This window comes from Saccopteryx leptura, chromosome 2 (genome assembly GCF_036850995.1).
Source record: "Saccopteryx leptura isolate mSacLep1 chromosome 2, mSacLep1_pri_phased_curated, whole genome shotgun sequence".
Taxonomy (NCBI): domain Eukaryota; kingdom Metazoa; phylum Chordata; class Mammalia; order Chiroptera; family Emballonuridae; genus Saccopteryx; species Saccopteryx leptura.
The window spans coordinates 73025962-73098050 of record NC_089504.1 but is presented as its reverse complement, the minus strand read 5'-3'; the positions used below and the strand labels follow the sequence as shown (position 1 = coordinate 73098050).

At 37.5% G+C, this 72089-nt stretch overlaps 1 protein-coding gene across 1 annotated transcript; it reads right to left on the bottom strand.

Moving 5' to 3' along the window:
* Nucleotides 1-15597: 15597 nt before the first annotated feature.
* Nucleotides 15598-68200, bottom strand: LURAP1L (leucine rich adaptor protein 1 like). The gene is made up of 2 exons (XM_066368164.1): nucleotides 67180-68200; nucleotides 15598-16060 (listed from the first exon to the last, which is right to left on the bottom strand). Exons 1-2 carry the CDS (start codon nucleotides 67483-67485, stop codon nucleotides 15686-15688), a joined length of 681 nt encoding a protein of 226 aa, XP_066224261.1. The 5' UTR covers nucleotides 67486-68200; the 3' UTR covers nucleotides 15598-15685.
* Between the last annotated feature and the right edge of the window lie 3889 nt (nucleotides 68201-72089).

Sequence of the window (72089 nt, the reverse complement as noted above, 5' to 3'; positions counted from 1 at the left end):
ATCAGATTTTTATGCTAATATGTTTAAAATTTAAATGTTTTCTTCTCTAGCTCTCTTATAGTTATTTTCACAGTAACACTATAATACATATGAGGTTTATTTTGGTTTATAGCGTGAGTTGTAGTTCTAAAACAGATTTTTGTCTTCATATTCCTAATATGTTAACTCAGTGTCATTGATTAAATAAACTATTTTTCCTTTTTAGTCAGATGCTTCTTTTTTAAATATTAAAACTTTATAACTGTACCTATTCTATTCCAGAAGATTTTGTTTTTTGTACCAACAATGCATTGTTTTAATTATTATAGCTCTAAAAGGTTTATTATATGGTAGGGGACTTTTTATTATTATTCTTTTTTTTGCTGAATATATTCTTTCATATTTTAGCCCAGTTTTTCACTAGATAAAATTTAGATCTGATTCCTTTTTGTATTTGTTGTTTTCTTTCTTCTACATCAGTCTATATTACCTTCTTATTTAGTTCCATAAGCATACATAATTTGGAAAAAATACACATTTATAATCTTCCAGTTTTCTAAATTTTATATCTTTCTAAAAGTTTTATAATTTCTTTTAGGTAGATTGAATCATTTGTCTTTAAAATTATTCTTAAATACTTTATTTTTTTTCTTATAATAAATGGTATTTTATGGCATATCTCTCAAATGACTCTGGCATAAAACAAAATGATATATATTTTTTTAAAATATTGATCTAGTCATTTATTTTATTAACTCATTTATTAAAGTTTTAATTTGGCAGGTTTTTTAGTTTCTAACCACAATATTATATAACTTCCCATATTTTCTTTCTTTGATATGTATTATTTCTGTTCTTATATATATTTTTTACCGTAGAGTCAATTTGAATATTGACAATCTGTTGATGGTAGAAATATTTTTTTCTGGTTTTTTTTTTAATGGCTGTGAAATTACTTTTATTTGGCTTAACAATAAATTCAATTAAACTTCTAGAAATATCTTTTGAACATATACTGAGAATAAATATAATGAAATATATAACATTCTAAGCAATGAAGAGCTAAAAATTTATGGTTCCACCCTCAAATTGCTTATACATACATATACTCACATCATATTATAGCAAATTCTTAACTACGAAAGCATGTGGTATGGTCAGTGAATACTGTGGGTTAATGGAAAAGCTGACTTCTACCTAGAGAAGATAGATTTTCAAAGATAAATATATTTGGATGGAGAGAGAGCAGAGGGAAAGGCATTTTTGAGGATGGAGAAAGAAAAGCCAAGATATGGCTATTTTATTTTCAAGGCGTATTCAGAGAATAGACAGATCAGTCTTCAAGGTGAGAACAGTGGGTGTTTGCCTTTTCCTTGCTCATTTGACTAGCTTGACTCACCCATGAGCAATAATAATAATACCTTTGCTGGTCTCTTAGAACTGTCTAATGTTTTATATGGTGGACGAGAGTTTCTCCTTTTCCCAGTTTGAATTCAAACCTCTTTTCCTGGTTACCTTTGTCAAGGTTGCTCAGTTTTAGCTTTGTATTCTGATTTACTCTCTAATGTGGTCTCTTTTCTGATTATCTCCCTGGCCTCTGGACCTTGACCCTTGAGCATGATTTGTATGTAGCTTTGCAACTTTTTATCATGGAGTTTACTATTGATTTTTATTATTAAGAAAATCTTTAGTAAAGATTTTATTATCTGTTTTATCCCTTAAATCTTTATGAAATTTCTAATCTTTCTGTTCTTCCCATTGGGAAGGAAGTCTGCTCTTACATTGCAAGGCTGATATTGGGCAGGAGAAACTTTTGAATGATAAGATAAGGGAATTCTTCTGCAATACCAAGCTCTTAAAGGGAGTATGCTACAGTATAGAACTGTAGAATATGACTAAAAGGCCATTATACAAAAAAATTATGTTTTATAGTTATTTCTTTAAAATGAATCTTATGTAAAATATAAAGTAGGGTAAATTTTCATAATTAGGAACACAAGCCTCTGCAAGAATGTGTAAGTACTTGCATTACTAAAAGACCAAATGGATCACAGTTATTATTTAAAAGTGAATTAACTTAAAACAAAATCAAGTAATTCCCAGTTACCAAATCATGGTGACCCCAGCAATTAGTTATTTGAATCTTCCTGCAGAACTCTTAAGATACAATCTTGTGGTAAAAACTACATTTTTTGTTTTTGTTTTTCAGTTCCAAATTCCTGAGTAGAACCTTGAAATTGAACTTTTAAAGTCATCAAAGCCTATAAGTTCATATATATTCCTCATCAAACATAAGAACCTGAAATGAAGAAAGAAAGACTATTTTTTTACAGTGGTTATTTTATTTTTCCAAAACAACATTCAGTGAATCCAACTTGTCTAACTTTGCAAGTGCTTTGAGAGACTCGAGATTTTAACATTTCTAATTAGTCATCTGAAAGTACTGAAATTTCAGCCATTTTCATAGATCTGCCAGTCTTTCTGAATTTGAGATTATTTGCATTGTGCCTCTCATTAACTCAAGTGGAAGGCCCTTGTCATCAATGTAATGAGGACTTTCACTTAACTGCCAGCAAATAGGTAAGCCTGGAACCATGCCAGTGAAAACCCATAAGAATTTTTATGTTCCAAGTTTTGTGGGTAGTAAAAATGTAGAATTTAGAGTCATGATAAATTTTTGGTAAATCATTTGGTGAACGTCTACTGAATTTAAATGATCTCTCTGATAAATGGTCTCTGTGACTGTAAATGATATAACCAGCCATCATTTTGTCACCTATTAGTTTTTCACTGACTGATTTGACAAACCTAGTAGGAAAAGTAGGTCAGGTAGGGTACATTTTTAACTGTACTCTTACTTATATTGGCTTTGTTTTTTTACTGATAATAAATCTACCAAAGTTAACTCATCACCTACCTGGTCTTGTATCATAAGACACTTAAAGAAGAAAGTGACTCATTAAATAAATATTTCTTTTCTATTTTTTGAACATAGCTCCAAGTGAAATTTGAGATGAGAAAGTCTTGATTGATGTCTAAGGAATTCGCTATGCACCTTGGTTGGTTTCCAGAAACTAAGTTTGAGAAAACAGAATCTGAATTTAGCATCTTCTCATCCTTTTAAAGACTTGACTATTACTGTAAAGCATGTACTGTAAAGGCAAAAACTTGTTTTGCTTAGAAAAGATCCCTAGATTTATTAGCTGTATGATGATGACTCTCAGGACAGAAGAAAAACAACTGTATTTAGTTTATGTAATTCACTGCGGGCACTGTGTATTAACAGTCCTGAAATGCAAGTTGCACTTTTAATGCCTTGTCTTGCAAGAGTTTTACAGCTGCCATAGGAAATAAGGATGTCAGAAACTCAAAATAGTCTGAGTTAAGGAACAGTTTATATAAACAGCTCAAAGTCAGCAAAATGTTTCCCAGAATCACTTGTCAGATTTCCGTATATGGTTTATTGGTCAAAATTTTTGTCCCATAGCCATGGCTAGCTACAAGGGTGGCTACAAATGTAACAGTTTAACTTCTGCAGCCTCAACTGAAGAAGTTGTCAGTAGAGAAGTTGCTTGGAAATGATAATTGAATTGGTCATACAACAATATATGAATCTAAGTTATATTCCCTGTGATGGGCCAGCCTTAATTTCTTCCTCCTCAGATATAAACTGATTCATTTACTTCATTATTTATTATAAGACAGTAACATAACTCATTAAGTATTTCCCTATGTAAGGTAGTATTCCAAGTACTTTCCAAATATAAATTAATTTTCCAACAATTCCATGAGGCAGGTTTCTGTGTGTCCATTTTACAAATGAGAAAACCAAGACACTTCTCTGTTCGTGCACTTAGTCATCGGCAGAACAGAGACACTCTGAAACCCAGTGCCTTTTACACATTGTCCACCACACCTAATTGTAAGTTAACGACTTACAATATTTATATTTTAAGTGGAGTTCATTATTTTTGTTTATTGTGGCAAGTGTGGATCCGATCATTTTGAAACATAATTTAAAAAGACAACTTGGCTGCACTGTCTAGCATATGACACAAGTTGTCCAAAATTTTTCAGTTGTTTTTTTTTGCAAAGTGATGGATTATTCTACATGTTCTCTAGCAGCTCTTCAAGATCTAACACATATCATCTCTGAAGTTTTTTTAAAAATAACATCTTTGAGGGTCCGCCTAGATAGTTACCACAGTCCATTTTTCTTTTACAGCCTACTTTTTATAAAAACATTTTCAACCTGAGAGTTATCACTGATATGTTTGCAAAGAATCTTCAATAAAAATATAAATATGATGCTTTGAGAGGAAGGCAAAGAGACAAGAAGCTGGAATGCATCAGATAAAGGAGTAAGAGATTTTATGACTTCTCACATATATTCTGTTGCATGAGAAGGAAAAAAATGAAGAATTGATAGCTAAAATTAAATATGATTTATAGGTGGATTAAGCTGATGTAAAAATAAGTATAGTAAATTACTCTGAGAATAATCTGAAAACATCAAGAATGCAGCATTTCCCTACTGGTACATGATCCCTCATTAGTTAAAAATGAAATAATGCAGGCTCTGACAATTCTTCCTCCCACATTGGATAGACAAGCTCTGTGCACAATGTTAACAACTTGAAAGATGCCAACTTCGGGCAATGTTTGGAATTTAGCACTCTAAATTCAGGTGGATGTGATATAATTCCAGCTCTGGTTCTGGTTTGGCTTGACCAAGCCTTAGGTTAAGCATGCTAAACAATAATCTAGAATGATAGGTGAGAAGATTTGAAAGAATGTGTGTTTAATGGGAGTGCTCTACTAAACATTTAAACAATAACTGTGATTACATAGAAGTAGTGTAAGATTGATGCACCAGTCAATAAAATCCAAATAGAAACTAGATCCTGTTGTGTGAGGCATTAAAACACTATGAAATTCCAATTCTATTTTCTTCTCACTCCTGTCACACCTCTATCATATTTCTTTACTTACCCTGAGAAACCCTTCTGCTTTGCAAAACTGGATTTAAATCTTTCAGACTTAATTATTGGACCATATCAAAGGCATGTTGACTGTAAATATAACGTATACAGACAAGTATTCTTTTGGTACATCTCAAGCTAAGGAAAGCACTTTGAATTAAGTATAATATTTTTGTGCTATACTCTGCTTGCTGTGAGAAGTTTGAGTTTGTAACACTTAAGTTAAAATCTTAGATATGATCACTACTATTGGAATGAACCAAATGAACCTGAGTAAGTTACCTAGGGGTTTCCCTAGAATAGACAGAGAGTGGATTTGCTACTGTATTGAGGTCATCAGACTCCCCAGAAGAATAGTATTCCATGTGATGCCATTCTGGTATTCAATGTTTAGTATTGAGTATATAGATATTTTGGTTCACTTTTGTATTTATACTGATTTTTGTTTTTAAAAAATCTATCTTTATGGAACAGTTAAAAAATAAATGCTTGTTAGCAAGGAATCTATCAACAAACTGATAACCACCATTTATTACCATTATCTTAAATAGTTATCTTGCAAAATAATCCAGGATTAAAATATAATTAAATGGTGGTAAGAGTTATGCAGAAATAAGTTTATTATACTGTATCTATCTTAATAATGAAACAATGAATAAAATAAATCTCCCTAAGATATAGTTTTGATAGATCCCAAGGTTATAATTTAGTGATTTTTGCATTAATTCAACAATGCCTCTTGTCATATTGGACCATGCTTCTTATTTAGCATTTATCATATTGTGTCATAATTGCCTTTGTTTTTCTTTAGATTATAAACTTCACGTGGGCAAGAAACATGTATTTTCAACATAAATAACTGAAAAAATATTTCAGAACAATTTTTATTTTTGGCTGTGGTGAGGTGGCATTGAAAATAAAGAAAAAAGGCCCTGGCCGGTTGGCTCAGGGGTAAAGCATCGGCCCGGCATGTGGATGTCCCAGCTTCCATTCCTGATCAGGGTACACAGGAAAAGCACCCATCTGCTTTTCCACTGCTCCCCTTCTCACTTCTCTCTCTCACTTCTATTTCTCTTCTTACCCCCTCCTGCGGGTACACAGGAAAAGCACCCATCTGCTTTTCCACTGCTCCCCTTCTCACTTCTCTCTCTCACTTCTATTTCTCTTCTTACCCCCTCCTGCAGCCATAGCTTGATTGGCCTTCTCCCCAGGAGCTAAAAAATGGCTCTGGTCACAATGGGTAAGAGCCCCAACTGGGCAGAGCATTATCCCATAGTGGGCTTGCCAGGTGGATCACAGTCCAGGCACATGCAGGAGTCTGTCTCCTCCTCTCACTAAATAAATAATAAATAAATAAAGAAAGAAAGAAAGAAAGAAATAAAGAAAGAAAGAAAGAAAGAAAGAAAGAAAGAAAAGAAAAGAAAAGGAGGCAGTGTTACCAGCTATAAATGCAATTTTTTTGAAATTTATAATTATAAGTACTTTTATAATATCGTTTGTTTGACACTTGAAAATATATTTGAAGTTTCACAGCTTTTCAAACATATGGCCATCAAATAATAAACACTTCAAGATACAATAACTCTGAATGAGTTATGAATCGTTAAAGAAATGATTATGCCAATGAAAATTACCTTGTGGAAATTAAAATATTTGGTTTTTAAAAATGGCTGCTCTCCCACTTAACTAGTGTGCTGGAGAGATTACAGGGCATACAATGATGTGTTTGTGTAAAATGGTTCAATTCACCCTCCTAAGTATGTGCTTCTCAGCAAGGTCTACTTGCAGGTGTTTCTCCTAGAGTAGAGGCTGACAGTGGTGTCACTTCAGCTGTTAGGAGCCCAGAAATATTTGTAGAATTTATCATATTTATTCATGAAGTCAGGAGGAATGGGAGTTTGGTCCCACAGGACTTTTCTTAAAACACTGTGAAAATTGCAGGCAGTTAGCCAGATCTTAATATAGCCTCTTTCTTATAATTTAGCCCAGAACTCCTCCTTGATCAGGTATGTATTTTCTTCTTTGGCAGTAAAAAACTGTAGAATCAAGCAGAGAAAGACATAGGTAGAGGCATTGTATCTGTAAGGTAACATATGCATAGGTTTTGAAGATTAGGATGTAGACATCTTTGGGGTATCATTACAGGCTTATCAAAGGTCACTCTCTGGACCCGCACAATGCATGTCCATCTCATATGCAAATTACATTTACCCCATTCCAAGATTTCCAAATGTCTTAACTCAACAAAGCATCCACTTTAACTCTAAAATCTCATTTAAATCTCCTCATCTCGAAAGTCCTACAGTTCATCTAAATCAAGTATGGGTGACACTCTTGCGTATAATTTATTCTGAGGCGCAAGGCCTCTTCACAAGCAAAGCTATGAAACTCAAGAAAAAAGTTGTCTGCTCCTAAAATACAATGGTGGGACAGGCATGGGAGACCAGTTATAGATATTTCAATTAATTCAAAAAGGAAGAAAGGGGAAGAAAAAAATGATCAACAGTCCCAAGCGACTTCAAAATGCAGCTGAGACATTAACATTAGATTTAAAAGCCTGGGAATAATCCTTTGTGGTTTTCAGCTTTGTGCTCTGGATTTATGACTCTTCCCTCTGAGTTGAGGATCCACCCTTGTAGTCATCCTTCATTTTTTTTTTCTTTTTTTGAGAGTGGCAGGGAAAGAAAGAGACAGCAACATCAAGCTGCTCCTGTATGTGCCCTGACCGGGGAATCGAACCAGCAATCTCTGCACTCTGGAACAGCACTTCCACCAACAGAGCTATCTGGCCAGGGCTTAATATTTATTGAGTTACAAAGACAGAGAGAGAGGAGAGGGGGAAGGGCAGCATTTGTTATTCTACTCAGTCATGCATTTTTTTGTTGCTTCCTGTGTGTGCCCTAACCAGAGATCAAACCCACAACCTTATAGTTTCTGGATAATGTTCTTAACCAACTGAGCTAGCTGACCAGGGACTCATCCTCCATTTATAATCTGGAATAGCATGTATTTTCAGCAAAATAGTTTTACCAGCCTATCTCCTGACTATGAGATTGCTTTTTAGGGTTTCTATAGCCTTTTTTATTTTGACTTCTTTCTCTCTTCCAGTCCAAGTTGGCAATGTTTCTGCTAGTGTAATATTATCAAGAACCTTGCGAGTCTCCTGTGTATGTCATAGGAATTCAATGCATTGGACAGGAAGCTCCTCCACAGGCTCTTCTTAGATAATCATATCTTTATTTTTGTGTTCTGCTGACAGGGTTGAAATGATCTGTGAATCACATGTCTAACCTTTTTTAAGAGACTTCTCTGTGACTAACTACTCTGTGACCTTTCTGAGACATTAGAGAAAGTTGTACAGCCAGACTCTTGGCTTTCTATCCAGAACACTTTTTCTTGACAGTGATTCCCCTAATTTTAGTGTCTTTTGCCATCAGGATAGCCGAGAATATTCCATTTCATCAAGTCCTGCTTCCTTTTTGATTTCTTCCCTCATCCTTATGTCTCTCCTCTTGCATTTTACTATAAGAATCAGGAAGAGACTAAGCCACATCTTTGCTTGGGTCTCTCCTCAGAAAAATATTCAAGTTCAACAGTTACAAGTTATGCCTTTCATATAACTGTAGGAAACAGTTTTGCCTAAGTTTCTGCCACCATATAACAAGATTTCTCTTTCTTCTAGTTTCCAATGATGTTTTTCATTTCTTTCTAAGCCCTTACCAGCAGTGTTTTTACTATCCTTTCTACCAGTTGTCAGCTTATGATGACTTACTTAAGTGTGTTCCAAGAAAGCATAGATTTTCTCTACTGTGCTTCTCACTTCCTTCTGACTCTTAATTAGCAGAGTTATTAAAATCCATATTTCTACTAATAGTCTATTCAAAGCTTTTTCTAACATGCTCCTCAAAATTAATTCAGGCCTGACTTGTGGCGGTACAATGGAGAAAGCATCAGCCTGGAATGCTGAGGTCACCGGTTCAAAATCCCAGGCTTGCCCAGTCAAGGCACATAAAAGAAGCAACTGCTACAAATTGATGCTTTCTGCTCCTCCATCCCCATTTCTCTCTCTGCTCTCTAAAATCAAGAAATAATTTTTTTTTGTATTTTTTTCTGAAATTGGAAACGGGGAGGCAGTCAGACAGACTCCCGCATGCGCCTGACCGGGATCCACCTGGCACACCCACCAGGGGGCGATGCTCTGCCCATCTGAGGCGTCGCTCTGCCACAATCAGAGCCATTCTAGCGCCTGAGGCAGAGGCCACAGAGCCATCCTCAGCGCCCGGGCAAACTTTGCTCCAATGGAGCCTTGGCTGCGGGAGGGGAAGAGAGAGACAGAGAGGAAGGAGAGGGGAAGGGGTGGAGAAGCAGATGGGTGCTTCTCCTGTGTTCTCTGGCTGGGAATCGAACCCAGGACTCCCACACGCCAAGCCAACACTCTACCACTGAGCTAACCTGCCAGGGCCAAGAAATAAAATTAAAAAAAAAATTAAGTCAGTATTTACCCTTTACTCAATTCCAAAGCCTCTTGCACATTTTTATGTATTTGTTACAGCTACATTCTACTTCCAGTTACCAAAATCTGTATTAGTTTTCTTTTTTTTTTTAAAGACAGAGAGTCAGATAGGGACAGACAGACAGGAAGGGAGAGAGATGGAGAAGCATCAATCATCCGTTTTTCGTTGTGACACCTTAGTTGCTCATTGATTGCTTTCTCATATGTGCCCTGACCACGGACCTTCAGCAGACTGAGTAACCCCTTGCTCGAGCCAGTGACCTTGGGTCCAAGCTGGTGAGCTTTTTGCTCAAGCCAGATGAGCCCGCGCTCAAGCTGGCGACCTCGGGGTCTCGAACCTGGGTCCTCCACATCCCATTCCAACGCTCTATCCACCGCGCCACTGCCTGGTCAGACTGTATTAGTTTTCTACTGTGGCATTAACAAATTACTACAGACTTAGTGGCTGAAAACAACATTAATTTATTATCTTATAATTCTGGAGTCAGAAATCCAAAATGGGTCCCACTCAGCTACAATCAAGGTATTGGTAGGGTTCTAAGAAATATCTGTGTCTTTACCTTTATCAGCTTCTAGAAGCTTCTTGCATTTTTTGACTCATGGCTTTTGTACTCTCACAGCCAGAAGTATAGCATAGCCACACCTCTTTCTCTAACACTGCTGCCTCTCTCCTATAAGGATTCTTATAATTACATTGGGCCCACTTGGATAATCCAGGGTCATCTTCCTATCTCAAGATCCTTTCGTTAATCATATCTGCAAAGTTTCTTTTGTCATGTACATCATTCACAGATTCTAGGAATCGGAACGTGTGTTGGGCAAATGAGTTTGTAAATTTGTGTTATTTGAGTTTGCTCATTTTTATTATTAAAAATGGTGCTGGGCAGTGCCAGGTATATGATCAGTGAAATTGCTAATTACCTTCCTGCTTGGGAAGGCCCATTGTTATGCTAATGTGTGCTGGAGGAGAAGTTTTGGCTCCAGAAAAGTTTTAAAAAGAAAGGAAGAGAAGGAAAAGGAAAAAGAAGCCAGCTGGTAGGGAAAGGGAGAGAAGCCAGCAGAGTAAGAAGCCATGTTGGCAGATGGGGACCAGAGGTGAGAGACTTTGGGACTGGTGAGGCCTTTGATTCTAGAGGAACCGGAGAAGATTCTCTTGGTTATGGAGCCAAATAATGTATCAGTAGCTTTATGAGCTCTGAACGAAGAGGGAAGTGTTTTTTCTCTGTGTGTTTGCTTGTCGGCCGGTTGCGAGGCTAGAATAACGAAATGACCCACCATTTTTTGGCTCCACTGTTTCTTTATCATCTGTCCAAATCTAATAGGAACCTGCACCTGCATGGCCATGATGGCAGTGACAGCTGAGACTATTGACCACACTATATGTACATCTTTAGGGAGGTGGAATATTATTTTTTCTACCAGAGAAACATACCATGCAAATGAAGTTTTGAAAAGCAGAGTTTATACCTTCTTTCTTTTTGCATCACCAGAATTTAGTACAGTCATTGCCTGGTACCTTCAGTAAGTGCTCAGTAAATGTTTAATAATTGTTTTAGTAGAAATAACATTTATTTGGCATGTGCTTTGTAATAGACACTATTCTAAGAGATACAGCCATGAACAAAACATAGTTTTCATTCTTATAGACCTTACATTCTAGTGTGGGGAAGCAGTAAGCATATACTCAAAATATTATTAGGTGAATAATATAAAGAAAAATCATCCAGGGTAAGTATAGAATATGCCAGGTGTGTTATGTAAGAAATCCTCTCAAATGAGGTGCACTTTTTTATTAGAGACCAAAAAGAATTGGGGAATCAAGACATTAATATTTGAGAGAAAAACATTTCAGGAAGAGAAAATTATAAATGCAAAGATTCTAAGGTAGAAACATGCAGGAATTTTGAGATTTTTTTAAGGATTAGCAAAGATGCAAATAAAGTTCACATGAGAGGAGGGAGAATGGATTAAGAGGAGGTCAGACAGGTAGAAAGGCGACATTGCATAGTGTTGTGTAGTCTGTGATAGAGTTGAATTATACTCAGAAGGAGATGGAATTATATTATAGGGTTTAAATAGAGGCTGGCAAAAATCTGGCTTGTATTTTAGAAGGTTATTCCAATTGTAGGGCTTACTACTTCCTGCAGGAAGGTAAGGATAGAAGCAAAGAGACAAACAAGGCTTTTGCAATGGTCCTGGGGAGAAATGATGCTGACTTAGAGTGCTAGCAGTGGTGCTTTGAGAATTTGTAACTCATTCCAAATATATTTTTAAAGTAGAGTTCATGTGACCTGTATGACCAGTTGGATGTGGTATGAGAGAGAGCAGATAAAAATGACTTCAGTGACTTGGACTGAGCATTTGATGAGTTGGAGGCACCATTTCTGGGCAAGATTAAGGAACATGAACAAAATTTCAGTTTTGGGTGTGTTTATACCGAGATGCTTATCAGACATTAAGTAGAAACTCTGTGGGGTCAGATGGACCTGTACAATTTTAACCAGTATAACCCCAATAAATTAAATTAAAAAAAAAGGAGTGATTACATGTGTTAGTTGTTGCTGAGATGTCAATGAGTACTTCAAACTAATCCTTTGCTTTGGCATCATGGAGGTGATCGTTTTAGAGTTTGGAGATACAAATGCCTGATTAAAGTTATTCATGAAACTTCAGGTACCTTCATAATCCACCAAACAGCAAAGAGTCCTTACAGCATTTCTACACGTTGACAAATACTTAAAACTTTCTGCTATGCAATTTTGGGCTGATGGGTAGTATAAACATTAGTTTCTTTGAAGTTTGGTCAAGACTTCTAAGTTAGTCATCTAGAGTTCATTTCTTTGTAATGCCCTCAAAATGTACTAGCTAAATTGTCTAAATTCTTTTACTTGTAATTATCTCCTCATAAGACAGACAAGTGTAAAAATGGAGAGATCAATGTAACTGAGAAAAATTTCATTTCTCTGGGAGAATGCAACTTGGTCCATGAGGAATAGTTTGAAATGCACTTTTGCTTTAACATTTTTACCCCATTTCCTGATAGTGCTGACAGAGATCAAATATCAAATGCTCCAAGTCAGAGATTAGTTATAAGGATTCTTTAGTTGAAAATACATTTGTTCTCTTGAGACCAATGAATATTAGTAATTAATTAGTGTTTAACTGTATATTCCTCTCCTCTTAGTAAAATCAATTATCAAAACATTGTTGGCTTATGTGACTCCAAATATCTAAATCAAAGACTCTATTTTTGGTATTTTTGAAAAAATAAGCATAACTGTAAAAACACTTAAAGTATTGAAACTCATAGATAAAAAAAAAAAAAGAAAAAAAAAAAAAAAGAAAAACCTCTTCTCCTTAAATATTCTGCCAAAATTCATTACAGATTGTTGTTGTTGTTGTTAGCCTTTTTAAAAAAGACTTTATTTATTCATTTTAGAGAGCGGGGAGAGAGAGAGAGAAGAGGGGGAGGAGCAGGAAGCTCCCATATGTGCCTGGACCAGGCAAGCCCAGGTTTCAAACCAGCAATCTCAGTCAGTGTTCCAGGCCAATGCTTTATCCACTGCACTACCACAGGTCAGGCCTCATTACAGGTTTTAAAATATATAATGTATAAATGAAAACTCTTCCATCCTCACCCTTCTCTCATTCTCCTATACTTCTTTATTTCCTTTCCACAGAGGGGAAATTTATAGAGGGTGTGGCCTGGACAAAGTAGGGGAAGCTGATTGGCAAAAGGAGGGTGTAAAAGAAATTTGCCAGATGGAATTCACAATCTGAAACTGTGATCCAAGGACCAAATTTATCTTCCAGTTTCTCTAGCTTGATCTAGGCAAATGCTGGGTTTTGAAGGGGTCAGAATTTGCTCTTGATGTTTTATATACTCTTGCTCTCTGCTCACTTCCCTCTTTTTGAGAATGTTCTCCTTGTAATGGTGCAGACATAGGGTTACATGTTTCATTACCCTTTGTTTGACATCTATCAGTCTTGGTTCTAAAGAGGTTTTCTCAGCTAGCTCATGTGTTTTTGGATTTTAACTAGTAAACAAGCTGCTAAAAATGGCTTGGTTTAATAGATTAAAACTAAACAAAATAGTCAACCAACCAGCCTTTATTAAGTTGAATGTAAAAGAAAGCAGAAAGAGTGAAATATATAAGGAATAGTTGGCATATGGCCACCTCCCTGATTCACCTATAGGCACATAACTGACTCTGGACATGTGATTTTTTAAAAAGGGGTTGGAGGCCCTGGCTGGTTGGCTCAGCGGTAAAGCGTCGGCCTGGCATGCGGGGGACCGGGGTTCGATTCCCGGCCAAGGCACACAGGAGAAGCGCCCATTTGCTTCTCCACCCCCGCCCCCTCCTTCTGCTCTGTCGCAGCCAAGGTTCCATTGGAGCAAAGATGGCCCGGGCACTGGGGATGGCTCCTTGGCCTCTGCCCCAGGCGCTAGAGTGGCTCTGGTCGCGGCAGAGCGATGCCCCGGAGGGGCAGAGCATTGCCCCCTGGTGGGCAGAGCATCGCCCCTGGTGGGCGTGCCGGGTGGATCCCGGTCGGGAGCATGCGGGAGTCTGTCTGACTGTCTCTCCCCGTTTCCAGCTTCAGAAAAACACACACACACACACAAAAAGGGGGGGAGGTTGGAAAACTATATTGAAAAATCCAAGTCCCACTAATTGGAAGAAAAATGGTCTCTTTTTGTCATGGGTTTATATTTGCTTTCTCATCTATACTTTATTATTTAACTTCAACAGTTACCAAAGGGGCTACTGAGTGGAATTTTTAGGAAAAAGACATATACAAGTTCAGATCCCAGCTCTAAATACTTACTAAATAATTTGACCCAGTTACCTACCCTCTATTTGCCTAAGTTTCCTCAAATATAAAAAGGAGAAAATCCTCACATTATGAAATTGTTGTAATGAGTATTATATCATGAAGTGTATAAAAAAGGACCAATGTAAAATATAGACCCTATAGATTTTAATTATTAAATAATATATGTCCTGGAAACAACATGTTTGACAAGTGTATAATAGGTACATAATAAAGGAAATTTGGGGGAAACCATGTTTTGAATGTGGACATTTTTTAGGTATAAATAGGAAGACTTTTTGATTCATATTATAAACTATTCAGTGCTGAAACTTATCATTACAAAATACAGTTTGACATCTCAATAGACTCATTCACTGGGAATCATCAAGGTAAAAAAAATGTGGAGGATTAATAATATCACATCAAAACTAAATGTTTACCACATGTTATATTTTCATGTTATTTCACAAAACTAAAAGATTATTTATCCATGCCAGGGTAAAATGCTATCTTACTAGCCTTTGTAAGTGAATAGTGATTCTGCTTTTCATGCTATATATCTATCCATCCTCCATATGTATTATCTAAGTTTTTATATATCTCATTAGAATTGCAAAATGCATATAAGTAAATGTCAACAAAATCTCAAAATACAGTTAAATTTAGAGCACCTTAACCTCTACTCACCATCATCAGATCTCAATTATCTTTGAAATTTGGGAGAATCAAATATCACACAACACAGCCTACGGTTTCAGTTAGAATCACTCATGAGAAATGCTAATCTATAGTACGAACACAAAGTTGAACCGAACAGATTGCATGTAGTTGGGGCTTCCAAATAATTGCCATAAAAGGTGTGTGACTAACAGTATCGTTGATTTTTATACTTAGAAGTATAGACTAGAAATAATGCCTAACTTTATCTCAAGCATTTCTGATCAGTCTACTGCATAAACAGTCATAAACCTCAGTAGCTTCTAGACAATAAAACTTTGAATCATTTAAGAATACAAACAACAAAATTAGCTGTTATCAGACTTTGGTTTATTGTAAAATTTAGCAAAGTTCTTTATGTAATCCCTGACCCCTTGCTCTGAAAACAAAAGCAAAAATATAATTATTGCTTAGTCTTTCCCCCCTACTTTATTTGTGCCACTGTAAAAGAGGGGAGAAAATAATCATTGTAATAAATAAAATAGAGATGTAAGAGCGAAAAGTAAATCAGTCTAGATGAGAAATATTAGGAGCAAAAGAAATATCATCAAGCAGTTTCAAAATATGCTTCTTTTTTAAAGGTTGTTATATAAAAAAAATCACACCAAAAATATAGCAGCAGAGAAGAAAGATAAATACAAGTTAATTGCACACCAATCCCATGCAAAGAACTAGGTCATTAGCCAAAGCAGTAGTATTCAGAATCCAATTTGGGGTGCTTGTGCAGTGCCTGGGAGTCCTCTATTATGGAGCTGTCACTGAATTGGTCCAAGTCTGATGGGGTCTGATGGCCTGGGACATCATCTGCCAAAGTGTCCAGATAGCTCCCCACGGAGATGCCATCCAGCCCATCACTGCCATCATGTAGGCTATTGTAGCTGCCATGTAGGGAGGTGCTCTGACTCTCTAGTAAACTGCACAGGCTGCCACTGAGACTGCTGCCTCGGCTAGTAATGGTGGCTTTCTCTTCAATCATCCACTTGATGGACTCAATGTTCTCGTTGATAACAAGCAACTGGCGCATGAGCCTGACGTCTGTGGCTCTGAGATTAACCTATGGAGAAGAGGGTGAGAAGAAAGACATTCCAGTTAGTCTACATTCTTGAAGGGCCCCAAATTCATTTGGATTCTTTCTATTTTGGTCCATAATTTTAAATTTATAGAATAAATTCACTTTATCTTATAATGTTTTTGAAAATTGCTAACCAATAGTAGGAATCATAATCAAAGAACTCGTTTCCTGCCAGACACATCAGGTTTCAAAAGGCACAATACAACTCTGACTGCAGCCCTGATCTTGACCAAGATGCCTGGAAATGTCATATGGAATATCAGGTTCTCGGTTAAAAAAACTTATTCTCTCTCTAGCCAGATTAATACTTTATCTAAGTTTACCTGGGAATATGTGTTTTTGAGTGATACTATGTCAGGCATCATTATAAAAGCTCAACATTTGCCCTGGCTGGGTAGCTAGGTTAGAGCATCATCCTGATACACCAAGGTTGTGAGTTTGATCCCCAGTCAGGACATAAACAAGAATCAACCAATGAATGCATAAATAAGTGGAACGACAAAGCAGTTTTTCTCTCACTCTTCTCTCTCTAAAATTAATAAATTTTTTTTATTTTAAAAAGGTCCACATTCATTATAGCCACTCTGTACCTGAGATATTATTACCTTGATCCCCATTTTACAGATGAAGAAACAGAAAAGAGTTAAGAGTACAAGAAAGATCTGTTCTGTATTGGATAATGCTTTTATTTTTAAGAGGAGCTATAATATTCCCTGAATCTAAAATAGTACCACTATACTAGTCTGACCTACTTTATAAGATAAAGTATACAGATATTTTCTGTAGATATGATTATCTGTTTCAGATATATCAGGGGCAGCCCCAATCAAAATTGGGATAAGAGACTCTGAGATGGTTCTAAAACTCCTCTAAGTGCCTTCTAAGTTTGTATTTCTGATAATTCTATGTTACTTTGAAGAAATCTGTCTTCAAAGCCACAAAACAGAATTTCTTTGTAGGCCCATACTTCAATGGGAACATCTGTTAACATCACGGATGTGGTGGTTCTGGGGAAGGTGGGAAAAGGGAGACTGTAAAAACTCATGAGTTTTTTGTTCTCATTATATAGAGACTTGGCTCCTATAAAGACTCCAGTGCCTGGACTGGGAGGCAGGGACATTTTTGGCCACTAGAGGTCCTAGTCACATTCATTATGGTTTGAAATGGATTCCTATTCTTTCAGTTGGAGTCTTTAACCCAAGAGGCTGGGCTTTGCTGATTGTCTTTTTTAGAGCCATAGCTAATTCATATTTGTGGGTTTCTAGAATTATCAAAGGCACACAGTCATGAGTGACTCAAGCCATAAGGAAGAAAGGAGCCTATTGTCTTCAAATATATGCATTCACTTTTATAAAAATATTTCCTGGTTGGAAGTTAATTCATAACTGAAGGCAAACTTTGGATTTAGTGAATGTGATGAACAAACATTAGGAGAGAGAGGATTTCTACCAGTTTTTTTCAAAGATGTAAGATTACAGGTTAAAATATATATCCATAAGTATAAAAAGCACAAAATACATTTTAAAATGCTTAACTTTGCTATGATTGTCAATAAAGTAGCCTTGGGTGATTTCCTTATCTTCCTGAGTAAAGCACTGAAAAGAGATTCTGTGGAAGATAACCAGTGAAAATCACTTCCTGCTGAAGTATTCATGGACAGAAGGATGTGAACTTAGTTGGTCTTAAGCTTTTTTTTCTATTTGTGGTGTCATCTCAGTGACCTTACAGTGACCTGTTGGGAAGGGAGGCTTTCTGGCAGCTTTTATATTCAGATTCACCCATTCACTCCCTGAGCGATCAAAATACTGTAGTACAACAAATATTTACAAATCAGCAACAATTTGCCTTGGTCCACTGAGGAGCCTAGAAAATCAGTATGAGCCAGGCTTACAAAATTCCTCAGTTTGGCATCTGTAGCCGATCAGATTTGCTGTGCCCACTGCAGGCACGGTGCAGTATCAATGACCATTTCCCAAGAGCTCCACAAACAAACTACAGCTGCGTTTGTCCAAATTCCCAACCTGTCCCATGAAAATGTCCTGGCCCTGCTCAGCTCTGGGTGTTCCCTGTTACTCCCCACACTTAAAATATTTGACTCTCTTACTCTCTAAATTCTCTCCATTCTCGAAGTTCTAGTTCTTACCTCAAGCACTATTTGTTGATTCCAGCCTCCCTGCATACCTTTTAGTTTGTATCTCACAGAATAGCTTAATTTTGTATTGTTGTATATTACTACCATTATTGAGTCTTTTAGCTGTTTCTTCAACTAAATTTAAAGTTCGTTTAAGAAATAAGTTATGTCATATTTCTTCTATCTCTTCAGGTATATTCTAAGTATTGAGTGATTTTTTTTTTTTTAATTTTAGAAACAGTCATCATTTTAGGGTCTGTGAAATCTCAGCTCTTAAGAAAAGAATAATACACATTCCCAACAACTGTCATTCAGGGGTTAAAACATGGTTAGGAGAATTTCCTAGCAATTTTTTTCTGAGTCACACAGTGGCTGCATCAAATACAATTTTTTAAAAAATTATTGCACAATATGAACAAGAAGGGAGTAGACTATAAAGTAACAAAAGCTCCCTTTGACCGTGACATGATTTCTTTAAATAAAAAAATTCTTTTCTTCTGAAAGCAAACATTCACAGACCATTGAACCACTTTTTGGGGAAAAATGACGAAAGCAAGTCAGTTAGAAAGTGTTGATCTGGCTGATAATGATTACAGAGTTAACGTGTTTTAACACTCTCTCTCTGTCCTCCGGGTGAGAAAGTAAACAACTTCCCACTGTGGGAGCACTGGGCCAGCTGGTTCGCACAGCTGCCCGGCCATTACCTGGGGCTCCAGGCTGCTTGCTTCACACTCACGGCTTTCTCCTAGGACTAAGGTGTGGTTCTGCTACTACTGATGAACCTTGAAAGTATGGGCAATTCACCCCAGAGCTAAATCACAATGTCACTGTCTCCAGTAGCTGCCCTACCTTTCCTCACTATTACTCATGTCAGTTCTTAGGAAATCTGGCCATTGATTAATAAGTGAGTAAAGAAAAGAAAAGAGAGTAGACTTGCCCTGTTGGCAGGAGACTGTGCAGTTCTTTCCCTTGAGATCTTATAACATCCTGTGACTTGACTCTGAGGATGAAGAGTTGGGAGACCCTCCTTGGGGTCTGAATTTGTGTCCCCCTCTTTGGAGAGGGACACAATATCCAATCCCATACCACATTTCCGGTCTTTGTGTTCCCTTCACAATATTTCTGTCTAGTTGAAATCATTCTGCTTATTATTTGTTTACTTATTTTCTGTCTCTCCCATGAGAATGGAAGTACCACCGAGCACACAGGACTTGGGTATGTTTTCTACACCATTCTGTGCCCAAGACCTACAAAGTCTTTGGCACATAGTAGGTACCCGATTAGTATTTTATTCATGGGCTGAATGATTGCTTCAGATTGGCCCATCTGTCAGGAACCCCCTTCCCTTAGGTTTTGCTGTGGGCCAGTGACATGTGACTTGAGAGGAAGAAGTATTTCAGTATTGAAGCATTCCCAACATGCAATCCCACCCCTGTTCATTCACAGGATGCAAGTGCTGAGAAACTGGTGTGAGATTATTCCTATCTTTACTATACAGATTATGAAAGTACCTCTGAAAGGAAGTGGACTTCAAGGTGTGAATCACACTCCAAACATTCCTGTGTTTGTTCTGGTGATAACTGGTACTAGTACAGCACAGGTGTTCTGTAAACACTGTGCAACAAGTTAAACAAAAGGAACAAACAAACAAATAAAGACATTTACAGAAAGAAAAAAGGGTTGTACTAACTGATCCTAGGAGCAGGGGATGCCTTTCCTCTTTCCCTGTGCACTCTCCCCCACTTCAGCCCATTGTTGCAATGGGCTCATCTTCACACTTAAGTTTCTCCGGCTTCAGGATCGAAGCGTCGCAGGTCTCTGTACTCCAGAGTGAATGAATGCTTAAATTTCATGTCATTTTTAAACAGGTGGTGAATTAGGTCTATGGGAGAACTTGAAATTAGGGATCGTGAAAGAGTAAATATTCTTAATAATAAACTTTTCCAGATCTATATTTTCTTCCAGACTGTCATTTTAATGCTAAAAGAATACAAAGGTTATGAATTGGCTCAATGAGATCCAAGAAAGAGAGAAGGTAGCCAAATTTTCAGTTAATAAGGGGGGCTGACAAACAAGTCAACTTCATTTGCAGAGGTATGTGAGGAACAAGGTACAGGGTCCCAGCCTGCCACTGCCTGTCTCCCTATATGACTTTTCCGCAAAATGGCTTTGCACCTAGGACCTGAACATAAAATCATAGTTGGTTTTTTTTTCTACTTTTTTTTTCTAAAATCATAGTTTTATTTGAGCGGCAGTGAGCCAATGAACTCAGTGGACATAGTAAATCAGTCTGTGAACACAGTCTAATTTTTATCCAATAACTGAAATTGAATTCAGCTGAAGAATACAACTATCACTTTTTTCTGTTTTTGGTATTTATTAAGCTGTTTTTGATAAGATTCTGTAGATCAGATCATCTCAGTATTCCCTCTGTTCTGACGTTGTCTTTCATTCTTTGCCATTCCTTTGGCTATTTGATCACTACATTGTTTCTGCTATGAGAAAATGTTGCAAGTTATAGAAGAGACAAGTTATATCGATTTTGAGGCTCAGTATCTCCAGCAAAAGATTTAGCTGGTAAAAACTTGTGGCTAGCCTGACCAGGCGGTGGCGCAGTGGATAAAGCGTCGGACTGGGATGCGGAAGACCCAGGTCCAAGACCCTGAGGTCGCCAGCTTGAGCGTGGGCTCATCTGGTTTGAGCAAAAATTCACCAGCTTGGACCCAAGGTTGCTGGCTTAAGCAAGGGGTTACTCGGGATGCTGAAGGCCCATGGTAAAGGCACATGTGAGAAAGCAATCAATGAACAACTAAGGTGTTGCAATGTGCAACGAAAAACTAATGATTAATGCTTCTCATCTCTTTCTGTTCCTGTCTGTCTTTTTCTAGCTATCCCTCTCTCTGACTCTCTCTCTGTCTCTATAAAAAAAGAATTAAAAAAAAAAAACAACTCGTGGCTAAAGCCAGAAGTTTGAGCTCTATGTAAATGTTAATCACCTGTGGTAATAGTAATTTTAGCCCTTACCATTTGGTTTAAATAAAAATCATATTGTGTTCTGCTCCAAGATGATCATACATATTCTCTTGAATATGCCTATATATTAACTGCAATATGCACATAAACTGCAGAACTGTATCTTCCAAATAAGAACATTATTCACTCTATCTTTTCAGACTGCAGGCTTGGAGAGCACCATGTCCTCATCTCTCTCTCAAAACTCTCCTCTATTTTTGTCCTTTTATTTATGAGAATTGATTAATCAGATAAAAGCAAGCCATCTCTTAGTTATGCATTCCTACTGTAAAAGCCACAGTATTCATGACCTAAATCCCAAATGTCCAGCAAGCTGTAACATAAATTAGAAGGGAGGACGACTACTTTGCAAGCAAGTCCATAATAACATACAAGCTGAAAGGAAAACAGATTAGACTTGCTTTTTAACATGATGCTCTGATCCTAGCTTCAAATTAGAGAAACCAACTTTTTTTTTTTCAGATTTGTACTCGATGGAAGCTCTCTTTTCTAATTATATTTATTTCTAAACAAACAAACAAAAGCATCTGTATGTACTAAATTAAAGAGCAGTTTTAAAGTCACTTGTAATATTGTTTTCCAAGCAGTTTATCCCAGTTTATCTGCAGGTTCACTTTGCATATCCTGCTTGTGTCCAATTTTGCTCCCTCTCCAAATTCACCACATCCTCAATTTGATGATCACAGGAGATTTCCTGCCTACCCATTCTCAAAATTCTGGGCAGTTTTATTAATAGCTTTATTTAGAGAGCATTCTTCTAACTCTTTTCTCAGAGGATTCATAAGGATATTGTTGTCTCTGCAGACTCAATTCACTGTGCCTTTCCACCCACTGCCTTGAGTCTGGAATGCGTCAGCGGAGCAGCCATGCAGAAGCCAGAGCTGTCCCACCACGGTTTTCTGCTCTTTCTCAGCCAGTTCAAAATGCATAACAAAATTTGTTTCTAATTGGGCAACAGAGGATTCTACTTTTATATGTCAGCTTTATCTTCCTCCACTGTTGTTGTTTATATGTGGAACTGAACAATAACAGAAACAGTTCACTCTTTTCCCAAAACCTTATAGAAGAGTAATTTCCCCAGAGACTAGACTACATACATAAAAAACACTATCATCAGCACAGCTAACTGATTTATGTTGTCTTGATAAATTAGAAAGCTGTATCTGGTTTATTTGAAAAGGGCTCATGTGACTCCCCTGATTCTTAAACATAAATTCCTGCCACCAGGCCTGCTCATGAAATCTAGACCATTTCTGCTGGTGAGTCCACTGGTTATCAAAGTGAGATAGGGAGCTTTTCAGTCTTATTCCATCAGGTTTAGGTCTAGTTGATACTAACATGCCTGTGAAGTCCATGGCCATCCCTTTTCTGTATCCTAATACAGTAAAATCGTTTTCCCGAGTGCTTTCCATACATCCATGCAAAGTTGAATCACCTGGGCTGCAATTTGATTGGAATGATGTCACTCCAACACAGCCTCCCCACATTTGGCCCAGAGGAGCGCGCCTGCATAGACCGGACCAGAAGTATTCCCACTAATTTATAACAAAAGTATTCCTTCTGCTTGTGCATTTTTCATGTTTATATCTTAAAGTGATTTTACCTGGAAGACTAGGATATGGTGATGTGCTCCTCTGTAGTGTGGAGGAGCCGTGTTCCCAGAGAGGAAAAGGGGGATGCAGAGTGGGGTGCCAGTAAATGCTAACAGCTGGCTCCTGAAAAACTACACACACATACTGATATAAAAGATGTATAGCACACACTTTACAAATAATACTAAAATATCCGGTGCCTTTTATTGTAAATATCATATAACTGATTGATTCTCAGAGAATGCTTTTGTTCATTTTTCTAAACAACCTATGGTTGCAGTTTAGCCACAATTTAATAGAATTGGTCCTGATCCACCAACTCTTTGCTCAATAATTTTCTGTCATTAAATCTGATATTTCACCCTAGGACAAACTATATTTGTTCAACTAAAACCTGTTTCAGCTGCATCACTAGTTACCTGCCTTGGCAGTAGTTATGTCTGAACTTTACCAGTTGGTCAGTGGTTTGAGCAGCTTGGCTAAAACAGCTAATAGTTTTTGAATACATAAAGAATATTTTTTTTTTCATGTGAGCTATTGATAATGTAATAGCTAAAGACACAATCCTCTTTTAAATTTAATCTGCAGTATTAACATTTTCCCCATCTCTGTTTTATGGTAACAAAATAAAAGTCAAGTTCTGATTTATAGTTTTCTGATTTCCTTGCTGTAAATAGTCTATGATGGTCAATTTCAAGCTAGCAATGTGATGTCACTAAACATAGGGTTGGTAAGAGATTCTCAGTAGCAAAGTATTGGATAGCATTTTCATCCTATAGGAACAATAAATGTATTAAATAGCCTCAAGAAAATAAGTAATAACAAAATGCAGAAAATAATTACTAAGAGATGAATTTTGAGTATTATATTAGTTTTCATATAACTTATTAATTTTTAGATTTATATAAATATAGGGATAGGCAAAATTAGGTTGACACTCCTAAGTATACAAAACACAGAATTTATTCTTATATTTTTATTTATTTTTGCATTTTCCATACAAACAATTCTAAATCTACGTTTGCTCACCCCTATACTTTAAATTGTAAAAGTGATTGTAATTAAAAATTTAGTTCATAAAACTGAAATTTAGCAAACAGCTCACACAAGCCAGTAGGAGCTGGTCCTAGTGTACTATTGAAGGCATAGAATAAAGGCTTTCCCTAATCTTTTTTTGTCTGTTTATTTATCTAAAGCTTTACCAAATCTACTGCATTTTTTTATTTGTAGATTAGAGACTTCCATTTTCTTCCTTAGGGTATTTATTTTTCCATACCGGATTAAAAACCCAATGTAATTGTATCTTTTCCACCAACTAGAACTTGAGGAAAATGTAAAAATTTTTATCAAAGTTAGTAATGTTTTTTATGACAAAATGTCAAATATTGAATATAGATTAGTCTTTAAGCAGCGTTGAGATGATAAATGCACTTTGAAAAGGAATTATCTAAGTCTGAAACTCACTTAAGCATTTGTGTTTTTATATTAATTGTTGATGGATATATTTCTAAAATGTGCTGCTGATTTCTCTAGAGAAGCAGAATCAAGTGTAAGCAAAGCAATTTCTAATGCACAGTTACTGGGCAGTGTGCTTATGGGCTGTTGAGGAAACATAATCATAATCCTTTTTTTCACATGGTTCCAGACATCCCTCTCCACCCAAATGCTTAATCTTCTCTTTCAGTAATTTCTTAATGTTCAGATTAGATCTGTTTGTCAGTCCATAGGCACCATTTTCCCCTCTTCAGTCTCTCAATTCTATTTCTAATCTGTTGTTATCTGCAGCCCAGTAGAATTCAGTAACTGAAAGTTTTTTCCTATTTTTTGGGTAGGGAACAACTGAGTTGCAAAGAAAACCAATCTTTGCTCTTTTTAGAAAGTAACAATAAGCCTGACCAGGCGGTGGCGCAGTGGATAGAGCATCGGACTGGGATGCAGAAGGACCCAGGCTCGAGACCCAGAGGTCGCCAGCTTGAGTGCAGGCTCATCTGGTTTGAGCAAGGCTCACCAGCTTGGACCCAAGGTCACTGGCTGCAGCAAGGGGTTGCTCGGTCTGCTGAAGGCCCGCGGTCAAGGCACATGTGAGAAAGCAATCAATGAACAACTAAGGTGTTGCAACGTGCAATAAAAAACTAATGATTGATGCTTCTCATCTCTCTCCGTTCCTGTCTGCCTGTCCCTGTCTATCCCTCCCTCTCTCTGACTCACTCTCTGTCTCTGTAAAATATAAATAAATAAATAAATAAAAATAATAATAATAAAAAAAGACCTCGAGGTCGCCAGCTTGAGAGTGGGCTCATCTGGTTTGAGAAAAAAAAAAAAAGAAAGTAACACTAAGTAATGAGTAAAATTAAGTGAGGAAACATCCTTTGCAACAGAATGAAGTGCATGGGTCGTGCTCCCCAGGACAGGCTTCCCAGCCTTTAATACACACACAGATCACTTTGGAATCTTGTTCAAATTCAGATGCTCTTCCCTAGTTCTGTCATCCTGCATTTCTAACAAGTTCCCAGCTGATCTCAAGAGGTAGGCAACCTCTAAGATATTTTCCAAAGACCCCCAGTCTCCTGGTATCTACATTAGTGCAGTTCTCTGCCTTTGTTTGTAAACTGGCCTTTTCTTCTAAGGAACAGAATATGGTGAAATTTAAGGATGTCATTCCTGAGAAAATGTAACAAGAAGACTGTGGTTTCTGTCTGGGGCACATTACTTGCTCTGATGAGAGCCATCTGCTAGGCTGTGAACTGTTCTATTGTGAGATCTACATGATAAGGGGCTAATATCTCTGGACAACAGTTAGCAAGAAGTTAGGCCTGCCAACTGCTACTGGTTGTGAGAGTAAGCTTGGAAGCAGATGATCTCTGAACCCAGCCTCAAAGTGACTGCAGCCCTAACTGACTCGTGACTGCTAAGAGGCTCTGAGCCAGATACTCAGTTAATGTGCCTAAACTCTTGACTCCCAGAAGCTGTGAGATAAAATGTTTGTTGTTTGCTTTGCTATGTTTTAGAGCAGGGGTCTCAAACTCGCAGCCCGCGGAACAATTTTGTGCGGCCCGCAGACTAATCCAAGAAGTTCAAAATATTTTGGATAAAATTAAGTAAGCCTAGGGGCCTACTTGTATTTTTCATTTCTCTAGCATCCTAGCTAGATATTAGCTTAGTTAACAGCAGTTGTGATGCGAACTACAGTTTCTGGTCGTTTTGTGACACTGAGTAAACTGCATGTACGATTGTGCTTGTTGTACTGATTTTTTTTTTGTTTTCAACTGCAATGAGAAAAGTGTTGCGTAACAGTTGCCTTTTGTAGACCTAGTGCGGCCCGCCGAATGGCTGTGATCTTGCTCTGCGGCCCACATGCTGAGTTGAGTTTGAGACCCCTGTTTTAGAGTGTTTGTATGCAGCATGGATAAGGAATACACCAATGCTTTGGTAAATGGACCACACTTTGAGTGGCTAGGGCCTGGAGGTCTTTTTACTTGTGGATAATTTAGGGTTAAAGGTGATGAACCACTCTGTTGAACGGATGTTACTCTACTAATGCATTGTTTCATAGTTTGAAAAAAGTTAAAAATAGAGTAAGTAGGTTCATGGGAAGTCAAGGTCTTCATTGAGGGCACTATCTGCATCTCCCACAGGATAATGTTTCGTCTTCCTAAGAAGAGGTTGTTTTACCCTGAAGGAGAAATGACAGAATCCGATATGGTACAGATTTTGGAACTATTAGACTGGAAATTTAAAATATGATTAATCTGCTAAGGGATCTAATGGAAAAATGGACAATATGTAAAAACAGGTGAACAAAGAAAGCAGAGAAACAAAAATTCAAAGAAAGAATCAGGAAATGCTATAAATAGAAAACATTGTGATATAAATGAAGAATGTCTATGATAAATATATCAGAAGACTGGACATAATGAGCTTGAAGATATGTCAATAGTTTGAATGTCTCTTTAATGATATGCCTAAAAATACCTTATAGGCCCAGCAAAGCATTATCTAATTATCAATGGGATTACCTTTGTGTGACCTGCTATTTACTGTTAATTTGGCCCAGATTTATGAATTTATAAATTGGCCTTTAGATTTGTGTCTGGAAGACATGAAAATGACATCTGTTTTGCTAAAAAAACTAAATCTCAAAGGTTATGTTTTTATTTCCTGCTGGATACTAAATACTTGGTTTCTAACTTAAAATGATTTCATGTCTTGTTGAGAAAATACAACAACTTTTCCTCTAATTCTCTTTTGAACCAGCTGTATCATTGTGGATGACAAAGGAGTTCTATGGGCAAGTAATCTTACAGTGTGATCTGATCACAAATTCCTAACTAGGCAGGTCATAGTGGGTAGTTATAACCCAGGCATATAGCTTCTTCAGTAAAAGGTTTATCTTTTTGCCTTAAGCAAACCCTGTGCATTGTTTTTGTGTGTCTAGGTTAACGACACCTTTGAAATAAGCATACCCACCCTCAGGAGAGCACATATTCTTGTTAACTGTGCTGTCATCTAATCCCCACCTTACTTGGAGAAAGTCATCTTCCTTATGTTCCCTCCTTAATTTCAAATGATAAAAGAAATTGCAAAACTGTCATTCCCTGGAGCGATTGAGATCTTGCTTCCCAGCAACTGTCATCATTTTTGGCTCACATAAACTCTAATAAAAATTCTCTGCAGGTTTGGACGTTTCCTATGTCCATACCATCTTGCTTGTTCCCTCATTAAATGAGCTAGATAAATCAGTGACATGTGCTCCCTCTGTGTTTGTATGAGAGTCATGTTTCCGCCTTTTTTTAAAAATTATACATTGCTCACCGGCTAGAACTCGTTACACAGAGTTGCCCAAAAGGATTCTGGAGTGAATCATCAACAGCAATAGAACTGTATCTTTTGTGACTCAGTTTTTTTCTGATTTGATTCTTTTGTTGTGGTTTATTTTGTTGCTGTTGTTTCAGATTCTTGGCCAACAAAAAATGTTAGTTGGTCTATCATATACTGTTTTTCTGCTGGTGTGTTCAGATCCATATAGAAACAATTTTACTTCCACTGATTAGGAGAATAACCTTTTGAAATGTATGTTCTGTGCTTTCTGGTGCCCTATGACTGAGATGGTAGAATTGAAGTTTCAAGTGCTGTTAATGGTTGTACATTTAATTGAGAAAAACTTTGTACTGCTCATGACAGGAAAATGAAATATTTCCTACTTCTAGAGTATATTAATAAGTCAATTTATAAAATCTTGTAAGGAAAATGAGAATTTTGTAATTACAGAGGCTAATAAGTACTTACAAAGATTTAATATTCCCAGAATTTGAAGAATATTTAAAAATTGAACTCTAATACACTGAACATGTTGATATTTATAAGAAAGAACAATAAAAAACACACAATTCTAGCTCAGAGTATTTTTGTAGAAGAATCAAAGTGAATCTTTATAGAGATAAAATGGTTTTGTAATTTTAGGTGATAATGTCTTTTATTTTATTTCTTTAACATAGAGAATAGACATATTTATTTTTTGAGATTTGGATTTATTTTCTAATAGACTAGTTAATATTAATTTCCTAAATTTCTAGTTTACTTATAATCTAATGTGTCTTCTATATATTATGTAAGAATAAGAAAATATGCAATTATGTATTTTATATATTAAATTATAATTCTTAGTTTTTTAATTCAACTATAATTGTTCACTGAATCAAATGAAAAATAATTTGCCAAGATATTAACTTAGAACTTAGACTAATATCAAGTTAATAAAAATTTATAGATATCTGTATAATTTATAAGGATAGAATATTGAAATACCAGTCACCGTTATTGATATATGCATTCATTCATTTATTTATTTATTTTTCTTTGCCTTTTTTTTTTTTTTTTTTTTTTTTCCTGAAGCTGGAAATGGGGAGGCAGTCAGACAGACTCCCGCATGCGCCCAACCGGGATCTACCTAGCACGCCCACCAGGGGGCGATGCTCTGCCCATCCAGGGCGTCACTGTTGCTACCAGAGCCACTCTAGCGCCTTAGGCAGAGGCCACAGAGCCATCCTCAGCGCCTGGGCCAACTTTGCTCCAATGGAGCCTTGGCTGTGGGGAGGGGAAGAGAGAGACAGAGAAGAAGGAGAGGGGGAGGGGTGGAGAAGCAGATGGGTGCTTCTCCTGTGAATCGAACCCGGGACTTCCGCACGCCAGACCGTCGCTCTACCACTGAGCCAACGGGCCAGAGCCTGCTTTTTATTTTAATAGTAATAAACTGACTATATCTTTGGGTCATTTTAATGAACAAATTACCCCGTATTTCCCCATGTGTAAGACACACCTTATTTTGGGGGCCCCAAAATTTGAAAAATATGTATTACATAAAGTTACTGAACTCATGTTTTATTCATCTACAACAATGAGTGCAAAAAAGAGAAAAATGCAAGGAAAAAAAATCTGCAACCACTTTATAAGACGCACCCAGAGTTTAGACCTCAAATTTTTCTAAAAAAGATGCATCTTATACATGGTGAAATATGGTACTTTGACATCTATAAAGATGTGAAAAATGTGTTTTTGTCTGTGGACATCTTATAATGTAAACTTTGCTGAACTGCTAAAAATGCTTGTATATGACAGACAATAATTACCCTATAGTTTATCTCTGAAAGATTAGAAAATCTGGTTAAAAATTATGGTTTATACCCTGGCCAGTGGCTCAGTGGATTGAGCATCAGCCTAGCCTATGAACCCCAGTTGCAATTTCTGGTCAGGGCACACGGGAGAAGCAACCATTTGCTTCTCTCCCACCCCTTTCCTTTCCCTCTTCTCCCCCTCTCCCCCTCCTGCAGTGGCTCTGTCCTTTTGAGCATGGCCCTGGGCGCTGAGGATAGCTTCCTTGGATTGGAGGGCATCAGCCTCAGGCGATAAAAATAGCTTGGCACTCAAGCATCGGCCTTAGATGGGGTTGCTAGGTGGATCCTGGTCAAGGCACATGCAGCAGTCTGCCTCACTATCTTCCCCTCCATTCCCCTAAAGATAAATTATGGCATATCTGGATAGTTAAGACTACACTGGGAATAATCATGGCAAAGAACTATGACTCAAATATGGGTTTGTATATCAGAGGAGAGAATTTTTGTTCTTTATTAAAATTGTTCTAGAATGTGAAAGAAGATAGTAAAGGACAGACCTTGACTTGATATTATTTGCCTTAAATTATAATATCTACAAAGAATGATTCTGCAAATAATAAAATGTATAAAAATGTTGGCAAAATTTGCTCAGTTTAGATGGACTTATTGGAAGATAAATTTTTAAAGGACCTTGTGAATAAGTTACTGCTAAATATATTAATGTAAAACTAGAATTATTTTTTTTCTTTGTCCTCTGTTGGAATGAAAAATTGGTTTAGAAGAATTAAGTTTGCTCTTAAGAAGAGATAATAAAAGGTTATTCTTTTGTGTTATCTGCCCAGATAGCAGAGATTCCTTATCTGATCTAAAAGTTTCCAGTGCTTTGTGCTGACTGGCTTGTCCTGGTTTAAAAAAAGAAAAGATGGGAGTGGGGAGATGGAGTTTACTTAAAATAAAGCTGTAATCTTACTGTAACCATTCACTGTTTCCAGGCATATGAGAGTGTTTTAATCAAATAATGATATCTACTCAATTAATACTTAAACCCTTTTAATTTTGTCTCCCCAAGATAAAACTCTAAATGCAGGTTGAGAAAATGTAAGATGTTTTCCTCCCCAAACTACTCTTTGAGTTCTCTACAAATGCCTTAGATCAGTGGTCCCCAACCTTTTTTGGGCCACAGACCGGTTTAATGTCAGAAAATATGATATTTTCACGGGCTAGCCTTTAGGGTGGGACGGATAAATGTATCACATGACTGAGACAAGCATCAAGAGTGAGTCTTAGATGGATGTAACAGAGGGAATCTGGTCATTTTTTAAAAAATAAAACATCATTCAGACTTAAATATAAATAAAACGGAAATAATGTAAGTTATTTATTCTTTGCGGACTGGTACCAAATGGCCCACAGACTGGTATAGGTCCATGGCCTGGGGGTTGGAGACCACTGCCTTAGATGAGGACTGCTAGGTAGCAGCCATAGCAGTCTTGGTAAAGGTTTGGGCATGCCTGTGTTCCAATAAAACTATTTACAGAAACAGGCACGCTGGATTTAGTCATTCTGTTGCTGTGGGGTCCCAGTGTTTAAAAAAAAAAAAAAAAAAAGACACTTCCTAGTGACTTTAACTCCATGTATCTTTCCTAATGGGCTGTTCATCCTCTGCTTCTCTATTTCTTCCTTTATTCACCCTTTCCATTCTGATGGTTCACGTCATTAAAGAATTAAATCTTTGGCATATACTTGAATTATTTGTATGAGTCATGTTATTGACTTTTTGTTTTGAAAAATATACTTTGATAGATTCAAATAACAGAGCCTCAGACAGAAATTTGTTAGACCCAGAACAAATGCATTTGGGCCCAGAACAGAATCAATAATGCAGATGATGTAAAGGAACTTAAAAATGTTGTAACAAAAGTTTCCATTAAGTATCCATCCCTAAATCTTTAACTTATTGTTACCTTTATTTAATCACTTATCTCCTATTTATTGGGGGGGGGGGGAGTTACCCTTATTGTATAAGAAAACATTTAATACTCTAAATTTAATATTTCAAATAAGTATAAGTTTTTACCGTGAACCAAGGTGAAATCTGTGAGGAAGCAATGGCTTTGCTCGTCATTTCCAAGGGATTTATCTCTCTGGTTATCTGTGATGTAGCACCTACCAAGGATAGTGATGATTCAGTGCTCATAATCTTACTAAACCAGGGGTCGGGAACCTATGGCTCGTGAGCCAAATGTGGCTCTTTTGATGGCTGCATCTAGCTTGCAGACAAATCTTTAATAAAAAAATAATAGCATTAAAAATATAAAACATTCTCATGTATTACAATCCATTTATTTCTTACTGCTCATGTTCATGGTTGCAGGTGGCTGGAGCCAATCACAGCTGTCCTGCGGGACAACACCAAATTTTTACTGGATAATGCGTAACGTACACGGGTCATTGTATGGCTCTCACAGAATTACATTTTAAAATATGTGGCGTTCATGGCTCTCTCAGCCAAAAAGTTTCCCAATCCCTGTACTAAACTGTTTACATTTTATTTTCCACAAATAGCTTAATGATATTGTCTCTGGCACTTGCAGATTATCAAGGACTAAATTTATGGGCTACTCTCTTCAGTCTTTTAGAAATTAAAGTGTTTGAACTATCTCTATGCATGACACCATTTTGAAAATAAATTGTTTATTTTAAATGAAATTAATTAGTCATTAAAATAATATTGCCTAAAATATTGTATTCATTTTTCCAATTTAGTATTCTCTTAGAATTTTACTCTAATTAATGCAGATGATTTTATCTGGAGATGTGAGAGTTTGCTCTCCTTTGAATGTGATATAATTGATGTAAATTGTAATGTTTATATCTATATTGACTCATTTCCAGCAGAAATAATATGCAAAGAAATTTAAACAGAGGTGATGGCTGATTTGCTTTTTATTTATATCAATGATACCCTGGGACCCAACTACCAATTGACAGTGGAGCTTAATGAGAATAGCAAGGAAAATAAAATTTTGGTTCTAGTCTTAGTTCCATTACTAACTTATCTTGTGACTTGTAACAAGTTACTCAACCTAATTTTCCCATGCCTCTGTTTCCCTATCTGTTATGAGAATATTGGAGATCATCTTTAAAATTTCTTGCAGCCCTAAAATGTCTTGATTCCTGGGTATGGCATATTAATGGTATATGATCAGTGTACAGTTTGCAAAAAAAAAAGGAGAATGTTCATTTATGTGTCCAATAGAGCATGTTGGAATAATATTAAAGTTTGATTCTGGGAGATGGCTACATAAGTAGAAAGAGTTTACATATGAATAAGGGGCTTTTCAAGATAATTTTTAAAGATATGGGAGAATTGACCACATAGGTGACAGGGAATATAAAGACAAATACAAAGAAGTGGTAAGCATGAACTCCTCTAGTGCAGTGGGTCTATTTTATCCATTAATCTTTGTTTTAAACTGGGATCATGGCAAATCAGTAGATACACATTGAGTGAATAAATGGATGAGAGAGGAAAAACAGGAACATGTGTATGTGATAACAAGTATGGGTTAACTTTCTTTGGGGAAAGAAGATATGTCAGTTGATAAAAAAGGAAGAGAGAGAAATGGATTTGGATAGAGAGGTGGGTAGGGGTGGCCTATCTTATGAAACACATAATAGTTTGAGCCTGCAATAAGGAAATAAGCAAAAACCTAGAGATGTAAAAGTTCATTCCATGTGCAGCCATGGAAGTGGCAAGCCAACCAGAAGGGCTGAGATCTAGACTGTGGTGGGAAGGCAATTTGGAGGCATATCATGTCCAACGTGTTGGGCAAGGAAAAGTCTGGGAAATGATATGACAGCCCATTCCATAGAACAGCTCACCACAGGGTCTTAAAGGGAAGCTCTTGGTCAGAGAGTACTACCTCACCGCAGTGATCTGAGTTACTGACTTTGAGCTGACCTCAGAAGAGCATAAGGGAGTTTTATTTAGTATCTCAGACCTGTTCTATAGTTTGGCTTCAATTTACCAATTGTAACAACAAATGATATTACAGAAAAAATAACTTGATTCTTTAAGGAAGTTAGATAAGGACTGCAGGTTAGAGTGAAATCAGGCCATCTTTATCATGTCTATCACCTTCTGGAATAGAGACTAACTCTTCAAGGACTAATTTTGCTAAACACTGAGTAACCTACTATTTCATTCTCCAGAATCCAAAGTGATAGATTCACTCTTAAGGGAAATCCACTAAGAATTCAAAGAGAGTTCATTTGTATATGTGAAGTAAGAATGTTTTCCATTTTTCAATCAGAAGCGCTTTTCAAGTATATGACATAGAAAGGCAGAGGTCTTGACTCCAAATTCTTATTGTGATCTCCCATTTCCTGCTCATAAACCCAGTTTTATTGTTCTTAAGATTCTCATGACAAAACCCTCCTCTTGGGTTTTGACTTATTTTCCCAGTTTGGGGACATACTTAAGTTTCTCTCTAGCCTGTGTATTTTTCCTGCCTTTTTTTTTTTTAATAGACACAGAGGAAGTTTGTTACTTGCCTTTTAAATGCAATGACATTAATAGTTCCTAGCCTAATTGCTAAACCCACATTGTTTTAATTGAGTCTATTTAAAAATGTTCTGAAAGCAAGATTTCCATTTTAAGTTGTATTCTTATGGCAGTTTAATGAAGATAATATAGTAAAAACGTCTTAAAATGATGGGTGATTTGAGAATCTCATATTTTTCTTTAGGAAAAAAAATGGTCTGATGCTCCATGCTAAAGAAAAGAATACAGATTCCTAAGAAATACTCCTAGCTACTCATAATTCACTTTACTATCAGTACGTTTCTGAACAGCTTTCACCATCTTTAATATACTTAAGCAGTATTAAAATAATATCCTGATGCTACTTCAAAGAGATGCAGCTAGATCCAATTAGGCATAGCTTGGGATGATTATTTATACTTATAATAATTAGTCATAGATGGTCTTGAATGAAAGATTCTATGTGGAACTGCAGTATAATAATTATAATTAGGACATCGCATTATCAGCTTATACAACCCATTAGGAAAATATTTTTGTACCAAAGATAAGAATTACATAATTATCATTATGTAGAAGCCCTAAATATTTTCAAGTGCTTTTATACCTTTGATCTAACAATTAACTTTATGCCTAGTCAAAATTAAAATAAGAGGCATCGTTTTCTGTTTGAGTTTCTCAAAAATGACTACCATCCAGACACTAGATATTTCTTTTGCATTGTGAAAATTACAAAGATATCATTCAGATGATCTTAACTGGTTCTTGCTCATACAGTGATTGTGCCACTATAATCATAATGTAGTTTAATATATTTTATGTTATAATTTAATATAATCATATGTAGAGAGTTTACATAAGTGTTTTTCCTAAAATCAACTAAAGAACAATATATGTTTCTTGTTTGGTTTTGTTTTTTCCTTTTTGACTCCGTACATTTGGGCATATTTTTGCTATATTCTTACAAAGTTTACAATAAGAACAGTGTAGAAAAATGACAGATGGGTACCTGACACAGCAAGGTACCCTAGAAAAATACATGGATTTGGATATTTAAAGACAAGGAATAAAATGCAGTTCTTCCCATAATTAGCTTCCGAGATTTTACTGCTACTTTTCTCTCTACATCAATTTTCTCATCCATTAAATGGATTACTCAATTAGCATGGTTGGAAAAACAGTAAGAGATAATATATAAATGCAGCATAGAGTCTTGCCCAGTGGTGGTCAATAAAATTTAGTTACCTCCTGAAGATTACAGTGGTAAGTAAGCACCTAGGTTAGAAAAGAAAAAAGACCTCAAATCCACAACCTAACTTTATACCTCAGAGTTGGAAAAGATAAGCAAAATAAATTCAGGGTTAGCAGAAAGAAAGAAAATTTAAAAATATTTCAATAGAAATAAACAAAATAGAGAATGGAAAAAATTAATGAGACAGCTGATTTTTTGAAAATATCAACAAATTTGACAACCCTAAGCTAGACTAAGAAAAAAAGAGAAAACTTAAATAACACAAATCAGAAATGAAAGAGGAGACATTACAACTGATGTCGCAGAAATAAAAAGAATTATAAGAGACTATAGTGAACAACTATATGTTAACAAATTGCATAAGCTCGATGAGGTATATATTTTTAGAATCATAAAACCTATCAAAAACTGAGTCATAATGAATAAAAAAAAACTAAACAAGCCTATGGTGGCATTTATGATAGGCTATACCTCCCCAAATATAGTACTTGGCATATTAAATATTTTAAACTGAAAGAAATTGAGAAAACAGCAGAAGCAGACCACTAGTGCTGAAAGACACTGAAGTTAATAATTTAGTTAAGGTACCAATTTCTATGAGACATGTAGCCAGACTCAAGATTGATGACTTGCCAAAATTGTATTACCACTTAATGATAGAAATAGGACTGACACTTTCATCTTCTCATTTCGATTTATTGATAGTTATGCAATACTAAATAATTTAGAAATATTATATTATGGTCTGTTCTGTGTTGTATTAGCCTTTAATATTCTATCAACTTTCTGATAACAGTTTAGGATTGGTCAAAATTGAATCATCTTTAAAAAAAACAACACAATTCTACAACTTGAATTAAACAGGCACTGACCTGCTTAAGTATTTATTAACAAATCTAAGGGTAAAAGTAGGTTTACAGTCATTTGTATGAAAAATAATATACCTGTAATAATAAATAATAGTATAAGAATAAACTGTGTTTCATCTACTCACAGCTTAAACCTACTTTTGCCCATTCTGTATGATGTCACATTTACTTTCATGTAAATTCAACACATTTTACAATCAAGGATTACTCCTCACATTTTGGTGTTAAAGAAATGGAGCTATGCCCAAGTGTCCATCAGTAGATGAGCAGGTAAAAAATGCAGTGGCACATTTCCACAATGGAATACTATGTGGTCATGAAAAAGAAGGAAATCTTACACTTTGTGACAGCATGAATGGAGCTGGAGAGCATTATGATAAGTGAATTAAGTCAGTCAGAGAAAGACAAGTACCATATGATTTCAATCATATGAGAAATTTAATGAACAAAATAAAATAACAAAATAGAAACAGACTCATAGATAGAGAACAGACTGACAGCTGTTAGAGGGTAGGGGTGTAGGTAGAGCGCAGAGCATTTACCTGGCAGCTGTGGCTGATGCTATGCTGTGAGAACACTCCAACAAGGATAAACCCTCCCCGCACACCCCGAGGGAGCTCGCTCACTATACGGAAATGACTCAGCACCAACCAGGGAGCCTCCTAACCTTTTCTGGCCATTTGCCCATTTTACTGGCTGAATGCATGTATATAAGCTAGCTTACTTCCTTAATAAAGTAGATCTGCATCACTGAACCTGGTCTCTGGAGTCGGGTCTCTGCACCTTCGTAGTCCTCAACCTCGGTGGCCTTGTCCACATTTTGGCACCCGAACAGGGACCCAGCTGGCATCCAAGGGATGGGTGAGTGACCCTCTGCAATGGGAAACCTTAACCCTCACTCCCGAGCCCCGCAGACTCAAGCCCTGCATTCCTTATTGCAGAGTAGGCGAGTTAAAGTTAAGTGAAAAGGATCTCTGTACTTACTGGAAGATCCTCTCTGGTTTCAATCCCTGGCTTAGGGACGCACCCCTTTGGGACCCAGACACTTGGGCCTGAGCTCTTCAACGCGTTCGTTCAGCCAAAGTACATGAAGGACAAACCTTCCCTCTCGGCCTCACTCCTGCCCTGTTAGCGATACATGCCTGCCTGACCAGTGCTCCTGCTGGGGACCCTCCGCCGCTTCCTAAGGTCCTACAGGCTACTCCTCTTTCAGAGGAGCCCCTACCCCCATATTCGCCTCCCCCTGCAGAGGACGAAGGTAGTTGGGCCTCTGAGTTTGATAAACTTGTGGCCGAGCATGCGGAAACAAAACCAACTGAATTAGTAACTGTGCCATCAGCTCCGCAGCCTGAAGAAGTGGAAGTAGCCACTTCCACAGTCCCTGCCGGGGCTCAGTGCCCCACCCCAGTTCCTCAGACTCCATTTTCTACCCCTGCTTTAAATCCAACCTGTGTTCCTGCAGCAGACCCATGGGCCAGCCTATACGGCCCCTTGTGTCAGCAAAGAGATGTTTCTCATGCAGCATTGGGATTAGACCCCCCTCACCTTTTTCCAGTCAACATTAACCCTACCGCTGCACGACCACAAGCTTGGTACCCTCATGACCAAAAACCGGTCATTACTCTTAGGAAAGCCATCCAGGAAGACAGCCTCCACTCCCCCTATGTTCAGCAATTACTTGAGAATATCAGTATTGATTTAAATTGCCCTCATGATTAGCCCAAGCAGTCCTCACCATGGGAGACTTAATTCAATGGAAAGCTTTGTACAATGAACAATGTGAAATAATAGGTGAAAGGAATCAAAGGGCTGGTATTAACCTCCCCCCTGAAGCCCTCAAAGGAGAAGGACAATTTGCCTCCCCTGCTGTACAGGCTACAGGACCCCCTCAGTATTTTGATCAAGTGCACCTATGTGCTACTAGAGCATTTACTCAAACTAATGCTCATGGAAGGTCCTCGAAGCTTTCCAAATTGCTTCAGGGTCCCAATGAGCTTTTTTCAGACTTCTTAGGAAGGGTCCAAGAAGCCGTGCAGCGCAAAGTAACACATGCTGATGCGGCAGATGCTCTAACTAAAGAATTGGTGTGGGAAGGCGCTAATGGAGAATGTAGGCAGGCAATAGGACCTATCAGAGCTGCGCCCTAGACAACTGGGTCCTTGCCTGCCGAGATGCAGGCAGCAACTCAGCAGCGGCCCTCGCTATGGCTCTCGCAGCCCAGTTAAGTGTCTCCCGTCAGGGAAGCCAACTAACACAAGGAGCCTGCTTTGAATGTAAAGGCACAGGACATTTTGTGTGGCAGTGCCCTAACAGGAAAGGGAAGAACGATAAAAATCCACCTTCTGTGTGCCCCCATTGTAGAAAGGGATTTCACTGGAAACGAGATTGTGGTCAACCATCACCTCAGATGGAAAGCCCCTGGAGCCTTTCAACGGGAAGCAGGGCAACTCTCAGCCCCGCCTGTAAGAGAGCAACTCCACACAGGAGTCTATTGGACCTTACCCTTAACCCAGAATAAGGCCTTTTTGACCCTGCGAGTAGAAGGCCACCCCATTCTTGGGCTCATAGACTCTGATGCTGATGTTTCTGTAATCAGAGAGGAAGATAAAAAGGAAGGCTGGGCCACGCAGCCCGGATCTCTTGTACAGGGAGTTAGTGGAGTGCAACCAGCCCAACAAGCCATCCGGCCACTCCACTGGACAGATCCTGACGGGGCGACTGGAGTTTTCAGTCCCTTATTTATGACTAAATTACCACATACACTTTGGGGACGAGACGTGCTGTCTTTACTCCGTGTCTCTATTACCAGCCAGTCCCCCCAATTCCAAAGGCCACTGCTCAACTAAAATCCCTGGAACCCAAGAAAATTACATGAGATACCGACCAACCAATTTGGGTCGAGCAGTGGCCATTAACAAGACCAAAATTAAAAGAGTTACACAAGCTGGTTCAGCAACAGTTAGAAGCCAAACATATTGAACCCTCCACCAGTCCTCATAATTTGCCTGTTTTGTGATAGAGAAGAAGGTATCCAGAAAATGGAGATTCCTCCATGATTTAAGGGCAATTAATAAGCATATGGCAAAAATGGGCACTTTACAGCCAGGCTTACCACATCCCTCGGCAGTACCGCAGGCGGCCCATATCAAAATTATAGACATCAAAAACTGTTTTTTTTTCGATCCCACTCCATCCGGAAAACAAGCCTTATTTTGCTTCTACTGTGCCCTCCACTAATCATGCCCTTCCAGCTCAAAGGTATCAGTGGACAGTCCTACTGCAAGGCATGAAAAATAGCCCTACCATCTGCCAGCAGTATGTAGGTACCGTGACGCAACCTTTGCGGGAGCAATGCCTCATATACCATTATATGGATGACATATTAATAGCTCATGTCGATCCTGTGGTATTAGAGGAATGTTACCAGCAGCTCTTAGCTAATCTGAATGCCACAGTACTTTCTATAGCACCAGAGAAGGAACAGGCTTTACCACCTTTTACTTTCTTAGGATACCGCATAGGGGAAGAAATAACACCTATTTCTCCTATGCTTGCAGTCCCTCAGCAATGCTCTTTACACGAATTACAAGAGCTACGCGGTCAAATAAACTGGATATGTGGATACCTATCTATCTCTACTGCTGAATTAGACCCCTTATTCTCTCTCCTCGAAGGTGACACAGAGCCCACTAGCACAATAGCATCTGCCATCTCACTACTGCAGCAAAACGGGTTATAGTGGATGTTAAGAATGCTATTTGCTCTGTGTCCACGGCTAGGCTAGAACCTATTCAGCCATTCTCAGCCATTGTCCTGGCCTCAAAAGGCACTCCTACTGGAGTCCTGTTTCAGAACAAACCCCTTTATTGGGTACACCTAGCGTATAGTCAGCTGTCTAAAATCACCCCCAGCAAGACTGCAATCTGCATTCTTGGCCAAAAGCTATGGCGAACTTGTGTCACCCTGTATGGTCGAGAGCCTGATATACTCACCTTACCAATCCCTCTTGACCACATACAGTTCCTCCTTCCTGATGACCTAGAAGTACAATCACTTGTGGCTAACTTTCCTGGTCAAATAGACAATCACCTACCCAATGATAAACTCCTACAGACTCTATAGAGAGTCCCCTTACAAACAAGCCCTCATTCCTATACAGCCTCTACTCCTATTCCACATAGCATGATGGCGTTCATCGACACTAGCTGCTCTCATTGTGGAATAGTATTCAAATCACCAACAGAAGGCACAAAGTTCCACAAATACAGTTATACGGGGTCAGTACAAGTAGGCGAGCTACCAGCCATCTATTATGCCCTGCACCTCTGGCAACAGGCTCCTCTCAATATCTTCTCGGATAGTGCCTATTCTGTGCAAAGAGTTAAAGGCCTTGCCCATTCCCATTCCACCTTCCCACCCAAGCAGACGGCACTTGATAAGGCCCTTAGCCAACTTAAAGAACTGTTAGAGGAGCGTCAACACCCTTGGTACATTCAGCATCTCCACTCCCACTCTGGCTTACCAGGTCCTTTAACAGCAGGCAATGCACAAGCTGATCATCTAGTATTGACTCTTTCCCCTATTGAGCAAGCTAGGCAACTGCATGTCCGATTTCATATGTCTGCCCATTCTCTCAAATCTCTCTTTCCCCATCTCACTCACGCAGCTTGCAAACACCTTGTTCATACCTGTAAACAATGTGGGCCCTTGCTACCATTAGGCCCCCTACAGCTACAAGTGTCAACTCTTGGGGCCTACAGCCTAATGCTGTATGGCAAATAGATGTCACTCATGTTCCTCAATTTGGCAAACTTCGCTACATACACATAGCAGTAGACAACTTCTCTAAAGCCATCTCAGCCACAGCCCTAGACGGAGAGAAAACTACACATGCAATTTGTGCCCTTCAGCAGGCCATACTTTGCCTTGGCGTGCCTTGGGAGATTAAGACTGACAATGGGCCCTGTTATACCAGCGGCCAGTTTAAAGCCTTCTGTTCTCAAAGGCAAATCACGCACCGCCTTGGCATTCCTTACAACCCCCAAGGACAAGCCATTGTTGAACGGCGACATAGGGACATCAAACTCCAAATACAAAAAGAAAGGGGGGATATGCCCCAGGTCTCACCTGGAGAAGTGCTCCTCAGTGCTGTATTCACTCTCAATTATTTAGCTTTTGATTCTGATGGCGTAACTCCTGCTTACAAACATGGGGGAGGCCTTTGTAGCCAACCGACCCCATTACTGTTGGTACACTGGAAGGACCCAGCCATAGCTCAGTGGCGGGGACCACACCCCCTTCTAATGCAAGGGAGAGGTTATGCTTGTGTCTTTCCAGAAAACTGCCCACAGCCCACTTGGATCCCGGGATGGAATATCCAACCAATTCCAGTGTCCCAAAATGACTCCTCCAACGAGCCCCCTGACCCAGGAGATGGCAAACCTCGCCCTTGATGAATGACCACCTGGAAGAGGTCCTTAGTGCTCCAGGAGAAGACCTCGCAACCAACGTGCACACAACATCACCTGGAGAGATTTAAAGGCTTTAGCAGAACAAGCCCAGAGATTGGCAGATTAACAATCTCTGGCAATTGAGCCATACCCAATGTGATATTCGCTACCCCTGTTTGTGTAACCCCCATACCTGTCCACAATGCCACTACAGAGTAACAGTGCCTTGCAGTCATAATCAAAGGACCCTTTAATGAAATTTTCCTTAATTATAGCAGAACCTTACAACAACAGGTCCTTGCCATCAATCACACCCGGTTAACTCCAATATCGTTTGGACTACTAGAACAAACATTGCAGAAACTTGCCTCCCTGTTCAACCCAGCCAATCTGCTAGCGTATGATGTTATAGGTGTTATCGGTATCTTAGTTCTACTAAGATTCCGTTGTTTAATGCGTATCATTCAGTGAGTACAGCAGCAGCAAGCAGTCATCCAGCAGGTCCAACTGGCCTTAATAAAAAGAGAAGGGGGAAGTGTAGGTAGAGCGCAGAGCATTTACCTGGCAGCTGTGGCTGATGCTATGCTGCGGATAAACTCCAGCAAGGATAAACCCTCCCCGGCACACCCCAGAGGGAGTTCACCTGCTATACTGAAATGACTCGGCGCCAATCAGGCAGCCTCTTAACCTTTTTTGGCATTTGCCCTGCTGTAACATTCTATTGGCTGATCCCATGTATATAAGCTAGCTTAATTCCTTAATAAAGTAGATCTGCGTCACTGAACCTGGTCTCCGGCATCGAGTTCCTGTGTCTCCATCGTCCTCACCCCCGGTGGGCCTTGTCCAGAGGGGGGTTGGGTAAAAAAATGTGAAAGTATTAAGCAAAAACAAACAAACAAACAAATAAAAACCTCACAGGCCCTGGTCGGTTAGCTTAGTTGGTCAAGAGCATTGTCTCAAAACAACAATGCTGCAGGTTTGATCCCCAGTCAGGGCACACATGAGAAGCAACCAAAGAATGCGTGACTGAATGGAACAACTAATGAATGCTTCTATTCCCTCTTCCCTCTCTCTCCATTCCTCTCTCTGTCTCTCTAAAAAATGAGTAGTTTGGTTGTTGGAGTGTCATCCCAGAGCATGGAGTTGCCAGTTTGATCCCCCTGTCAGGGCACATACAGGAGCAGCTCAATGTTCCTATCTCTCTCTCTCTCTCTCTCTCCCTGCCTCGCTCTTAATTAAAAGAAAACAAACCCTGACCAGGCAATGATGCAGTGAATGGAGCATTGGCCTGGGATACTGAGGGCCCAGGTTCTAGGTTGCTGGCTTGAGCACAGGCTCACCAGCTTGAGTATGGAATCATAGACATGACCCCACGGTTGCTGGCTTGTGCCCAAAGGTCATTGGCTTGAAGCCTGAGGTCACTGACTTGAGCCCAAGGCCACTGGCTTGAGCAAGGGGCCACTGGTTCAGCTAGAGCCCCCCCCCCCCCAGTCAAGGCACATATGAGAAACCAATCAATGAACAACTAAGGTACAATAACAAAGAATTGATGCTTTTCATCTCTTTCCCTTCCTGTCTGTCTCTATCACTCCTTCTTGCTAAAAAAGAAAAAAACTTTAAAAAATTAAAATGAAATGGAACTATGGAAGTATTACAATTATCTAAAAGTATTATACCTATTCAAAAAAGGTAGCCGGGGATAAAAATACATTCTTATTGCTATTTGTATGCTCTTGTATTTCCTTCTATCTGAAGATCACTGCTGCCAGATTAAGTGGTTTGCAAATAGCTGTTCTTTTGCAGTAAAAAATCAGCATAAATTCAATGCTAATTTATCACTTCTGTCTATGAAAGATCACAAATGAGGATGATAAAAGCAGATGCCTGGCATATGGCAACAGATGGGTCACCACATTAAAAAAATACTAGTGGGAATTCGATGGTTCACTTTTCTCGATTCTTATCACATAAAGTGAAAAGGATGGAGGAAAAAATAAATCAGACAATCCAGACTTCATTGGGTCCTAATTTTCTTATAGCTTTTAAGTGTCCCACTAAAGTATAGGACATATAGTTAGCTAGTATGTTTTATATCATAACCATGTAGAAAAATCCATACTAGAAAGAGTTAAGGTAGAAATATAGGTAGGCATCTATAGTACCCACTAGCAAAATATGTCTGCTGGTGGCAAGAATTATTGGAGCAGATGGTACATGATGAAATCATCAGGACATGTCCCAACACCTAGCTTCATAATGATCCCAAGTTGTCCATTATTTTTGCTTAGATGATGTCTTATCCTGATATAACACTAAAAATTTCATCTACGAAGCGCTTAAAATTTTGTTATATTACACGATTCTTATAAATTAAAAATAATGATGCTTATGATAAAACTTTGACTCAATACCCATAAAACATGACAAAGATACCCTAAAATGGGATGCATGCTCAGTGAGTGAACTAGCATTACTAATCATTTTAAAGGAATATTTGATTACCTATTTGGAATTCATTCCATAAATACAATTCATAAACTCAGATGATAAAAAAGAAAACAAAGTATGTATATTTGTACACAGACTAAGTAATAGCTGGGTTTTATTGAACAGAACTGTTTGCCATATAATTAGGTTAGCAAAGATGATGCCAAATCGTGTTTTCCCTTGGGTGTGAATTTTCTAACTAAGGCTCTATTTGAATTAATTTTATTTCTCCCTATTAAAGAAAGTACATTATTCTCATTCAAATAAAATCCCTAAAGAATTTCCTTATTTAAAACTCAAAAGTTTATTCTAAATTATAATACAGAAAATGAAGACAAAGTTACCTCAATAAAAGCTGAAATTTTCACTAGAATTTGAGGTTATTTTCTACTAATTAAAAACTTGGTGGATGCAGCTTAAAAAAATGTAAGCAATATTTATTTAGGTTCCTCTAAAAGTAGTAAAATTGTCTATTTTCTTTCCCCACTAGCTGTCTCCTGATTGAGAAATGTAATTTCTGAAATATATGATTCAGAATTCAGAACAGTGAAGTAATCAGAGTGTGATTGCCATTGTCAGACTTCAATATTAGCAATAACATCTTTCTAAGCTGGTTTCTCAACGATCAGAACTCAATGCTCACGCCTGACCTGTGGTGGCGCAGTGGATAAAGCGTCGACCTGGAAATGCTGAGGTCATGGGTTTGAAACCCTGGGCTTGCCTGGTCAAGGCACATATGGGAGTTGATGCTTCCAGCTCCTCCCCCCTGTCTCTCTCTCTCCCTCTCTCTCTGCTCTCTAAAATGAATAAATAAAATAAAAATTAAAAAAAAAAATTTTTTTAATTAAAAAAAAAAAAGAATTCAATGCTTAGGAAGTAGGGTGAGGAGCACCTGAAGGTGGTGTATTGAATTCTAGAAAGTAGTTCTCATGAGTAAAGCCCTTGGGTTGATGGCAGATATAGGAAAAGTCCTGGTAGCAATGTATTTTAGCTATAGTGGAGGTACTAGCTGTCTTAATTTCTTATTATTTTTGTAAACCCACACTGAAATTTTTAACTAATCCAAGTTAACTTCCATAGTGACAGAAAAATTCCCACAACAGTAATAGCATAAACAATCATAGCTAGCCTTTAATAAAGCACTATTTCCAGGCACTATGATAAGCACTTAATATATATATATATTTTTTTTCACCTAATCTTTATAAAAACTAATAAATATTATCTTTAAATCACAACTCAGAAAAGATATGTAATTTGCCAAAGTCACACAGCTACGAAGTGATGGAGCCAGGATTCGGACCTAGACCATCTGGCTCTGAACCCCATGGCTTACAAGCAAAGGCTCAGAAAACCCGGCATTCATGAACCCCTGTAAAAAACCTACTAGAATATTCAGTCTGACAAAAAAAAAAAAAATCAAGAACTAGAAAATCATGTTGCCAAGGGAATGATATTTATTACTCTAGCCTGGGAATTGTTAAGGAAATAACCTGAAATGTTGCCTCATCACAATAAAAATATAAGAAACAAGTTAAACATCCAGTATTAGCGAAATGCACATAAAATGGAATATCTCTCAGGCAGTAACAATTAGGTTTAGGAAAATCACATAGGAAAGGGTTTATGACACAATATCAAGCAAAAACGTAGGCGCTACAAAAAAGTAATATATAAAGTATATATTATCATTTCAACAACGCAAAGGAAAAATTATGAAAGAAAAATAATTGAATATAGTAAGACAAAAATTATATAGTAATGGCCTTAGGTAATAAAGTCATTATTTTTGTTTACCCCTATACTCACTTTCTAAAACATCTATCAGTAGTGTATATTATATTTTAATCATAAAAAAACCTTATTTCCAAAATAAATCACTTAATCATAAACATGGAAATTTATATAAATAGCTAATCATTCAATTGGCATGAAAGCATTAATTTTTTTTGTTTAGGAAACATCAACATACTAATAAAGGCAACTTAGATTAATTTATTGAGGGCATATTGTACAATTATAAAATCTATGGAATTATGGAATTATATCTGATAATAAGAAAACAAACATTTTTGAATTATTTATATCTTGTACAAGTATAAGCTTCTCTCTTGTTCCAAAAATACTTGTCGTTTTTTACTTTATTGCATACTTTCATTCCTCAGTAATCAACAATGTGCTTTCTTGTTTATGAGTATTTCAAAAGTACAACACACTTTAAGGATCCCATAATAGAAAACACATGGAAACTGTTTAGTTCTCAAAAAGAAAATTTTAAGAAAAGAGTAAGTATGCAAAAATATAACACAGCTTTCATTACATAACTTCCCTAAAATAACAACTACAATGGTCCTTATTGCCTACCCAACAATATTCAAACTTCTTAGCTCAGAATTATTTTATTACTTGTGATTTTTTTTACCTTTTCTGTCTTAGTTTTATTAATTCCAACATAACCTTAATCAATCTCCTCATACACGCCTAGGTAATCAGTGCTTATTCCACCACCAAATTTACTCAGGCTATTTATGGTAACCCTCCTATCTAATTACTTCTTTGAAGTTCACTTTATAGGTTGCTTTACTAATGTATTTTTTTTTAATACTGTGCTCTCATACTCTGCTAAATTTATATAGATGAAACATCTTGGACATGGTTCTAGCTATGAAAGAACTTACAGTCTAGAGAGAAATATGAAAAGTGAAAAATAAAAATATTGCTACATAGTGTTGCAGTGATATAACTTGGAGGACAAAAAGTTGGAGTTACCTTGATGAAGTGTGAGGGACAGAGGTGGGAAAGGAAGTAATATCCAGGCAAAAGAAGCAACCTGTACAAATGTGGAGATATAAGAGTATACATGGCACATCTGAGGAACCAAAGTGGAACTGGAGTTGTACATGAAGATGTAAATGACCCGGTCTTAGGCATAGTATTAAATGGTTATGAAATAATTTTTTCCTTATAAAATTATATTTTATTATAAATCACGAGCCTTTGGAACTGCAGCACAATTTTTAATACCATGGGAGTTAAATATTCCTCTTGTTTTAGAAGTAACCTCATTTATGGGGAACAGTGCCCAGGGTGGATATTTATATAGTTCAATGGTGTGCAACTGAGAGTTTCCATTTGTCTTCAAGGCCCAACAAGGGATGAGGATTTGAAAATACCTATTATTTAATATAGATATGCATCAACAATGTTTAATTGGAAGAACCAAGATTTTTAGCTGGGTCAAAATTAATTTTATGTGTAAAGTCAAGAGATGGCAAATAGTTCCTTGTTAAGACTCATTTCCAAGTGTGTGAATCACTTAGTATTTATATATACTTATTTTGTTTATTCTCAGAAGAGTTAGAGAATATGAGTACCACCCAAATCTTTCAAAAAGACATTGGATTATTTTCATGTAGAGGATAACTTTTTCAAGTAATGTGATACTACTGTCACAAAATTAACTCAATGATGTTAAAAAAAAAAGAAAAAGTAAGAAGTGTTATTTCTCCTGAAAGAATTTTGGGTGAAATCCAAAAGAATCAATTTGTTTTAAGACTGACAGCAAATAAAAACAACCCAACAACACTTAATGCTATGAAACTGCTGAACATCCCCAGTAATGACATCCGGACTTTTGGAATTGAAGAATAAATGGAAAGTGGAAAATCCTAGCCTTGTCTTTATCTACTGTACAACACTCCCTCCCTCCGTTTCCAGCTCAGCATGGGAGCATTTGATAGGGCTCCTAGGACACTTAATGATTCGTGCTTTTGAATAAAGCAGTGTTACAGACTCTAACAATACTCGTTTCAACCCACTTGCTACCAATGCTGATGGTAAGATGGTTGTGCTGTGATTATTTAAAAGGCTCTAGCACAGCAAGTAGCATCCATTTATGAGTTCATCTTTATTATTTATTTATTTTTTGACTGCTAAAGAGAATCTTAAGAACTCATTTCATTCATTAATTAAATCAAAATGTTCAAGCAGTTCCACTTTGAGCTGGCACTGTACTTCAAAACATGTTGATTTTCCATGCTTGATGCCAAGGAAAGCTATGGTTCACTAAAAAGATTACTTTCTATCATGACAGAAAGAAGCACTTTTGAAAAAGTTTTTTTACTGTCTTTTTAGCTGCCTTGTAAAGTTATAGTGTACATCATTATACTAATGTAGTAATTATAGTAAAGTTATAGTATATATCAATACAGTACATGACAACCAGTAAGATCATCTCAAAATTCCTGACCTTATCATGTATGAATCCACATAAGATTTCAACTTTAACAGAGAGGAAATAGTCAGTTGATTCACTAAATACATTTTCCAACTTCTATGAAATTGGACTTTTAATCCTACTTATAAATGTAAGTTGTAACATGGTTGGAAAAGAGAGCAATTAAAAATTACTGCCATTGAATAATCAAATAGTTCAAAAATGCCTATCAATCACATAAAGAATGCTTATCAGTTTAAATGTACTCCAAAGTATAGATCAAGATCATGGACAACAGCCTCATCAGGCGGTGGCGCAGTGGATAGAGCATCGGACTGGGATGCCGAGGACCCAGGTTCGAGACCCCAAGGTTGCCAGCTTGAGCATGGGCTCATCTGGCTTGAGCAAAAAGCTCACCAGCTTGGACCCAAGGTCACTGGCTCGAGCAAGGTGTTACTTGGTCTGCCGAAGGCCTGCAGTCAAGGCACATATGAGAGGGCAATCAATGAACAACTAAGGTGTCACAATGAAAAACTGATGATTGATGCTTCTCATCTCTCTCCACTCCTGTCTGTCTGTCCCTATCTGTCCCTTTCTCTGACTCTCTGTCTCTGTAAAAAATAAAAAAAATAAAAAAAATCATGGACAACAAATATGTATAATAATAAAAATCAACTTGATTAAGTGATAACCCAAAGATATCATACCAGTACAAACATCTAAGAAAATAGTTTTATTTTACATTAAGTATACTGGTGTAGAGGATAGAGATTTCTTTTCCCTAGGGTACAAGATTACTTTGACATAGGACATGTTTGTGGACATGGTGATAATTTAATTTCCCAGTCTACTGAAAGATGGCAATTGGAGGGAGGGAAACTGACAAGATTGGGGGAAATTACAACATCCATTTTTATTTCATTTATTTAATTTTGGTCCCTAGTAAAATAACATGTAATCTGGGTTCATCATCATGAGTCCAAAGTCTACCAAAATCATCTTTGTCATATTCTAGTTTATTTCATCCCCACTGACAAAAACACAGATGTAATGAAGACCATAAATCTCTCGGGTAGTCTGACTTACTTCTCACATACTTATTCTGGCATTCCCAAACTAATTTTAAAGAACTCCCAAATAAGGGGTAATTGGAACAAATATCATATTAGAAAGCAAACACAAAAACAAAATTTTAAAAATGAAGTAATACACTCAAAGTTAAGTAGAATATGAAAGTTAAAGTTGTTACATTTCATCAGAAGTATCAGGGCCATCATGCCTGGCAAACTCTGGACATGGCCAGATTAAATGAAAAGTGAAAAAACAATTAAAGAAAAATAAATTGTTTTTCAAGAGTTAATTCAACACATGGATTTTACTATTAAATGTAATCCTTGCTTGACCAGGTGGTAGCACAATGGATAGAGCGTCGACTGGTATGTGGAGGACGGAGATTTGAAACTCTAAGGTTGACAGCTTGAGCGGGGGCTCATCTGGTTTGAACAAGGCTCACCAGCTTAGCCACACATTGCTGTCTTGAGCAAGAGGTCACTCTGCTGTAGCCCCCCAGTCAAGGCACATATGAGAAAACAATCAATGAACAACTAAGGTGCCACAATGAAGAATTGATGCTTCTCATCTCTCTCCCTTCCTGTATGTCCATATCTGTTCCTCTCTCTGTCTCTCCTTGTCTGTCATACACACAAAAAAAGTAATCCTCAAAGAGTTTAGAATATGGTGATAGTATAGCTTGATTCATTACTTACTTGGTCAGGCTGTTATTAATAGTCACATTTATTGGGCAAATACTACATATATTCTAGCCAATATATGCTATAAACATTGCATTGAAACATATGTAGTAAATGTTATATTCATTGTCTAACATTATACTGCCATTAACTCTAGAACTGAGGAAAGTAGATAGCATATGTGAAAATAGCATATACCATGGTGTATAGTACAAAATAATGACTCATAGGTGAAAGCTTTCTTAGACAAAAAGGCTAAAACATTAATTCCTTTTCCTGTGTCCTTTTCTTTTTTTTTAATCTCACTTAACAAAACTGGCTCTTCAAATCCTTGCTCCCATACAGATTAAATAGTGGAAGGCAATAGTGTTAATATATCCAGCATTCAAAATACATTTTCTGAATAGCACCTACAGTCCAAAATCTCCCAGTTACTATTTTATCTTTTTATCTGGATTATAAACTCTAGCTGAAAAGATTATTTTGTGAGAACAAAATTTCTGACATTACGTCAATGAGAAGGGGAAAAATTGAGGGCATTTGCTGATTGCCCCTAGTGTGCTTCAGGTAGACCCTCTTTTCTTAGCAATTTGAATTCTGGTCTGACTGATGTGAGGTGGCCACTTGTAGTGCTCTGTTGAAATCTGTTCTTAGGAAAGGTCTGAACTCAGCAAGACAAATGGTACAGATCATTAATTATGACTGCAATTATGCAAGAGGAAGGAAGAACAACATTCATGCCCCATAATGCTTTTGCTTATGAGAAATGCTCACTGAAGTATAGTATTTAGAGGTAAAGTAATATGTCTGCCACTTTTTAAGCTGAAGAATGTTTAAGCAAAAGTGTACTTGTGTGTGTGGAGAGAGAAAAAGAGAGAGAGAAAGAGAGACAGAGACAGAGGAGTGGGTAGGGAGAGAGAATGCAAAGGGTCAACGTAAATTGTTAACAGTGGGAGAATCTAGATATGGGATATAAAGTCATTTTTGGTACTATTTTTGTAGCTTTTATGTAAAGTCTAACATGATTTTTTAAATAAAAGTTTTTTTAAAATGCCTCCTGTGATAAAAACTAATGCCTTTGGGAAAATGAGATTTTAAAAGTTCACACAGGGAAAAGACAATCCAAAAAGAAGCTCATGCAGTTGCTCATTTAGTAGCAATACTAAACATTTGGTAGCCATTTTTCATCATTTGAAACTAGTTCCAAATTAAAAACAGAAAAATGGGTTGATTCCTTGAAATTCCTTTCAAATCTAGAATCTTATAATGAACACTCAGGAAACACAGCTTTTTTCATTCTGTCCATCCAGTTTACTCATCTGGGCATTGACAATGGGATGTTTGCTGAAGTTTCCTTAACTGCCCAAATATCTAAGATATAGTGTGCCCAAGTCACATTATACTCGTCAGTCCCCAAGTCTATACAGAGGGCTGTGCCAAGAACAGTCAGAATTAATGCCCTAATGACAAATAATACCCAGGTAATAAATTAAGCTCCCAAAATATATGATTATTTATATTCTATCAATACCAAAACCACATAGACAACACTGTACTATAAATATATAATATATTGATATGCATACTATACAATATTATAATTAATGTCCTTTTTTTCTTTCTTTTCACTCTGAAACTTCAAAACCTCATTCCAGAGTAGGAATAGAGAGGATGGCAAAAACTAAAGTGTTCACTTTCTTGGTGTACTTATCAGAGGAGAAATATAACTCTTTCATTTCTATGTTCTACCAGTACTACTAAGAACAGAGATGCTTGAGACTGACAACTTCCTAGGAGAGAGTAGGTCCCGCAACCAGGAAGAAAACTTGTTGCTTACCACTTCACACACACAAAAAAGGCAGAAAAGCGTTTTTCCTTTCTTTTTTATTTTGTTTAAAGTGGTACAGTAACAGATATTCAAAAGATGTTTTAGTCTTTCTTCAACCTAGAAACCTAAGTTCCAGGTAACTGGGTGTGGCTGGTGAGAGGCAGAGGAGGGGTTGGGGTTCTATGTTCCAGTCCAGAAAGGAAATGTTGACAATGCATTCCAAACACAAAAATTAGAAGCAGGACTAAGTTGTACTTTAATTTAGACATTAAATGCCGAGTCCCTAAATAATTGGTTGGACATTATGGAAATATAAGCATTGATTAGTCAGTCATACATAATCTCTGCTTTCAAGGTGATTATAGTGAAGGAAAAAGAAAGATAATGAGTAATATTATTGATCAAGTTGAAACACATAGTCTAAAACTTGGCCCAATAGAAAAGTGACGATTAAAATCATATATATATAGAATTTTGTCAGACTTTCACCCTGAGGAACTATATATACTGCTCACTAAAATTAGTGATATTTTATCACTTCATATTTATTTTTAAATACCCCCTAATTTTTGTGAGCAGTATATGTAGCCCTGAAGACTTATGAATGTATTTTATATAATGTGCAGAAAGATTTTTTAAAATGAACAATACTTAGTCTACCATTAAATCATTTTTATACTGTGACTAAAATTATTGATATCAATGATTAAATTCAATTGTACTTAATAATTCCTTATTTATTATTTCTTTGCAATACATTTTATCACCAATTTTTAAAGTGGCAGAACTAGGAAATGGTTTCAGGTTCTTGCCTATGAAATCCTAGTTGACTATTTCTTATCCTTTTCTGCGTTCTTAGCAGTGACTAATTTTGTCTCTAAAAATGTACATGAACAATCTGAGTCCCAACATTTCCTACTCACTTATTTTTGGTGAGAAGCATAAGGTTCATATTAAGAGATGGTAGAATACTTTGTAAATATTTCTGAAAAGAGCTGTCAACTTCATTACCTTGCTGTGGTGAACTTGTCCATGTTTAACAGTAGCTATTATGATTAAAAATCTGAAAGGAAGTTGGTTTTTAATTCACCTTATTATACGGAAAGGATGGTCCCTAGTTGAAGTGGCCAATTCTTACTTGAACACTCAGCATTCCAAGTGTTACTTCTGGGTCAGGCAATTCAAATTAGCAACTCAAACATAGTATGTGCTGGATAAGAAGTTATTTTACATGTAGCAATGCCCCCTTCTTCTATGAAATGGAATAAAAGAAAGAAAGAGAAAAATGAGTAGTAGGAACAATTCTAATCTCATCTTTTCCTAAACATCAGAGTTAAGCTATTAATCAAATGGGAAGGACCAAAAACAGTAATGCTTAATGAGCTCTTACTATTGAGCAAGCAGAATTCCAGCTATTTAACATTTATTGAACTCCTTATGTGCTTAAAGACCTGAGCATTGTCCCAAAGCACAGAGGTTGCTGGTTCGACCTCCAGTCAGGACACACACAGAAACAGATTGATGTCCCTGTCTCTCTCTCACTCTCACTCTCTCTCTTCCTCTCTCTTAAAAAAAAAATCAATAATAAAAAAGACACTTAGCTGATAAAAGGCAGGGCTATGATTCCTTGAATTCAACTCTACCTTATTCTAAAGCACACATTGTCTCTTTTTTTTTAATTTTTTAATTCTACCTATAATTTTTTCTTATCAAAATACAATATATACAGCATGGAGAAACTAGATAAAATGAAAGAGCTCAACAGTAACAAACAAAATCACCTATAACCCCCTCCATCCAATGATGCCAGTGTGAATATAGAATATTTTGTTTCCAGCCTTTTGTCCTAAAAGCATATTATATCCAAAACTATTTCTCTTTCATAAATAATTTTACAATATAATTTGAATAGTTAAACAAATATCTGTCATATGCACATAAGTAAACTACCTATCATTGGTCATTTAGATTATTTCCATTTTTCAATCATACATAGTACCAAAAGTACACAGATGATACTTTTAGTACAAATTCATTATTATTTCCTTAGGATAAGTAAATTTTTATATTTATCCTAATTATATCTGGCACCAATATTGCTCTGACAAAGAGTATTTTTTTCCTTTTTTAAATATAAAAAAGCTTCTATGATGTGCTTTTCTATTTCTAGAGATTATCAACTTTGTATTTTTGCCTCATCAATTGCACTATTTTTATACAAACAGTGATTATCTGTGACTGCTATACTTTGCCAGGAATATCTCCAAAGTAGCAGCACTGTAAAAGTTGTGCTTTGAAGCCATATATATATATATATATATATATATATATATATAAAATCAATACCAGAATGTTTGCTGAATCTAGAAAATTAGCAGCAACATGAGCTTCTAATAGTCTCAAGCTGAAAATTACATACGCATGTACACTCAGAAATATATGTCTATAATTTAGCTAAAAGTATGTAAGCAACTATAGATATGCTTTCATACATTCAGAAAATTTCTAGGAGAATACATAAATTATTATTCTTAGTAGTTGTCTTGAAAGAGTAGAAATTGGGTAAAGGAATATGGGAAACTTTTATCCACTTTAGATCTTTTTGTAGTGTTTGCATGTTTGTGTAACTGTGTGTATCATTTTAATAATAATAATTTTAAGATTTTATAAAATTAAGAGAAAACATGGAAACAAATAATAAAAGCACCAATACAGTAGTAGCTATTTATCATTAAATTGTCAGCAAATGAATTACAGGTCTGAATCGAACAGCCTTAAAAGTTGGACTTGATCACCATGAGGGTTTTTTCTTCTCAATTTTGGTCTCAAGCTTGTTTGGTTGGCATCAAAATAACAAATTAATGTAGACCAATTTAATGTCTTTTGCAAAAAACCCCCACAAAACACAAAAAATCAGGAAAACTATTGGAATAATAGTGTGAGCTAGCAATCATTGAGTTGTAATAGGCATATCTCACCATTTGGGATACGGTGTTAAAACCTCTTAGTGAGTATGCTTAGGTAGATATGAATAAAGGAATTTTATTCTGCTCACAAAATATATAGGAAATTGGAGAGTTCAATTCTAATTTAAAATAGAGAGAAAAAAGGAAAATTTCATCATTTTGATTACAAACAGATAATCCTGATCATGTTTTAGTTTACATAAAAATAAATGGTAGTATCTATCAAATCTTTTTTAAAACTTAAAAATTGTTCAAGAAAAGCAATAAGATGCTAATATGGAGAAGAATATGCATGTGAATGTGATGTGTTCCCTAGAACTTAGAAATAAGGGAATGATTATCCTTTAAAAATCTGAAATCAATCATAAGACACCAGAGGTCAGGACTGAAAACTCAGCCTTATAGACAGTACAATATGCCAGCTTCTGATTGATGGAATAATATTTTGAAGAATAAAAGGTGTCAGTTAGAATATAGGTTTAACTGCAATGGAGATGCTGGCAGACCCACCCAAGAAAGTTTGTCTTGGTAGCTGTCCTGAGGCTGCCAATGAAAGGCTGGGTTCAGCAGTGCCAGGACACAGTCCAATTCCTAACTCACTCTTGCCCTGATTTCTTACTTTGCCAATCTTCTGGCTTTCCATGACATGGGCCTTCAGGGAGAGGGCTTATTAGTCAATAATATAGTTCTAGTTTATATATCACTTTCTTGGAAGAGCCACTTTGAAGGAGATTAATTATTTCTTCAACTGAAGAATAAAAAGTTCTGATTATGTCTGATCTCTTGGAACAGAATCTGTTTATTTTATAATGAGCATTCCAAAGTCTGAACGAATCTAAGATGTTTTTGAGCCCTGAGGACTGAAGGCACACTAATTCTTGGAAGGCCATTCTGCTTTCTCCATGTGGCGTGAATCACCTTGTGCCATGTTAGCCTTGGGTCCAACTTTTAAAGGTTTTATTATTATTACCACATGGAAAAGCTCACCAAGAAGGTTATGTTAAAATGGTATATGGTTGAAGTGATTTACATTCTAATTTGAATACTTAGTTATTATTTCTTCTTTTTTATTTTTGAAGATTTATTGATTTTAGAGAGAGAGAAGTTGGGCAGTAGGGAGGAGTGGGAAGCATCAACTCATAGTAGTTGCTTCTTGTATGTGCCTTGACTGGACAAGCTTGGGGTTTCAAACCAGTGACCTCAGCATTCCAGGTTAACAGTTGTATCCACTGCGCCACCACAGGTGAGGCAAGATTTAGTTATTATTTCTTCAAAGGAGAAATGAAATATTCTAAGTCAGAAACCTAGAGATGGAATTTACTTTCTAAAAACTATTAAATATTTGTATAATCACATAATAAAAACTGAAGTAATTATCTTTATTTTAATTAATAATTTGTTGGTTTATGTAAGAGAGGTAACAAAAAAAATAAAAATTAACTAGATAAACATTTCTTAAGCTCTATCAAGTATCTGTTTCTATTACCTAACACCCCACAGTGCCTACTTCAAAAGTGAGTGAGAACGTAATGACACACTACATGAAATCTGTTTACCACACTAACTGGCGTATTGTAATCATCCAGTAAATGTCAGATAACAAGAAAACATATTATGTAAAGTAAGGAAAATGAAATCTAAACATACCAGAATTATGTAAATGTATATATGTGCATATATGCAGGCAAAGACAGACAAAGGCCCGAGGGAGTCACACACTGTTAGTAGTGGTCTCCTTTGGGTTGCAGAATAATATGGGCGAATATCATATTGGGGGTAGGTAAAAGGAGACTTTATTTTTCTTTTTACAATATGTCTATATTTCTGGAAGTTTTATTGTTGGAGACTGCAAGCTGACAGGGTCCTTGCGGTTTAGATTTTGGGGGGACAGAGGTGTGGGGGACTGGCAGTAAGCTTGACAGTCTGCCCATTCCCCCACCTCACTTGCTTGATTAAGTTGCTATAGGCTAAGTTCTTCTCCACACGTCCATGTTAGCTGTGATGCTGGATTCTGGATTGTTTATACTAGTCCTATCCCCCATGTCCTTCGGACAGACTGGAGGCAGTTTTCTTCTTATCCTTTGTTTTGTGAGGTTAAGATGTTATGCAGAGTGGAGGGTTTTCTGCACCACTGAGGAGAATTCCTGGGTGCCTTGGAAATGTGGCTTTGTATCAGAGATCTCTTTGATTTGCTAATGACTTTACTCTGCCCTATAAATAAAGGGGTTTGGGGGTGGAGACTCACTCTTGCAAGCTATGGGCATTGCAGAGACCTCCCAATCCCATCCTTTTTCTCTCTTAGTTTATTTCTTCATTCTGCACCGTTCTCACTCAGGACCTGGACAATTACTAGCTGTGGTTTGTCCACGGCATTTTATAATGAAAAAACATATATTTACATTTTAAAAGGGAAACAATAACATTTACTGTAAAAATGTTCATTGACGATAAATGAGCACATTTTCTGGTACTTAGATATAGGACAATTGGGGAGTAGCTTGGATCCACCATATAGCCTGTCTTACAGTGGTTCTTGTTGGAATAAATTGATGAGAAACCGCTTACAGTAACTTAGTCAAGTTACTGAACTCCTGTAAGCCAGTGTCCTTATCTATAAATGAGCATAATAATAGCTACATAAAACATCTAGCACTATATATAGTCTCTTTTTAGAAAGATAGATTATTAGGTTTATTTTGAAGTCTCAGACTCCGAGGATTTTGAAGAATATGTTTAAAAATATAACCTTGCCCTGGCTAGTTGGCTCAGTGGTAGCGTGTCAGTCTGGCGTGTGAATGTCCCAGGTTCAATTTCCAGTCAGGGCACACAGGAGAAGCCCCCATCTGCTTTTCCACCTCTCCTCCTCTCACTTCTCTCTCTCTCTCTCTTCTTCTTCTCCCCTGCAGCCATGGCTTGATTTGAGCGAGTTGGCCCCAGGCACTGAGGATGGCTCTATGGCCTTCACATTTCAGGCACTAAAAAATGGCTCTGGTTGCAACGGAGCAAGGGCTCCAAATGGGCAGAGCATCGCCCCCTAAGGGGCTTGCCAGGTGGATCCCAGTCGGGGCACATGTAGGAGTCTGTCTCCGCCTCTACTCCTCTCACTAAATTAAAAATCTTTTTAACTGGGGCTTTTATAAACACAGTTTACATTGAGCACAATTTTGGACTGAAGTGTTTCAAGCACACATCTGGGAAGTCATGCCAGGTGTCAGGATTCGCAGTTTCTAATTCTTTCTAGCGAGTTCTCTAAGACCCAAGCTTTATCATGAACAGAATCTCAAGGAACTGCCTGACCTGTGGTGGCGCAGTGGATAAAGCATCGACCTGGAATGCTGAGGTCACTGGTTCAAAACCCTGGGATTACTTGGTCAAGGCACATATGGGAGTTGATGCTTCCTGCTCCTCCCCTCTTCTCTCTCCCCCCCCCCCTCTCTCCTCCTTCTCTCCTCTCTAAAATGAATAAATAAAGTCTTTAAAAAAAAAGATTAAAAAAAAAAGTCTCAAGAAACTAAAATGCTACCAGCAGTAAGCTTTAAAACTCTAAGTCATAAGCACAATTTAGCTCTACTACTAATCTCTGAGCCTTGAACTGCTCAGAGCTGGGACTTCATCACTAGCAACTCTTTTAAAGTGGGAAGAAGTATTTATGAAGATGTTGGTGATAGTGCAGAAAAACAAAACTGTACAATTGCTGAGAACTGGGTAACTTTTGAATATATTCACCCAAATCTTGAGTGTTCCTAAGATAGTCTTATCTTTAGTTCTTATTTCTCCTGGAAGAGCCTATGTAAATACATGTATAGTTTAAACTGTTTAATATTTTAAAATTCTGGAAGAAGAGCAGATACATATACTTCACCTTGGGTGTCACTGGAGCATTGAGGTACTCTTATGCATGAAATGTAATACCATAGTCATGGTTAAAAACTCAGATTCTGACCTCAGTCTAGCTTGTCTCCTTACAATCTTGGTAATCTTGAGCAGTAACAACAAACATCAACACTTTATAAGATAGTTGTGAAAATTATGTTTAGTTAACTATAAGGTTTCAATGAGATAATACATATAAAATTTTTAACATAGTACCTTGCACGTAGATGTCTCATTATAAAGTAAACAAATACCCATCTCAGTTCCTCAGACTGCCTAGGCTTCAGGAAATTAGGTTCTTGAATCTTTGCTACTATACTCTTCTTGCACTGAAGCTGGGGAAAGGCTACACATATTGTTTTCTTTTGTATAGAAAATGTGGTCTCTATGGAAGCTCGAAGGATATGGTAGGTGCTAGCAGAGTTTGGTAGAAGAGGTGCCTATACTTTCATCAGTCACTAACCCACGTTGCCCATCTGGGGCTGCTTGTGTAAGGTCAACAGAACAGCCATGTAATTGACATCATTCTTATTAACTGTCCCCATCTTCACTGTTTTTGAATGCCTATATAATAGCTGGTTTTCTTTTATTATTTCACTGAATTCTTATGATGCCTTTATTTTTATGTGAACAACAAATCTGGGTTCCAGAATGGTTACATAACTCGCTTAATGCCACATACCAGTGAGTCAAAGAGCCAAGACTAAAATGAGGGACACTGAGAGCTGGCCAGGCTCTCCTCCTCAGGAAGAGATGGGTTAAACGTCTCCCCAGGAATAGGATGGTGGGTCTAGGATGCTGAGCCATGTTGGTCTGTATCCTGACTTGCTCTAGACACAATTGGAATCCTAGCCTGTCTGATTCCAAAGCCTGCAAAGGATCCACCAAAACAGAGGCCCACCACTTGAATAGAGAATAAACAGCCATTAAAGAAGAATTATAACAACAACAACAAAATGTTCTTCCCAGAAACAAAAAAGTAATAAATTCTCAGGGACCCCACATTCTCCAGACATAAATCCCAGTTTCAGAAGTAGTGTTTTAAAAACTAAAGTCTCAGTATGTGACAGTCTTTCCATTGTGACTCATCCTTATAAAATGGAAGGTAAAATAAGTATTTTTATGCTATCACCAAAATGAACATAACCAGTTTCAAAATTGGCATAAAATATATAGTCTCCCAAGGTCAGGAGAGTATGGTTGTATAACTTGAATAAAAATGGAAGGTAATTCTTTTTTGTTAGAATATGTTCCTCATGCACGTACCAGTCCTTCAACATACATTCCTAGGGACAGGACAGGCTCATCAGTTTTTGGAAACGTCAATGTTTTCCAGTTATATATAAATCCTCTGAGTTAAGTTCTGTCTGTATAACATTACTATCTTTGTCTGCACTGCTCTCAATTTGGCGCAAGGAAACATGTCCCAACGAGATTTGTTTATGAGATTAAGAAAGTATAATAATACTTCATGCATAAAATGACAAGAAACTACTGTTAGGAATCAAATTTCCTCATCTCCTTTAGGTTATCCTTAATATTCATTAAACCTTTAATCTGCGTAGTTATTGGCACTTTAATTCCTTGTACAAGGCACATTTGCTGTGAGAAATCTCCTCAGCTTTATCTGTTCATCTCAACATTTCTGTCTGATCTATGGCATCATGCACCTGCTGACGTATTTGTTTGTAATCTTTCTCTGGCCAAACTCTATTCCCATTTTATCTTTTCAGCTATCTTGTGACTTCATCAGGGAAGGTGCCCTCTGTTTTACAGCTTCTCAGTGATATACCTAGGTTTTCCTTTAGTTCTTGCCCAACTTAAAAATAACTACACTTTAGAACAAATGATAGAAATCTCATAGCCTGCTCTGAAGTATGTCTGAAGCAACTGTAAAGGTCATTTAATGGAATTAAATGTTTGAGGGAATATAAAATATTTTTTTCTTTTTATTACAAAATAAGTAGGCCATTTAACACAGGAACAAATACATAGAAAAAATCAGTAAGAGAAGGTATCGATAACATTTTATGTTCCTGTATAACGTGATGTGTCTGCATGTGTGTGTATTTGTGTCTAGTACTGAGTATTGCCTAGGAAACTTTATTAAAGCAAGAGTTGATGAACTGAGTGAGATATTTGAATGTTTTATTGGTTGAAAAGATAAGCAACTAGCTTGAGATTGTTTATACCTCACTATTACATAGCTGCTATGCAAAGAACTGCCAAAAATATGGAAATCAGGACACAATATTTTCAAGTTAATTTTCATAATGGCACTGGATTAACCATCCCAACATAATGAAACTTTGACTAAAATCCAGAATATGGCATCAAGATGTAGTATGTACTTCATTACAAACCATACTTTGATTTCATAAACAGTAATTATATAAGAAGGCAAATGTGGGAAGGTGCATTAGACACCTTCTAATTTCAGGTTCCAAGTTTTTAGTAATTGCTTTTATAATCTTATATATTTCAAATATCTTCCAGAGTAAACAGATGAAAATAATTTTTACTCTCAAACTAGAGGTATGATATGGACATATTGAAACAGCACTAAAACCCTTTGATCCTATTGTAAAAGTACAATTTAAAATTTATCACTATGAAGTAAAATGCAGATTTTGACAGATCATTTATATTATTGGAAAATTAGCTTGGATATTATCAGATATTCTAAAACTAGAGTAATACTATTTGATAAGTAATACTTAAAATCTCACTCATAAAAAATATTTGCAAAAGGAGTCTTTGTATGGACAGTGGGATGAAAATTTCAAACACAATAGGACCTTTGATGACTTTTTATTTTTTTTTAAGTAAGAGTGAGGACGATAGAGAGAGAGACTCCTGCATGCACCCGACCGAGATCCACACAGAAATCCCGGTCTGGGGCCAATAATCTGCCCATCTGGGGCCATGCTCGCAATGGAGGTATTTTTAATGCCTGAGGTGGGAGCTCCTGAGAGGCTCCACAGAGCCAGCGTCTGTGATCAGAGCCAACATACTCAAACCAACTGAGCCATGGTTGCAGGAAAGGGAGAGAGAGAGAGAGAGAGAGAGAGAGGGAGAGAGAGAGAGAGAGAGAGAGATATGGGCAGGGAAAGGGGGAGAAGCAGATGGTCACCTCTCCTGTGAGCCCTGACCAGAATCGAACCTGAGACTTCCACATGCCGGGTAGATGCTCTACCGCTGAGCCAACTGGCAAGGGCTTGATGACTGACTTTTTAATGTAGGCATTTTGTTCAATATTCCCAAGGGTTTTTTTTTTTCTTTTTCTTTTTCTTTTAAGTGAGAGGAGGGGATCACCACCAGGATCCACCCAGCAGCCCCCATCTGGGGCCGATACTCTAATCAAACTATTTTTAGCACCTAAGGTTGATGCTCTGACCATGAGTTATCCTTATCACCTGGGTCAACCCTGGGACCAATGGCTGTGAGAGGAGAAATGGGAGAGAAGGAGGAGAGAAGCAGATGGTCACTTCTCTGGTGTGCCCTGCCCGGGAATCAAACCCGGGATGTCCATATACTGGGCTGAAGCTCTATACACTGAGCCAACCAGTCAGGGCCTATATTCCCAAGGTTTTAAGGCAGGCCTAGTACATAGTCGGCACTTGAAAATTTTTAAATGAGCCCCTATCTGAAACCACCCCTGACATGCATCCTGAGGGATTCTTTTTGTTGGCCCCTTAGTACTTTAGAGGATAATGAGATATCACAGATTTACATATACTATATTTTGAAGAGAAATTACTGGGATGCAGACTGAAATGGGTGAAACAGCCCAGGACATGGATTCAGATGATATAAGTTTGAGTTGTGATTATGTTCACTGATTAACTGTGTGACTTTGCCTGTTTTTCAAAATCTCTAAGCCATAATGATCACATTTGTAAAATGTGAAAGAAAATAATTCCTCTTTCCCAGCATGACCTTAGCCTCAAATGATATGACAGATATTCAATCACTCTGTGAACTGAAAACTAGTAAACAAACATTACTGGGCAGGCTTTGCACAAGAGGTCTGAAATTTACTTCCAATTTCATTATAAATTTCCTATGTGTATTCCTCTTTTGCACATTGCTTTATCAAATTTCCTATCTCTAGATTCAAAATAAAAATACTTTGCACATTGGGAAAATTTTCTCCCTCCTCCAAACTTCCTCATGGTTACTTTGAATTGGTCTATTGTACCAAATATATTCCTGAAAATATTCTTTTCCAATATATTCCTTCCTACACTTTTTAATTTCTGTTGTTAATAAGAGTTTCAACTTTAAGCCTGACCTGTGGTGGCACAGTGGATAAAGATTTAACCTGGAATACTGAGGTCACCGGGTTCAAAACCCTGGGAGCCCCATCAAGGCACATATGAGAAGCAAAGCTCTTCCTTCACCCCCTGCCTTTGTCTCTGTCTAAAATAAATCAATAAACAAAATATTTAAAAGAAAGAATTTCAACATTAAGAAATTTGGCCACAGTATGACCAGTAGTGGTATATTGGATAGAGTATCAATCTGGGATGCAGAGGTCCCAGGTTCAAAACTCCACGGTTGCATGAGGTTGCTTGAGCTCAGGCCCCAGAGCTTGAACGCAGTTACTAGCTTGAGTATGGGATAATCGACATAATGCCATGGTCACTGGCTTGAGCCCAAAGGTCACTGGCTTGAAGCCCAAGGTTGCTGGCTTGAGCAAGTAGTCACTGGCTTGGCTGAAGCCCCCTCAGTCAAGGCATGAATAAGAAGCAATCAATAAACAACTAAAGTCCTGCAACTATGAGTTGATACTTCTCATCTCTCTCCCTTGCCCCCAACTTTTTCACTAAAATAAAAGAAATTTGACCATAGAAACAGTTTCTCCCTCTTCTTATATCTTTCAACTTTTGTCCATTAAAACTGCTTTTCTTTCTTTCTTTCTTTCTTTTTCTTTTTTCTTTTTTTTTTTTTTTTTTTGTATTTTTCTGAAGTGAGAAGCTGGGGGAGGCAGACAGACAGACTCCTGCATGCACCAGACTGGGACCTATCTGGCATGCCTGCCAAGGGGCGATGCTCAGCCCATCTGGGGCATTGCACCACTGCAACTGGAGCCATTCTAGTGCCTGAGTCAGAGGCCATGGAACCATCCTCAGCACCTGGGCCAACTTTGCTCCAATGGAACCTTGGTTGCAGAAGGGGAAGAGAGAGACAGAAAGGAGAGGAAGAAGGCTGGAGAAGCAGATGGGCACTTCTCCCGTGTGCCCTGGCTGGGAATTGAACCTGGGACTTCCACACACCAGGTCAACGCTCTACCACTGAGCTAACCAGCCAGGGCCACAAGTACTTTTCAAAGACCTCTAAAAGCATAGATTATAATATTACCAGATAAGAGTTAAGGAAATTATTTTAAAAGCATAAAAAGAGATGGGAGAGACAATGATAAAGTCATGAGTATGTAAAGAACTTTAAGTGTTAAGACTACTTCCTTCCATGCCTATGCTGTATTGTGTCAATGCTATACACATCTGTTCTAATAGAAAAAAAGGAAGTCTAATTCCTGGAAGTCTCTAGAATGGCATGTGCATGGCTAAGGGGTTTCTTAAGACAGAGTTCTGAGGGCAAGACCAAAGACTGATAATTCTAGACTCTCCAGAATAAAAAGCTGGGAACAATGAAATAAGGGATCATGTATAATACCAAGGAGGTTAACTCAATGCTCATGGTATAGGGTAGAAAAGGACCTAAAAATCATTAAGGGTCACAGCTCAACTTCTCTACATGGAGACACTAGGGGGAGACAGGAAGAGCTGCATCTGTTAGATGTTTATAACAAAATTGCCAAGTCTATATAAAAACAAATCTGTTGCTTTGCAATTATGCTAAGGCTGCGGTTTTTAAGCACCTACAGAGTTATGTAAAATAAGGGAAAACTCTCACTGGCAAGAGAGTACCAGTTTTCAGTCCCTTCTCTCCAAACTCTCATAGCCAGTGTTACCATTTGCTCAAAGGAGACATTTATTAGAGTACAAATTTGAACGAAAAACATCTGTTCTGGGATGAATTTTCCGAAATGCATAGATACTGATGCTTTACATACAAAAGATAATTACTAGGCAGTTTAGCAATCTGCCTCTGCTATCACTGTTTCTAGTTGCTTTTAAAAATCTATTTATTAATATACCATAATCATGTTATGTAGTAAGATCTGGTTTGGGGAATTAGATTTTTATTAACTCTGACATTTTCATTAAGAAAAATAGATATATCTAGAAGGTGCTGAAGAGGAACAGAATACGTAGCCCCTATATACGCTACTTTGGAATGTAGATTATTTTTAGTTGAAGACAATCAAGACCCAACAGGCTCAAGAAAAATTTTTATCTCTCCCTGAACTACCCAAAAGAATTTAGATAGGAGGCCTGGTTCAGAGAGAGAGAGAGAGCTATTATCAGCAGCCTCAAGAAAAAATTTTACCTCTCCCTTAACTACTCAGAAGAATTTAGATGGGAGACCTGGTTCAGAGAGAGCTATTACCAAAGATCACTTTTATCTGAATGACCCATCTGTAATGCAAGGCAAACATCTAATTACCAAACATCTGCTCTTCTTAATGTCCTGTGAATTACCCTTCTCCTCTTTGAAGCCTTGGGCCCTTATCCCATTACTTTTCTCAGGATGGCAAATAAGCCTCAAATGCCAAACTTGCTTCTTGTGTCTCACACTTTAATGGGGCTGCTGTAGGTATGAAATTAACTTTGTTTTTCTCCTCTTAATAGCATATGTCAATTTCCTTGTCAGACCATCCAAAGAACCTAGAAGAGTAGAAGAAAGTTTTCCTCCTCATTAGTATCTTTAGTTGATGATAATTTTTTTCCCTACAGAGATTTAGAACACACTAGGCTAGATATCCTACAGTAATAAATGGCAAGTGAATGCAAGACAGTTGAGAGCCTAAATAGATAGACTTCTTGACATTATCAGTTTGTATTTTCAGCAGCTAGTTAATTACCAGGTATAATAAATGCTTAATAAATACTTGTTGAATAACTAATATGTATGACCCATGTAGCTAGACAGTGAAACATAAGGTTTGGAATCGTTTGCATTACACAGGATGCATGAATAATATGCAAATATCCATGCACCCAGATACAAACATACATATATGTATATGTTTTTTTAACACCTGGGCATTCCAAGTAGGAAGAAAATGAGTACTAGAGTAAAAACAAAAGAAAACAAAAAAAACTATAGACTGGCTTTAAGATCTTGTGAGAGGCTTTTAGAGTGATGTCCTAGACTTTGTGTGGACTGTGGGGTGAAAATTCTGGGTACAGGATATGATCTTGAAGACTAGCTTTTTGCAGTAATATATTTGCCAAGATTCTTTATGTTGTGGAATTTATTCTCCCCGGAGTGTTCCAACTGCAGAAAAAGAGGAGGGAAACACCTCTGGGTACTTCTTTTTAATGCAAAGCTCCAGTAGACAGCATAATTTATGTAGAAAATCTTTCTCACCATGTTTGAGATGGCCTCATGTTTCAACTTTCCCCCTCTTCAAGCTGGTAGAAAATGCTGTTGATCTTTAGTTATTTTCTTCAAAAGATTTAGGAAGGAATCATTTCCTCCAACTAGTTCCTTGTTCAAATAAATTGAGGTTCGCAGAGAAGTGACTTGCACAAGATCTTATGGCAAGTAAGTGTCTTCCTCTAAGAACATCCGGAATAACGAGTGTTCTCTGACCCTGTGCTAGTCCCATCCTCCTGCTTTTAGGCTAACATTTGCAAACAGCATAGAAAACAGTTGCAAATTAAGGATTGAGGGGGAAGGGTAGGAATTGGACACTAGCAAATCCCGGGGTATGGAGATCACCTGCTCTCTTGGGTCAAAACAGTGTAATAAGCTATTCATAAGAACATCAAGGACGTAGGCCATTGTTTTCGGAACCAGCTGTGGAGAATGAGCTCAACAGTGGCCTTGGAACAGCTTCTGCACGAAGGGGCGGAGGCCGTAGAGGTGGAAGAGAAGTGAGCCAGGCAGGCAGGCTGTAGGGACCCCGCCGCGCCACCTCTCGGCCAACCGGGAAGTAATTTTGCAATAAGTGCAATGGCCTGAGCTCCCTTTTGAACCGAAAGTGTGAATGGCTCATAGCAGGCCCCAGATGCACTTAGTAACTGCAAACTCTCCGGGGACCTGGTGCCCTGGAGGCTGCGCGCTGGCCGCTAAACGGTCAGAGCCTAGGAGCACCGAGTCCGCGCTATCAGAAAGTACACAGAACAGAGCAGGCTCTGCTATCTTAGCGAACCGTGAACCGAACAAAGTCCGGGGTAAACAAGTCTCGCAGGGGCTGCCTCCAGACTTGCACCTCCGGCGCGCTCCCCTACCCCTCTTTTCCCACGCGCCCAGCACTCCACCCTGCAGCCCTGGTCACCTTCTCTCTCAGGCCTTATCTTTCCAGATGACTGCATCTTTCAGCCCGGGCTCCCACTCCCACAGCCAGCGCACCACACTCACCATCTCTTTCCTGAGGAGGTGAAGCTTGGTTTCCAGCCTCTCCAGGGTGCTAGAGTGGCTACGTCTTCGTGGTGAGCTGGAGGTTGGGGAGGAGGAAGAGGAGGATGACAAGGAGGGAGGGAAGCTGCAGCTGCTGCTGCTACTACTGCAGCCACCTCCGCAGCCACCGCTCCCCCCGCAGGGGTCCCTGTCCCTTTCCAGGGGAGCCGGCTCCTCCCCACGGAGCGAGCGCACTAGGCTCTCCGGTACTTTGCGCCCCATCTTCAGCTCAATGTCTCTGAGGTCTGGCAGCAGCCCGTCTTCCATGACTTTTCAAGAACGATGATAATGGTAGTAAAACGCTGCGGATGAGAGGCAGCAGCGGCCTCCAAGTCGGCCTCGAGCTCAGCGGACCCCTCCTGCTGCCAGGGTTCCTATCCTCGGCGGATCCAGTGCACAGTCCGCTCCATAACCGCCTGCGCGGTACCGACCCTGCAATCTCCACAGGATACGGCGGGTCGCAGCAGCCGCAGTTCTCTGGTCGCTGTAACTCCTCTGACTCTTACCAAGATTATAGAGACCAATTCATCTTCTTCCTTTTTGCCACTCCACTGCAAAATTGAGCTAATTGATATGGGAGGGGGGGGGATGCAAGTACGATAGACCCAAAGAAAATAGAAGGAAATAAGTCTGTTTTAGTTTTATGGGGAAAAATCACATTATAAAACTATCCGTCACATCTCTGCGCCATTCACTGACTGCCCATCTGGTACCACGCGACACAAAATAATGATGTGGCCACACTCCAGCGTCGTTTCATTTTCCAGCCATAAATCTCCGCGCTTTCGAAATCTCGTCAGAAATAATCTCTGGTCAGTGATAGATGAGGACGTTCCTGTGCCTGGACGCATAAAAAGGAGATATTTTAGAAGGAGTTAAAAGGCTTCCTTGATGCAGCAGTAATACCCTTCTAGCCATTTAGGCTGTTTGATCCAAGTCATTGTGTTCTTGCAAGCCTCGGAAACTTTAAACTCCGCTGGCAGGTGGACCAAACCAGGGCCAACCCTTATACCGTATATCATAGGCAAGAAGAGCAACTAATTTCCCCACCCCTGCTGCCAGTGGTAGTTTCGACGTCCTGTGCTAGTTGGGCGTTCCTAATACAAGTATTAGTGTTTCGGTTTTCCTGGCGGAGTTGCATGGCACCTACAACCTTTAAAACAGTTAACAAATATTAGAGGCAGAAAAATGGCTTTAAATGTAGTGTCATTCCCTACCCACCTCCCCCATCTTCCTAGGGCGCAACTCTAGCTTTAGAAGCCTTTCTTAATAATTTCATCCTAATAAAAACTAACTAGTGAGAATGTACAACCAAAATTAATGGTGTTACCAAATGTAGCAGTATGTCATTAGAAGCAGAAGTGAAGAATTAAATAACCAGAATAATTTATATGACTACTGAAGATAGAGATGGATTTTAAAAGGGGAAAGTTGTTGAAATACTTTAACTTTAATTATGAAGGGAAAATATTGAGCATAACTAGTAAAAAAGTTGTCTTTGATAATTTATAACTTCAACCAGGTTAAAAGCATGTGATCTATTGACCTGAGATACTTCTACCAAGTATACATTATTATAAGCTATATGATTATAGGTTTGATTCAATATTGAATTTGTGTGCTAATAATCTTCAAGTAAAGAATACTATTTTCAATACAGTCAACTTAAATTTTGGGGTTCCATTGGAATATTTTGAAATATGGCCCCTCTATTTCTGGGAAAGAAAGTATTTGTGTACTTGGTCCTTGTGACCCTTCATTCCCAGACACATCACTTGGGTTTTGTAAAACACTTTGTAAAAACAGTTGTAAATTCATAGGTAAGACACATCTCAGGGTTTGTTTGTAGCATAATCTCATTTAGGAAGTCTAGCAGGAGGAAACAGGCCTTCTGAATGAAATATTTCATGTCAGGAAGAAAGTTGAAGTTCTCTTGTCAACATGTCAAATATTTGTATGGTATTCCTCACTCTTAAGATAAAATATTTGTAAGGTAAGTGGCCCATTTTAAAGTTGGAACAATCATTTGTAGGATGAAAGGAAAACAAGACTTAATCTCAACTCACTGATAAAACTACAAGCTTTGTAATAAATTTGGAAAACCACAAGCTCACTGGGTAGGAATTGCATCATGATATGTAATTATGGAAAGCTTGCATCTTAGTTGAAAATAGTTGTGTTTTTTTTAAATTATAAAACTCTTACAAATATCAGCATAGAACTAGCTGAGAAGAGTATCTTACAAATGCAATACCTACCATAAACTTGGTTGATAAGAAACTTTATTGTCAAATTATCATCAATATAATATACAAAAAAGGAACACCTTTGCTGTGTGATACTGATAACTCAAAAACATAACACATGTTTTGCCTTTTAAATGTCTGCAGAGAAAACTCCTCTGAAATAAAAAAATATAACTTATATTGGGAGTAATACTTTGTGCCAGTACAACATAAAACAAATGTTAAGACTTAAAATTCCTCAACTTAATACTTTATGATATTTTAGTTTAAAGCAGAGATATTTTGAATGCTGAAATACTTATTTTTAAAACATGTTAGAATCACAGGACTCTTATTAGGCCTCTAATATGTAGATAGTGTTAACCCTGTCATTACTGCTTTATTTGGTTTGATCTCAGGACATTCCATATCCAAAATGTTAAAAAATATATATAGAAATATAGGGTCTTTTTACCTTTGGGGCTTGAGAATAATTTTTGTTTCCTTTTAAGCTTCTACTATGATTTAAAAGAAGTATGAAAGGTTTAATCCATTGCTGTTAGTCTGGTATGTTAAATACACATCTTGATTTGGGGAATTAGTTGACAAGATGTCAAGTTGTCCCAGATGGGGTTTTGGGGTAGCAGTGAGTCAAGTCACCCATGAGAATAAGAGGGCACATGGGTAGAACTGCGAAAGAAAGAAGGAAAAACGCTGCAGAACAGTAACTATTTCATACTGAGTTCTCAATCTTAGAAACACTGCCTTCCTGCTTCAACCTTTCTCAACCATCTCCAGCCACCTCCTACCTAAACTATACTCAGGGTGTTTCTCCCAGGCGGTTTTACTGAAAAATAAAATTATGAAAGTAGTTATATTTTTTGTGTTTGTGTTAGGGTTTTTTTAGACCTAGACTACCTTATATATGCTTCCTTTTCTTATTGCCTTATGTACGAACTGGATTTGCCTTTTTTTTTTTTTTTTTTCAATTTAGACTACAGAATCTAAAACTGGGGATTAAACTATGGAGAACTTTAAGAAACTGAGTTTCTTTCCCAGCTGAATTGTATTTAGAGAAGGAAAGGGAGTCTCTTATTTATCATTTAAAAAGCTAGTAGTTAATTTAATCGTAACACTGTTGGACTCAGATGACAGGTTTTAAAAGAATGTCTCAGTCACAAAAACAGGGTACTGTGATGTATGCTTCACATGTTCCACACTTGGAACACTTCCTGGTGTGAGACTTATAGTAAAAGTATACTCAGCAAGACTTTGTATGGTGTAATGCATTCCTTAAGCTTCTGCTGGCATTGTGGTTAACAGAAAAAAAAGACCTTTCATGTTCTCTCAGGCACTGATCGCAAGTTTACTGCATTCCCAGTGCTTGCTGGCCCCGAGTTCAAGAACCACAGCAGATTCTCTAACCTGAGACTCCATTACCCACAGTGCACAATAGTGTCAAGTGGTTTACAGCCTCGCATTATTCTTAAGAATTTTAAGAAGTAACTATTTAATGGGTATCAGCTTCTTTGGATCTTTGTTTTAAGTGAGCAGAGGTGCCATTTCTATAAATATTTTTGTTTAGACAATAATGTGCTTAACAAGGAAGATGTCATAGCAAAACTAAAGAATGTTGATCCTATCCATAAATATTTAAATTATATATATCTGCTAAAGCTACAAAGATTTTACCCTACTCTATTTATAGAGTGATTTCATTCACCTATAATTTTGTAGCTGGGTCTGTTTTATAGCATAAAATCATCTAGTTTATTACCAACTTGAGCAACTTATACATGTATATGCCACATATATCACTATATTTATCTATCTATCTATCTATCATCTATCTATCTATCATCTATCTGAAATGTCTTTCTCTAAGGAATACAGATCCTTTAAATAGCACTCTGATTGAAATCTAATTAATATTTATAATCAGAGCTAAAGACTTTCCTGGGAGATTTAGTAGACAATACTAAAAGTAGGTCAGCAGCGTGTAAGTCAGCCTTATCCCCTGTTCACAATGCCTGTCAAAGCTCTCTGCCTTCATTATTTGTAATAGAGTTTCTTTTTTTTTTTTTACTTGTTTTATTGATCTGTGAATTCCTACTGAAATTTGCAACGCAGGGCCTAGAAAAGAGATCTTCTCAATGAAGATAAGCTGGGTTTGTTCCCCTGTAGCCTCCCCAGTTTGGCTCACAGAATAGACTTATAGGTTGTATTTCAATGGCATGTTGTTAAATATTTACAACTATCTCTCTGAAAATTAAAAAAAAACAAAAACTGATTTGTAGCTTTTGACAATTGTCATGGTGTAAATATTTTACTGTGGCTGACTTCCAGCTATGGAGACAGACCTGAAGGCTTAAAGCTACAGGGAAGAAATAGATAGCAGGCATTTTTCTAATCAGAAAAAATTATATTAAATATGACAGGCTAGCTTACTCCTTTATTCATAATCACTTATTATTAGACAATAACAGCTGTAAACATTTTTAAAGTATTCTTTCATATAGGCTAGAAAACTTTGATCACAGAAACCTTCTTATCCATCCTGCAATCCAGTGCCATAGTCATGGACATAATTCATATATTCTACCTTGGATATATTTTACCAAATACCTGATGATTTCTAAAATTGAA

What these genes read in the sequence shown, in the direction of transcription:
- LURAP1L (XM_066368164.1), bottom strand. Translation starts at nt 67,485, where the DNA reads ATGGAAGACGGGCTGCTGCCAGACCTCAGAGACATTGAGCTGAAGATG. An exon ending in ACCTCCTCAGGAAAGAGATG is followed by an intron (nt 16,061 to 67,179) that starts GTGAGTGTGGTG and finishes TCTTCTCCATAG; the next exon opens with GTTAATCTCAGAGCCACAGA.